Consider the following 63449-nt stretch of genomic DNA (forward strand, 5'->3'; position numbering starts at 1 on the left):
CTGTGCTGAATACACACAAGAAGACATATGCACACAGTGGAACACACAATTTCAGGCAGTTGAAACATGAGCTCACATCGATCAATGTTGCTGAAATGAGACGGTTCCACACTGATATGACAAACAATTAAGTCATGGTTTCTCAACATTGTTATTCAAGAGCTGCATTGGTACAGTCTGATATGTGTACTATCAGTGGGAGCTGGACTTTTCAAATATAAAATCTTATAACACCGAAGATAATAAACATGTAGTTGTTGCACTTCATTAGAACTATGTTAGCTTAAAATGTTATCATGTCTGGTTAACGACCTAACTTTCTACAATCATTTTGCTAATTCAGCATCATCGAACACTTAAGTTGGTGTTGTGCAATTGATACATTAAACGTGACACCATTAAATGTTGTTCCTTTTGGCATTCAATAAATTTGGTTATCAGAAAAAATATTGAATATTAATATTGAATAATAACTTTAATTGATTAAAGTTACCTCGGGGCACCAGCCTTCAAAGGAAGGGAAAAGATAGCCAATTTATTGATTAGGTCTCATGAAAGTACTAACTACAAATTTGGAACTCTGATTAACAATTAAATTAATAACTATAACCAAAATTACCGTATAGATAGTTAGCTAAGTTGAAGGATATAGAGTTCTTGACAGTGTAGAGGTTGGCAAAATTCACACTTATGCAACATTAATGAAAACAACATTTTTGAAAGAAAAACATTTATTATGAAGATAATAAAGTATAAAAACACAAATTACTGAAGATGTCCTTACTATATAAATATGTGTATGTGAGTATGCATGTGTGCGTCTGTGTGAGTGAGTGTGCTTTGAAAATGGCAGCTGATCACTCTCAGGATAACGGACCCCCCCTTTTGTCAGGGTTTAATATTTTCCAGTGCTTAGTTTCCACCATTTCCAAGGTGTTTTCAGTTATTTAGTATCTCCTCCTGTTTCATGTTTTCACACTCCGTGTTCTGTTTCGTGTTTTATTTTGTAGTCTCTGTTGCTTGTGTTTTCTTTCTTCACCTCCTGTCTGTGATTGTCTGCACCAGTCCTCATGTGTTACACCTGTGTCGAATTGCCCCTGCCTTCCCTGTGTGTCTGTATTTAAGCCTCGGTTCTTCCCTTTGTCCTTGTCGGATCGTCGTCGTATGTCTCTCGTCGTATGTGTTCTCGTGTATACCCGTCCTAATCTCCTGTCCTGTCCGGATCTCCTGCCCTGCTATCCCTGTACTTCTGTATCCCGTGTCTCCTGAGCCTCTGCACCCCCCCGTGTAAGCTTCCTGTATTTTCTCCCTTTGTGCTCCCAGTTTGGTTTGTTAAAGATTCGTTTTGATTAAAATTATACCTTTTTAAGTTTAAACTCTGCGTCTGGGTCCAACTGCCCCCCACACCGTGACACCTTTGGAATGTTTACGACATGTAGCGGGGGTCAGAAAGATATGCGTGTGTGTGTTGGTGCCAGGTTAGAGAAAGTAGCTAGTTGCATGCAAAGAAAGACTAGGAAGAGCATAACATAACTAACATTAACTTTCAAATAACCTATAACCAAAATATCACAGCAACACAAATCAAACTTATAAACATCACACGGAATCGAATAAACAGTCTTTGCTTAGCCTAGTATAATTATAAAGCCCAGTGGTGTTACCCGTCCATGAAAAGGGAAAAAAGGTTGATGTGCTGTTCGACGTCTAATGAAGTCGTCTTGCTGGTTTGTGGCTCCTGTTTTTGTGGTTCTGCTGTGCGATGCAGCTGTTTGCTGAAGTTCTTAGGCAGGCTCTCGCGTCGCTGCCTTTTGGAAGGTTTTAGCAGTCTGCTCCAGTCAGGCCTGCTTGAAGGTTGGTAGAGCTTGGATTGGGAGGAGGTTTCCCTGGTGAGGTGAGCTGCAGAGCTGCACCTCTCCTCCATGGAAGTTGAGCAGAAAGAGTCAAGTCGAAAGAGTGAGAAAGTGAGCTGGACATCCACACTTTTCCTCTCGGAGAGTTGAGTAAAAAGAGGAAGAAGGAAGGGAGAACTGGGCTTATATTGGCCTGGTGACCTCATGGGTCATGGGGCCCAGAGTGGTTGAAACTTGTTTCCCCAGTCAGTTTTCACACCTCTGTGTGACGTTGAAGCACCCTGGGAGACTGAGTTCTGGAGGCTCTGGTTTGTCTCCAGAACAAAGGACGTGTGGCCAGGTTTTGACTACACATGTAGGCCGAACTGTAGTTCACAAATACCAGGTCCCAACATTGGTTTAAAGATTACATTATAATTGTAAAGTAACTAGTAATGATAGCTGTTACTGCATATAGTTGGTTGATGGTAGAATAACTATCGCTCGAGTTAGGTACAGTATTTAAATCTGAGCAAATGTAAAAAACTTCCGAACAATATTTTGGACTCAAAGGTACAACTATCCAAAAATTAAGTCAAAGTATCCTGGATATGAATGCTGCCACCATGCACATATGTGGCCAGTCTACACAGGACAAGGGGATGGAGCTACAGTAGAGGTATGAGAACTACCTAATATGACAGAAACTATCTTTGAGAAAAAATAATTGACATGTACTTTTTTTTTTGGTTCATGTCTCATCCAGGAACATGAAGGAGGTGGAATTTATGTCCTGTGATGCAGCCAGACACCAGCTGGAGATTGAGATGCTTTGACTCCACTTTTGAGTCTATGGGTACAACAAAGATACAAAAACAATTAAGCTTGCATGAGCCACATTAACTTGATCAACTGAAGCACTTTGGGTTGTTTATTAGTGATACAGGTATACGTAACTAAATCAAGGATAACACATTTAGCTAATTTAGAGCTGCTAATATTTTACACTCCCAAAACATTGAACTAACACTTGTGGAAAAGGAAGAAATAAAACCAGACGGGCTATCAAGTCAGTGCTAAAAGTGGAACTGTGGCAGCTGAGTGTCCCTGCTCCCTTAGCTCTGAAGCTGAAGACTGAACCTCTGCTGACTTATCGATCATGTGGCAGTATCAGCACACGGTCAGTGGAGCTGCATCAGAAGTAGTCACTACAGGCCACAGGCACTGGGGCAGAGTGACATTTTCTTTTAACTCAATCAATCAAGTTTTATTTGTGTAGCCCATATTCAGAAATCACAATTTGTCAAATAGGGCTTAACAAGGTGCGACATCCTCTGCCCTTAACCCTCAACGAGAGTAATAATAATAATAATAGTAATTGCTTGCATCTATATAGCGCCTTTCACGGGACCCAAGGAATAAGGAAAAACTACCAAACCTTACCCACAGGAAAAAAAAAAAAAACTCAGAGAGCCACCTGTGAGGGATCCCTCTCGCAGGACGACACAGAAGTGCAATAGGTGCCATGTGAACATCAGCATAACAATATTTACAGCATTGATTAGAATAAACCGTTTGTAACATACTGTAAAGTAAATCAATTGAGGAGTTATCATCAGTAATGGTAAATTATCTGAGTAAGTAGGCATATTGTATATCAAGCAGTCTTGTTGAAAATAATAGTCCACGATCAGCTGCCACCACGATCAGGATCCACCATCACGATCTAATGCCAACATAATCCACAATCCATCGTCATGATCCACTGAAATTATCGGGATCCACCATCGTGATCCACCATCAGCTGCCCCCTCGATCATGGTCCACCACCACATTCCACGATCAGCTGCCAACATGATCCAAGATCCTCCAATACGATCACGATCAGCCAAAACAATCATGATCCGCCAATGATCCACGATGTGGTTGCAGCTGCGGTCCTGCATCTGCAAAGCACAAGGACTCTGGGGATGAAGTCAAGTCAGTGATATGTATTGATGAGATATGAATGTGATAATGAGGAAGAAGAGGAAAGAGAAGCTGCATGTGTCCCCCAACATTCTAGACCTATAGCAGCATAACCAACAGCAGGTCTAAGACAAACCTGAACCTGCTATAACTATAGGCCATATTGTAAATGAAGGTTTTAAGCCTACTCTTAAACACACAGAGGGTTTCAGCCTCCCGAACTGAAACCAGGAGATGATTCCACAGGAGAGGAGCTTGATAGCTAAAAGCTCTGGCTCCTACTCTACTTTTAGAGACTTAGGGACGACAAGTAAGCCTGAATTCTGGGAGCGCAGGGCTCTAGTGGGGTGATATGGTACTGTGAGCTCTGTAAGGTATGATGGTGCCATATTATTAAGGGCTTTGTAGGTGAGGAGAATTTTAAATTCTATTCTAGATTGAACAGGAAGTCAGTGTAGTGAAGCTAATAGAGGAGAAACGTGATCTCTTTTCCTGGTTCTTGTCAGGACACGTGCTGCAGCATTTTGGACAAGCTGCAGAGTCTTTAACGACTTACTGCTGGAGCCTGGTAATAAGGAATTACAATAATCAAGTCTGGATGTAACAAAGGCGTGGACTAATTATGGTCTGATAGAATCAGATTATGTGGAAGTACTATTAATTGTTTGATTTTGACACCATATGATAGTACAAGGTCAGGTGTGTGGTTACAGCAATGAGTGGGTTGGTGTACACACTGACTGAAACCAATTGAGTCTTATAATGAAGTGAATGCAACACTAAGGCTATCATTATTATTATCAACATGTATATTAAAGTCACCGACAATAATAACTTCATCAGTTTTTAGGACTAGGCTTGATAAAAACTCAGTTAAAAATTCAGAATAAGCCCCAGGAGAATGGTAAACTACAGCAAACAGGATTGGCTGTTGTGATTTTTTGGGAGTGTCTGGCAGACTAAGAACAAGACTTTCAAATGAGTTATAGTTTCATTTATGTTTAGGAGTAATTGATAAACTGGAGTTAAAAATGACAGTGAATCAATATTATGATCGGAGACTAATTCATTAACTAAAACAGCCTTTGATGACAATGATCTTACGTTTAAGAGTCAACATTTAATTGTCTTGCTTTGTTGTGTTGTGTTGTGACAGAGGTTGTGTTAATTTTTAATTAGGCTTTCGTGTGGAATTCTACGTCTGTTTGTTTAAATAATTTAATGGGACGGGGGCAGACACAGTCTCTAGGGGGTTGTGGTTGTGTGACTGATCTAAAAGCAGTGCAGAGAAGTGTGTAAGACTGCAGCTCTGCGTCCTGGTCCCAGCTCTGGGATGTCATTTTGGGTTATAGGAGTTATATTCCTAGATAAGAGAGCTGCTACATCCCATGATAGAAGCTGTCTCTCCTCAAAAGACCAGGTTTCCTCTAGAAAGTTTTCCAATTGTCTACAAAGCCCACACCGTTTGCAGGACACCACCTCGACAGCCAGCGGTTAAATGACAACATGCGGCGAAACATGTCATCACCGGTCGTATTATCTTTAGTATAATGTAAGATTTATGTTAAAAGAGGAATTAAATATGCAGCAGAGGAAGGCTTGGTAATGCTTCAGCTCTGTGATGTATTGTCCTGCTTGCCTTGAGCTTTTTTTTGTATAAACAGAGCGGACAAAGATTATGAGGATAGATGTGTTTATATGAGTGTTTGTTAGAGTGCTGCTCTGCCCAGACACGACCAGAGTCAGATGCAGTTCATGTAAACTGTGGCACAGAGTTTGCATTGCAAATAACTGTATATACTATTTCCAGTCCTGAGTCTGACCAGTGGCTGGTTTAAAGAGCTGCGAGCTTGGGTTGGTAGCAGGATTTGTCTGTGGTGAGTTTCATTCTCAATGCTGATTGGCTTCTGAAACGTCGCGTCACAAGAGTTTTCTTCTCACGTGTAAATATGTCAACTCAAGCAACTGAAGTGAATGACGCGGATTAAGCATCTATTGTGTTGCCTGGTGCAAGTGAAGCAAAATGTGAATTTATACGGGTCTTTGCATTGACTTTGTATATAATCTCATTGTGAATAAAATGTGCTTATGTCATGTCATCCATCTTTATTTGCGGTCTATGATGTTGCTCTAGCGCTCAGCTGTTACTGATGTTAGCATTGCCACAGCTTCCCTGCTACCCTGATTATGCATCTTGTAAATGATCGTTCACATGCAGCGTTTAATATAAGGTAATGGGTAAATTAAATAGTTAAACAGTGTCATCATTCTGTAGTTTGTCCACCAGAGAATAGAGACAGTCATGATAAACGACAGAAATAAAATGTTTATTATACTGTAACTCGTCTAAATAATCTTGCCCATCATATCATTATAGAACCTGTATTAGGCTTACGAGTAGAAGAAATTGTTTTGTAACTAAAAAAGGAGGTGTCCTTTAGAATCATGGGAGATAATGTCATCACTCTGATTTAACAAAAAAAAATCTTTCTCAATTAAATTTATGCCGCTCTAATGTGAGCTTTAAACGAGTAACAAGAAACTGCAGTGCAAAAATGCCAGACTAGGTTCAATTAAAAAACTGTGTCACCACTGCATATTTTAGTAAAATATTATTTAGATAATAAGTTCAAATATAGCATTTTTTAAGGCTATAGTGTCACATGTCTTGACTTATGGTGGCACATGAACTAAAGATATGATTTGGAGATTTTGTTTCTTTTTGCCATTCTCACGTCCTCAGTCTCTTCTTTGCCTGCTCCTCTGTGTGTCCTGGTGTGGAGATGTATCACTGTCTATCAGCCCTGTGCCCTCTCCTCACCCCAACACCCCCCTGTGTGCCCTGTGTGCTCTGAGCGTGTTTGATCAGCGTTACTCCCGCGCCGTCCGTCTCTGCCAGAAACACTGAAAAGTGATGTTCTGTGTGCTCACTTGTCTTTCATTTGATGCGTCTGTGTGTGTTTAAAAGGAGACAAACACGGCATCATAGAAAACCCCACTTGTCTTTGGCAAAATGCTGTAAACCCGCAGTGACATCTCGCCAGCCAAAGGCTACACACGCACACATGCACGTGCACACACACAAACACACAGCTGGCACAACACACATTTGGCTGACTCTCGTCTCTCATCTCGACGTCTGAGACTTCCACTGAGAGCGACTGTTTGTCTCTGCTGAGATTACTTGGATTGATCAGCGCTGCCACATCTAACACTCCAAGTCTCTCTGTGAATTTCCCTCTGACATGTTTTCCCTCTCTTTACTTCTTATTGGCTGACACGTCTCTACCTGCTGTTGCTTTCTGTTTGATTCTTCAGTGGGAGTTAGGAAAATATTAACCTACAAGCCTGGATGAGGAAAGTAAAGATACCGCTTCCAGAATGCAGGTGAGAGGTTTTAGGACAGGAATGGATTAAATGTGCATTTTAAGCTCATGTGAATCTCTGTGCAAATATGTGTTAAAATGATTCCGCAGGATGAGTTCTGTCTGCGGAGTAGAGATCTGGCTGAAGTCATTATAATTGAAACGGTACAGCATATAGATTAGTGGTGATAAATGACAATTCCACTCAAATTCTGAGAGTATGTACTATATACTGAAAATAAAGATGGACAACACATCTACACTTCTGCACCACTATCTAAAAATGAAGCCAAAGATGAACGCTGCTATCTAGTGCGTTTGGAGCCAGAATCTGCATGGTAGCGATCAGGGGATGCAGCCGCAGTACTGACGTCTCTCTAAAGCTGATCCTCCGTATTTTCCCCAGAGGAGGTGCATGTGTGAACGCAGATGTCTGAGTGAGGGGCTCAGCAGTTTCTGCTGACTCTCTCCCCCTGGCCTCCCTCTTCACTTTGAAGTGCGAGGGAGCGGCGACTGTGGAGTATGTGAACTTACTGAACGTGTTCACCCCCAGTCAAAGCTGTGTCACTCTTTCATATTGCAGGACAGATTCCATCAGGCATTGTAAACTGTACCATTACTCTACTTCTCCAGAGAGTGACGTCCTGTGTGTGGCTGGCTGGCTGACCCAAAGCTCAACTGAACTAATTAATGACTGGATAGTTTCAGCAAGTGACACATTTCTGTTCATTCACCTAAATGATTTGTTTTACTGAAAGAAACGTAGTTCATACTGAAACACCAAACTAAAAAGTGTCATTAGCCTGCAATCACACAAGCAATATTAAAGTGCATGTTGAGCTTCAGGGTCACTTCATCTAACAAGCTGTGGTCTGATACAGTGCAAAGCTTCTCCCTCTCATTTGATTAAGTTGTGTTAAGTAACTCTCTCCCTGTGCATCAGTCGTACCTGGTTTGTTCCCACTTTTCCTCTGTCTCCACACCCACCAGTAATAGTGAATCCATGGCTTCAGTCCTCTGCCAGCTGCTGTGTCATGCCATCCATGCTGTAATGATCCAGACTCTTCTCTTGTTATCCCGCCCTCCCTGTGTTGTGAACCTTGCATGACTTTTTGAACTGCTCCTCTTGGACTCGGCCATCTCAGACTTCCTGTCGCTCGCTGAACTTTGCTTTTACCTTAACGGCTCTGTCTGCAGGTCCCTGCTCACCGTGTTTCACAGAGTCATCACTGGTTTAATGATGTAAGTACAGGGTCAAAAGTGCACGCTGCCGGTGTATTTCAGGCGTCTCACAATTAATAATGGGTGTTATGGGTGTGTTACATGAAATAAACCAATTCGAGTGCCATCTCCCATTCCCTTCTCTGCAGAATAAATGGATCTGCTCATATATGTGTGTGTGTGTAACAAGTGTGTTGTTCTCTCACTTATGTTGCTCCATATTATTATCTTAATAATGCGTCATTGAAATAACACTGAACCTCCCTTTGACTTCTAACCAGGTTGTTGTTGGTCAATTGCCCACTCGCTATCTCCTGCCTCAGGATACCAATGTACTAACCACACCTCATTTTCAGACCGACCCGGACATGGGCACTCAGATGGGTACATTGTGATTTGTTTGTTAGCCTGTTCCGGACAATGGCCGGAGATCTAAGTGATGGGAGCGATATTAAAGCAGCTTACAGCAGCGTTTCATTGATGAACCCGATGATGAAGATAAGAATGAGGAACCTGTTGATGTTCCTGCTGACCAAGACTCATTTGGAAGAGACATGTTTGAGGAGGATGAGGGGGTTTCTGTTACAGAAACAACAATAATTTACAAAGAAAGCCAAATGTTTTTCATGTCATGTTTCTATCTGCTTTAAAGACGGAGAAATACAAGTTTTTGCAGACAGCAATTTGGTCAGATCTTAAGAAAACCCTCAGGTTTCAGGAGGAGGTTTTTTAACAATACTTGTTCTAATAGGTTTTAGAACATGGTTTTATTCGGCCTGTTAAGTCTTAATGGGAAAATCCAAATGTGGGCGCTGGATGCTGAACTGATTTATTCTCAAAATAGTCAAAACTGTTTATTCAAGAGTTTCAAGATTCAAGGGATCTTTATTGTCAGTGTACTGGTGCAAATACATTTTGTGTGGAGCGAGCCTGTAGATGCCCAATTGGTAACACACACAAATTAAGACTATAGCATAAGAAAAAAGTGAGTTATTAAGATGGCTACAATTAATGTCTTAGTCTCATCTCATTGATCACACTGTAAGACACAGGATTATCTGCTTGTTAAATGAGTTTTGTAGAGCAATGCAGACACCACAGTGCACAAACTCCCCTCATTATACTGCAACTATTTAATGTAGCTACACAAAAGGTTATTACTTTTTCTTTTAATACTTTCTCATTTTTGTAGCAGGTCATCCACTTTCATTTTCTTATTTCTATTCATGTCGACTAAATGAGAAGAGGTTGTGTCCATCAGAACAACAAGTGAAAAGACTCTTTGAAAAGGTAGCACTAATGCATGTTCTCCAAAATGAATGAATTAATATACCAGTAAACAACGAGACTGGACGTCTCTTTGTTCAGCCCCCTGACCCCAGGGCTGTTGCTGTCCCTGTCAAATTTAATTATAACTAATTTAACCTTACATCTGCATCAAGCCAGGTATCATTCATCAGTTGCAACATTTTGTCAAACACAGCAACAGAGACTGAAAATCTACAAAATCCTCATCAGAAAGCTGTTCAGAAAAGATATTCAGACTGCAGCTGTGGAAAAAAACTGCATATTGTGTGAGTTCGAGCCCAAATGAAGTTCACGCTTCACAGAAGCAGAATCTGTTTGCACCAGTCAGGTTAAAATATGTATATAATATACTCCTCATAGGCGCCCCAGACTCTAATAATCTAGTTTCTCAGTCAATGTTTAGTTACAACTCTCAGCTCATGCAGGGTGGAAATCAATGGATTGACATTGATTGTTGACTGAATATTGAATTTCAAATGACAGAAGGAGCAGAGTGCAGGGAGGACTGTAGAGGGAACACTGACATGTCAGGTGTGTGTGACAAAGGCAAATGGTTCACGTGGCTCAAAAGTGAAGTAGGACAGTCGCTCAGCACAATAAGGCCGGAGATATACTTGCTGTTAACTATGCGTACGTGTGCGCATGATGGCTGCCTCGCGTAACCTGCATCCATTTGGAGCGTTGGTTGTGCACGTCCTCAGAAATTAACGCTACGCGTACGCCAGATGCACTTGACCGAGAGGGGCAGTGTAGCGGTGCTATTAGGGAATGTGACAGGGTCAGGGGTCAATAGGCACAAAAGCAGCGACAACAATGGTGGAAAGTTTTGAAGACAAGCTTATTGAGCAAGTCCGCAATTACCTGCATCTGTACGATGTGTCATTGCCCACTGCACAGTGACAAATATGCTTTTCAAAATAGCTGGCGACAGACCAGTTCCATTTTAAAAGTCGACTTGGAAACCTGCAAAAATAAATGGAAAAAAGTCTGAGACCGGAACAGACTCGCCATTGTCACGCTGTGCTTGATTTAAGGGCCTTACTCTTTTTATGCAGTGATCTCAGAATGAACAAAATAGTAACCTCCTCGAGTGTCGCCATGTTTATTGTTTACATCATGCAAATCCGGAAGTTCTATACGGTCTGATTTCTCCGGTGTGCCTTCTAGTGGTATACTCCGGTAACACGCGTAGTACATCGTCAAGTATGTGAACAGCTACGTTCACGATGCAGCCGGTTGTCTACGCGAATGCGTGTTTAACCAGCAAGTATATCTCCGGCCTAAGGCTTCAGGCCCCAGGAGTTCAGGATGGGACAGTGCAATGAAGAATCTCCTGGTACTGGCTGATACCACAACCAGGTAACGTATATGAGATGTGGTGTGTTTTTAGTGCAGGATGTGTTTCAGACTCTACCCAATTGAAATCAAGCTGTTTCTTGTCTCCACTGTGCCTCCACCCCCATCCCCAATGCCTGCACCACAGCAGGAAGCAGGTGTACACCTACACTGAAAACAGAGGTACTGAAATGTCTGAACACAAAAGTCACAGAACTCAAATGACTTGGGCAGACTTTTGTTCTGAACTTTGAAAATTAAACTCCTCCAACAAACCAGAGAAATTATTTTCTGGAGCAGATTAGAAAACAATCACTGTTTTCTAATCTTTGGATTTATTATATTTAAAACACTGGCGTGTGGATACTAATAACTAGAATAATAATAATCTTACAGTTGCTGTCTAATTAGTAATGTATCATGCAGCCTTCTGCTGATTCCCTCCACTGGCCTGTCAGCTCTTCTGAAATCTGTCTATCCACAATCTCTTTTACATAGTGAATCTTTGTTATGTTCTCCAGGCTTCACATGTACAGGTTCTGCAATTTTTGAACACGGCTTCATTTCCAGTCTATTCATGTTTAATATTTTGTCTTGACTAATCTTTAGAGCATCCAGGAAGTCAATTACTGAGGCTGTGTACTAGCTGCTCTTGTTTACAGTAATTTGTAGTGATGACTGTCAGTGGGTTAGGGAGGAAAAGCAGAGATTAGCCTCATTTCCTTTCTCTGCTATATTTGGTCTCACTCTGTGGTTTGCAGATTAAGAGTAATTTGCTAATATTGTATTGTTTGCGTATGTAAGTCGATGAATTAAACCACAGAGGCCACCACAGGGTGTTTTTCCTGAATGAGGCTTACTAGCACATGCCAGAGCCACTTTTTCAACTTATTCTATAAATTGGACGGATATTAATAAACATGTGTGAACTGTGACTAAAGGAAATACATTTTAATATTTGGGTGATACATATGATGCACAAAGTTTAAACCTGCTACAAACAAATGAAGGAGAAGAGATGCTGTGTCCTTTCAGAGTAGAAATACTCACTGCTCTTTGCACTTGTATCTTATGTGCGACCATGGTTTTAAAAAAAAATTGAAGCTAAATAAACCAAATACATCTGATGATGGTATGGTGATCCCACCTTCTTAAAACCAGGGAAAAGATCACACATGTGTCATATAAAATGAACCCAAATGCTCTAATGTAAATGTGTGTCTTTTGAAGTTATTGAACGTTCAATTGAGGCCTTAGCGCTCTCCAAAGTTTCTGTATTGATTGGTTTAGAATCCACACCAAACACATCAGTCTTATTCCCTTTTGATAAGTTGTACAATATGCATTCAATTTAACTCCATAAGCAGCAGCACATGCAGAGTTAACAGACTCTGCACTCCAGGAGGAGAGGTAGTGACATTTTGATGATAAAAAGTATCATAACGAATGGATGATTTGATCACTTCAGTAATGAATGAAACCACAGAAGCTCCTGCAAATTTATGTCCGAACTCAACAGGATTTAATGGCTCATTCATTTCCTTCTGTTCCTGTGGTTTGTCTCATGTCACTGCTCCGTCATTTTTATATTTTCCACCCTCCCTCCTGTCTTCCTACCTTCCCCTCATTTACAAGGGCTCTCAGTTCTCCATCTTTTCTCTTTTTTTCATATCCCAGCGTTTTCGCTGTCGGAGACAGATGGTTGGTCCATCATGGCCGGACAACTAATTTCCTCTGATATTTACTAGTCTCTCTCTCTCTCTCTCTCTCTCTCTCTCTCTCTCTCTCTCTCTCTCTCTCTCTCTCTCTCTCTCTCTCTCTCTCTCTCTCTCTCAAACACTGACTCCTCTCTTCCTGCTCCCACCACTAACAGACACACTCACAGAAGGGTGACGCACTGTTTTCATCATTTTCTCTAACAGCAGCACCACACACTTTATGAGCTGTCGTGTCTCTGACATGACAGAAATGACTGATGGAAAACATATTGTGTATTTCAAAAAAAGTGTGAAGAATCCAACATTAATGCTGTATGTAGATTCCCCCTAAGGCAGCTATGAGAGCTTCACATTGACAACAAAATGTTATTGTCAAGATGAAGCGCTGTGAGCAAATACACTCATTGAGACCTGCTGTGTGTTTGTTAATGAGGCTTCATGCCACTGTGATGTGTGTCTACTATCAGCAGGTGTCTTTACAGCCTCTGAGTGTTGAGTCTCACAAAGCAGGAACAATAGTGCAGTCGGAGGAGGTGATGGAACATGTTCAAATCTCATAATCTCAATTTAACAATGAAGGAGATTTCTCCTGCAAAGAAAACACACTCATGTATTGAATCTGTTGCTGAATAAAAACAGACAGGCCTGACAAATATAGACACATTTCTATATACAGACAGCCACACCTACATGTACACACACTCACGTTAACAGTTACAGGCATTTTAGTAAACAATGCCTCTCATAATTCTTTCTGTCATATTCAGTCATATATGACAAAGAACAGCAGCAACTCTTTACATCACAGAACATGTGACTCTTTGGCAATGTTGCTTGAGAATGAATGAAACCTTTAAAGTGCTAATTCAGCACTAATTGTCTCACAAGTCCTTTAGAAGGCAGTGCTGGGAGGCGGAGCTGAAATGTATGAAATATACGACCTGGGGGCTGTCTCAGCTAACGGTTCTGACAGTTTGTGAGAGAGACAGCCGCGGGGCAGGAGAGGAGGGGGACGTCTCTGAATGGTAGACAACGTGGTGGTTTAGGGCTTCGGTTTCATCATGGATTTGATAATGACCGCATCTTTCCAGTTTCAAACTCACGAGTGGTCACTGGTGGTGGGAGGCAGCCCATTGATTAGAGAGTGTTGACTTTTTAAATATATATAAATGTCACGACATAGATTTTTTTCCAGTCAGTTGGCTCTATGTAAACATTGGCCCTGAAAGATGTAAGACTGTTTGAAACGCTGGGTGAGGAATGTTCAACCAATAAATGTAGATTTTGTAGAAATTGAGATGTGATTTTAAAAGCAGCTTTGAACAGTCATATAATTTAGTTTACAGCTCAAAGAACACGCTTAAGGTTGCAGTTTCTCTGAAATGGATTGAAGTAGTTGCTAAGCAATAAAAAAGTACCCTCTGTCCATGGACTTATGTCCATCATTCAGTCTGGGACAGATTAGTTGTATATATACAGTGCTGAATTAGACATGACTAATTCAGTGCTGAGATAACAGCAACAAAACAAATAAGGATGTTAATCATTCAATTCATTGGCTTTCTTTGACTACCTTGCAGCCAGAATTTGGCATGTGCCATTTGGGCTGCCAATCACAGTGAAAGCTGTCAGTCAATTTGCAGCTGACACATGTATGACAAGTGAAATCAGTGGTGTGGACAGGAGAAGGCTGAACCGGCTGAAGAAGGCATGTGAAGGCTGGATACAGCCTGGAGGAAGTCTGTCAGCACAGTCACTCTATCTTAGATCTAACGCAACTCTTTCTGCTAACTGTGTGTGTGTGTGTGTGTGTGTGTGTGTGTGTGTGTGTGTGTGTGTGTGAGAGAGACAAGAAATCTGATTGCAGAAACACAGTACGATAGTGTTCTTCACCTAAATGACAAATAGTTTACGGACACATTTAACACACACACACACACACAGTCAGGACGTTCTGAGATGATCTATAGGTACATTGTCTCTCTACTCCTGAAGGTACAGCCTCTAACAGCTCTGGTAACCAATCAGGATGTAGGAGAGAAACTCAACAGATTTGAAATCTGGTTTCAGCTGCCGTTAATCTCTGAGCCCTGACACTAACAATAACAGTCCCTACGGGATTCAGGTGTTGATCGTTGAATGTCTGCAAATACTCAATATCTTTAACTGTTTAACCGAAAGAAGAAACATTTGTAACAGTGTAAGCTGGTTAATACGGGGCGCTGGGGCCGCTCCGTCCAACATCCTGAGACAAAAAAGCCTACATAAAAATGTTTTACATAATTTAATTAGATAAAAATAGTTTCCTCATACAATGCTCCTGGTAGAGTTTAAGCACCTGTGAGCATTCAATATAAGATGTTTTAAAATTGTATTTGGTTAATTTCTGTCTAAATACATATACTTCCTGGTGCGGGGTGCCGGCCAAGTGGATATGAATGTGGATCCTGAAAGTTTTGTTAACCACTGGACCTGAGGCTGCTCGCAGCTCTCTGCGCCCTGGACACTGTTTTGGAACATTTCATTACTAAAAGCAATGCAGATCAGTTTTGGAACGTGGATCTGTAAAGGTGTCATAGACACACATCAAACACATCAAACTCTCAATAAACTGCAGTGCAAAACAACACCACCATTTACTGTGGTCTGAAAAAATACCATCACACTGAATCAACATCCATCTGATACACCATCAGCATAACAGCAGCATTACAAGCTGTTGTATTGGATTATGTTCTATTGCACAGGTCCTTAACAAAACAGATTTTCAGCGTAGAGTTTTTGCATGACATCTTTATTTTTCAATTTTTTCAGCAACAGATTAGTTCTCTGATAGCTTCCTGATAAAGATCATTTAAAGAAAAGACTCACTTTAAACTTATGTGCAGTTGGGAAAGATGATTATACAATTGCATCTTTATAATATACTTTATTTGTTCAGATTAAAGATTTGTTCATAGATATACTCAACACATTCTTATAAAAATAAAGATACATCAAATATGAATCAATTTGTTGTAGGCAAATGGAACATCACATCCGAGACCATACCAAGTCACTCAATGTACAGTATAGGGGCTTAAAGTTGGCTGGAATATCAAACCACACCAAACACGCAGCTGTATGCAGGATGCATAGCAATGAGGTAATGTATTGTAAATCTCATTCTGATCGCCCTTAGCCTGACTATTAGCCTAGCGTGTAGCTCGGCTCGCTTCCCCCGCTTCTGTTGCCTCTCCCTTCACCTAACCATAGGCTTTTCCAGCCTGACTGTCGTAAACAGTTGCTCTGACTTTGCAGATAATCATTCCCGGTGGCAGACATTGAGGATAGTTTATAGAAAAAGCCAATTTTCTCCCTGATTGCCATTTGCTGTTGTAGGTCATAAAGTGGCAGCAATATTGACATAAGACCTTTTCATAACCAGTTAAAAACTCCTTGTAGGGGCTTTAAGTTTGTGTGGCACCTACATGAGCTGGGCAGTTGGTGTATAGTGGGGTTACCAAACCTTTTTCACTGCATGCTGCGGTTGGATACTGCAATTAGTAAAGTCAAAACACTGGATTTGTTATTGAGTTAGAGTAGAGCTAAGAGGAAGAGCAGAGGTGGTGATAATTGTTGTGGTTTTGTCACCATTAAAGACGTTTTATTCATTACACAGTCATATGATTGAAGTTGAAGTTTGTCTGGGGAGGCTGTAAAGCAGGTCGCCCTCTAACCTGAAGGTCGTTGGTTCAATCCCAGTTTTTTCTTTGGCAAGGTTACCCCAGATTTAATTACCTCAAATAACATCTGTAAAATAAAAAGTGGTGCACATAGATGCACTGTGAATGAATGTGTGTGAATGGGTGAATGGCAAAAACAGTACTGTAAAGCGATTTGAGGACATCATCAATAGAAGAGCAGTATATAAATATAGATCATTTACCATTCATGTAAAATTATTAATTGCTTTAATCGTAGCGTTTCAAACATTATTTGTTTACAGAAAAACAAATCTTGCAAATAGTAGATGAATATTCTTGGCAAGATTTTGATTTCCTAACGGAAAGATTATCGAGAGCAGCATCTTTCCTTGACTATTAGCACCAGTTGTTAACACTTCAGATATAATAAACTAATCACTGATGCTCAACAACATCACGTGTGTTCAATCTACTCTCTCACTACATTACAAGAGCATTAACGCTTAATGTATTTGCTGAAAAGTTGACAGGCACAGTCCCAGAAGTTCTTCATCTTCAATAAGATACAAAATATTAGACATCCTGTCAACACATCACGTAACATCTCTTGTTTAATACATAAAAAAAGCCAAAGCCAGGTTATGGCTTTACAGGGGTTATATGTTATACTACTTTTGGTAAGGTCAACTTGTTGCCTGGCAACCTCACTGCAACAACTTGAGGAAGTCACACGAGAAAAGGGATTTTCTCGTGTGACTTCCTAATCAGGATATACATCTAATAATCTTGTTTTATGTGTGTTCTGCTCCAGATAGCTCAATCAGGGAGCTGTGAAATAATCATTTGTCACATTCCTTACGTTTATAGAACTTGAAACCTTGATCTCGGCAATAAAACATTAGTTATTAGCCAATAGACAGCTAATGAGGAAAATTGCACTATGAATATGGGGAATGGTGCTTTATTTATCTGAATAGGTAAACCTTTTGTGTGCACTGTTCTTACAATATTGTATCACGAAACATACCTAGTGAATGATTTTTTCTGTTTGGAAAATATTTAGATATGTAATGGTGAGATGTGAGGCAAGGTTTTGAAGATGTTCCACCTTGACAGAGGCTCTGTTGTATTCTAAAGAGTGTTTACATTTTCTCTGTATGCCAGTTGTACAAGAACGTGGAAGAAAAGCATATGAAGGCTTTTGTCAAGAGTGTACACACACACACACACACACACACACACACACACACACACACACACACACACACACACACACACACACACACACACACACACACACACACACACACACACACACACACACACACACACAGAGGCCATTGTGTCTTCAATGGACCATCAATCCACTCACAGCGGCGCTGAGCGGGAGATGGCGTGTGGGGATAGACGCAGCGGCGGCGAGACAAGCTGATTGACCAGATACCCGGATCCATCAGGTAGAAATCATCAGGAGCTCTGTTCTAAAGCATTTCTCATCCCTCTTTTTAACTCTTTTCTTTCATCTCATCCATTTTATCTCTAATCCTCCCTTGTGTCTTCGCCTGTCGCCACTTGTCTTTCTGCTCATTCCACCTTACACCTCACCTCTTTCTTTTCTCCTTTGACCCACCACTTTGGCATCTCACATCCTTTCTCCCGTCCTGTTTTATGCTCCACTGTTCCTGCACCTCTATTTCTCTTTCCATTCCTCTCCTCTCCTTCTGTTATTGTCTTTCAGCAAAGTATCTCTGTCGGCCGTGGAGCATGGTTCACTGTTCTCATCTGTCACTTCTTTTTTTTTCCTTGTCATTTTCTCGTATGTCTTTTTCTTCCTTGTTTCTACCGTTCTCTTCTTCTCTATTTATTACTCTTTGGTCGTCTCTTCCACTTTTCAACCCTTCCATCCCTACACATCCCTTTTTATCATTCATGCTGACTCGTACATTCACTCTCAAATTCACTTTGCCAGGCTTCTCTTCCATTGTCTGCTTTTGTTGTGACTTCCTTCAAGTCCTATTTATGTTCATCTTTTTTTGTATTTATCTCTTTGCCATAAAAAATATGACCAAAGTTTTACTTTGAACATAATAGGAAACTTATCACAGAAGTGTCAGTCTTTCCTCCTTTCTGTATTGTCAGCACTTTCAGCAGGATAAAGCAAAAATGACTTTAAGATCATATAGACAACACTGAGGATACATTTATACATAACAAATGAAATGTATGAATAATGCTGTTCCATTTGGGAAACCTATTACAAACAAACACCTGGAGCACAGATAGTTCACCTAACAAACACACCTTAAATACTGGTTCATGAAGTATACATACATTTAAATGATGTAGGTTTGTGCCGACATACCGACACACAAACTCAGACACAAACAGGCTGGGTTAAAACAAGATAATTAGATATTCACAAACACAAATGCGTTATGTGAATATTTGCACATAGAGCAGGTAAGTGACGTCCAGGCACAGGAGACACATTCAGGACGGGAATCCCGAGGAGGTGGAGTTTGTTTCTACTTAAACAAACTGTGGTGCAATTACATAAGAGAGACGATATGCACTCCTGATGAATAATTTTCAGTTTCCGTGCACCTTTTTTAGCTCCCATGGGAATTCCCTCCGATTTGTTTTATATATTCATCCTAAAGCCAACAGTGAGAATTTTCGCTCACATGATCAACATATCAATCAGGTTGCCTGTAAGATCATTGGTGTAAGTTAACTGACCTGTCTCTCACCTTTGGTAAGAGAGCTACAGCTCAGGCTGAAGACATCTTACAATGTCCTCGACAACCTCTGGTGGAGGATATAGATGACCAAAGTCTAAGTCCAACAGGTTGAACAATTCTTTCATATCTCAGGCCATCAAACTATTGTAATGATGACCTATTTAATAAAGACATTTCCAGTTCACTCCTGATGACTGATGAGGGTCTTATTTTTGGTTTTATTGATGGTTTTACAAGCTCTCAGTTCTGTTATTTGATGTATTAATGTATTGATGTATTCAAATCTTTTTCTTTCTTTCCCGAGTCTGTGTGCCTATGTTTCCTGTGAGTTTTTGTTTTGCAAAACAAATTTCCCCTCAGGGACAATAAATCTTAAGTTGAAGGACACAATTTAATGTAAGGTGTGAACAGAGGAACTTAACGCTGTCCTTTTGTTATCGGATCTCTGAGGACAGATGTTAATTGCAGGTCCAAACATGGCTGTAAACACAGGTAGTTGTAAGTATTTCAACAAATGCTTTTCCTCTATCCTGCAGATGTGTTTACAGTCATATTTAACCGTGATTTTTTTAACTGTATTGAATCATTCGTAACGTGCAGCTGAGATAAAGTCACTTTGTGTGAACCTCCTAACTTGTCTGAGTACCACCACCTTGCAGATGTTCCGCTGTGTTTATTTCAAGCACCACTTCACAAAATGTCTATCCAGTTGACATGAAAATTTATCTCACCAGCCAGAGCAACGCTTGATATTATTGCTCCCGTCACAACACCCTGAGGAGAAAGGTATGTGCTTCTGCCTTCCACCTCTGTAGTTGGGTAATTCCTAATAGTGTAAAAAATACCTTGAAAACAGGTTGCAGTGTGAGGGGCCGCTTCAACCCTCGGGCACTTTGCATCTAAAAATAGGACAATTTAACATTTTCGAGTTCATCTCTCCTGACCTCTAGTGCTGACGTCTGCTCTATCATGTTTAATTCATGAGGCACTATTGGAAATATCAGTGTGCCTGCTAGTGTTTCAATTATTAACAGTCGACGATGTCAGTGTGTGGCTCCCTCCATTTAGATTGAGATTCTTGACACCATTTTTCTTTTTGTGGCACTTCACCATCCATAATGCCTTTCACCAGGTTATAATAAAGGTAGTGTAACTGAACACCATCAAAGTAAAGCACACAACGGAGGCCTCTCAAACAACACAACTACTCCAGGATCTGGCTGAAGTGGAATGAAAGAATATCAAGGGGACTATGGTTGGCTACCATTCACATTCTAATCAATTTGGTACCAGTTCCGATTCCTGGAGTTCGGTAACAGTGACCAACGGTACTTTTTTCCACTGCTTTGATCTCTTTGGAATACCAGAAAATGCAATCTCACCTCTCGGAGTAAAATGTATATTGAAGTATCTGCCACTAAACTGAAAGAAGAAAATGCTAACCAAAGTACAAGCAAAACAACAATGAACAAGAACGTGTTTTCAACCATAACTTATCCAACTGGCTGCTTATTTTAGCTGCAGCTGCTGCGGGGGACTTAGCTTTCAGGCTATCAAATACTATTCAATGTTCAGCTTTTAGGTATAACTTGTGTTTGATCATCAGGTTACTTTGCATGACAAACACTGCAGACAGCATTGTCTCACATGAGACAGCTTTTGCCTTGCCATTGCCTCTAATATCTGACAGGTAACCCTATGCACACCTTCCCTGAGATGCTGCCTTGCTTGCTAAGTAGATACACCAGTATAAATGTACAGGCCACAGTTTCAGAGATTGCTCTCCTACTGATTAATTTAATGTGAATCAGTTCTCATTCATTCTATAATTAATTATTAAATATTCTTAGTATTATGAATATGGGCCAAAAAAATGATATATATACCAAAATGTATTTATTTATATGTATATTTTAATTATTATTTCAAATTATTTACATTACATATCATTGAGCTGACGCTTTTATCCAAAGCCACTTTCAACCATGCAGGTACAAACCCAGAACAGCAAGAATCATGTATGTACATTAACTTCAAAAAAGCCAAACCACAAGTGCCACATGTAAGTGCCATATATAAGGGCATAACTAAACTTGTTTATTTTTTTTAATATAAACAGAGAGTTGACGATGGTTATTAGACATCATCTTCTTAACCAAGGTGTAGTAGGAGGAGATGTGTCTTTAGCCTGGGGCGGAAGATGTGTAGACTTTCTGCTGTCCTGATACCATTGGGGAACTCGTTCCACCATTTGGGAGCCAGGACAGCAAACAGGCGTGATTTTGTTGAGTGGCTGGTTTGCAGTGAGGGAGCAGCAAGCCGATTGGCTGATGCAGAGCGGAGTGGTCGGGCTGGGGTGTAAAGTTTAACAATGTCCAGGATGTAGACTGAACCCGATCCAGTCGCAGCACAAAATCTGATTTATTTTAGAACACACACACACACACACACACACACACACACACACACACACACACACACACACACACACACACACACACACACACACACACACACACACACACACACACACACACACACACACACACACACACACACACACACACACACACACACACACACACACACACACGATGAAAATCAAACATCTTTCTGACCTAGGGGGAAGCAGGGAAGTAGATCTGAACAAAAGCAGTGAGGTGGACACACATTCTGATACCAGTTGTGAACAGACATACTTAGAGCTGTCCACTTTATGATGAGATCACATGAAACAGAGGTAATGCCAGGTATGAACAGGGTGTAAATGTTGGCCCTAAGACTGACAGGCGACCTGCCCTGGGCGTACCCTGCCTTTCACCAGATGTCAGGCAAGCTTGTCTCCAACACTCAAAGGATAAGTGATATAGATAATGATTGAATGGATGGATAGTAAATATTTGTGCTCGATACCCAGCAGCACAACACAAACAAACAAAATTAAATCCCATATTTCCTATAAGAATTACTGATTAAGTCTGAGTGCCCTGACATTTGATACAAGGCCTCTTGAGCTGTGTGTTTTCTGTGAAAAAATTAGGTATAGCTCGAGATTAATTATCTGTGAACATTTCATAAGCCATAAACACATGCATGTCAATGCATGTGTAATGTACACACACTCACATACACACACAGGCTTTTCACAGCCTTGAATCAGAGCTATTAAGATAGAAACCAGATCAATGTGCAGTAAACACACAGTCAAATGATTAAAGGCTTAGTAACAACACAGACTGGCCTGAGGGCTGAGTGGGCTAAAGAAACAACATGTTTAATAAAATGTTACAACTTGTAATGGTTATCAGATATCTTCACTGGTGCTTTCTCCAAACCACATCTTACAAGTCAGTAGTTGTTTTTAAAAAAAGCTGCCAAATTAGAAATATACCTTCATTCCTCCATTTTAGAAGCACATACTTATAAGGAAAATACATCAGAAGGATGACGTACACCCTGCGTGTACTGGATACCCCTATTAGGCAATGCTAACCATATCATATTATAACGATGCCATTTAGTAGTGATGTAATAATGACGTCAGACACAAGCCATCTTTAAACAATTAGTCACGGTTTGGCTCCTATGATATTTAGCTATTAAGAAAGAAGAAGAAGTATTGCACTTACTACACCTGATGATCAGAAATATGGAGCTGAACAGGCCCGCAGTACCAAGCTAGGTTTCGTGACCATTATTGGACAACAGCAGTAAGAGGGAGGGACCTCCACAAAGGCCAATTATTGGACAGAATCTCTGACAGCTGGAGTCGTAGATGTAAAAATGACATCAGATGCTGTTCCAGTAATCAGTCACCCTAGAACTGCATCTCCGTCTCCAGCCTGTCTCTCTTCATCTCAGATCCCCTCCCCCACATCCCTCCTCCAGCCAGAGAGCTATCCATCATTTTCCATCATTGTCGCCTCACTCCATAATGCGGGTTTGTTAAAAAGTACCAGACACAGTCACTCCATCAATGTCCGTCACCTTATCCGTAGTATACTGTAGTTTTTGGCAGCACAATCAAGTTGAAACTTGTGCGTCTGTGTCTCAGCAGCAGATATTTTCTTTGAGAGAAACAGGAGAGGTTTCTGTGTGAGCGTGAACCCAGGACTTCAGGTTCACAGTAAAACATGGACATAGTTTGTCCAACAATGCAATGACTCCTAATCCATCCCTCTCTCTTTGCCATAGCTCCAGTGAGGGCCACAAGACAGGTTTGTTGTTAATTCATAGGCCCAATGGAGAGATCAGCCCTCTGGCTACGATCGAAATATCTAACCACATCTAACAGTTGTGTGTGCATCCAGTATTATAACATTTTATATTAAAATTATTGAACACTGTATATTCAGCACACAGTATTATTTTGTTTTTTTCATTTTACTTTATGTAGTTAGTGTGTTTTGGAAGAATGGTGGAACTATTTTCTTGCTTCTCATGTTCCACACTGTGTGCGGGTACTTTTTATTAACTGAAGGTTTCTTCATTATTCAGCCTTCAAGAGGCCATTTGGTCCTGAAAGACCAAGCAGTGCAAACATACAAATTAAAAAAATAATTGTAACTATTGATAACACACTATTAGTCATACAGTTAACATAAAATGACACTTGTTATCCATGACATAACTTAATATAAAGCTGTCACAGTTCAAAATAGGAACAAAATAACCCAAATTCACAACTCTGGAGGCAGGTGAAAGTTCGAAAGTCTTTACTAAAAAAATGTTCAAGCAAACAACAATCCAGGCAGGCAAACTTTTACAAAAAGGGCTACACTGAGGCAGAATCCAAGTTAAACAAGCTGGGTCAAACGACAGGATCATTTTAACTAGATTTATGCAAGAACAATGCTGGAAAGACACATGGCGCTGAGACAATCTGGCAGAGAACAAAAGGAAGTGGAGCAGTATATATAGAGTGGAGCTTATGGGGACACGGAGAACAGGTGTGTGGGGAGGTAGATAGAGCAAGGGAGGTGATTCAATTAGCGGGTGGCTGGGTCTGAACTGATGACAAACCAGACTGGATGAATGAATGAAATAAACTAAGACACTCAAAACATTAATAAAGAACAATCGTCCTTTGTATGAGCCTTCTGACAACTGAGGAATTCATTTATTTTACACTGTGGGTAAACACTGTCTACACTGCAGCTTGATATCTAGGTGCATTTAGGTGTAAACATGTTGCAGCACTGTGAGAGCTTCAGCTACTAGACGTGACTGAGAGAAGAGACAAGATGTTCACTTGGTGTTCCTTGGTGAGTTTTAAATAAATAGATAAAAACTCAGACACTGAATCTTTTTCATTACATTCAGTTTTTTCTTCATCGTCGTCTTCATCACCTTTTGTAGTGTATTGCTGTTTCTAGGCACATTGTCACCAACTTTCTACAAACCCTCAACGTGAATATCTATCACGTCAACACATGCTTTTTGTCAGGGAGCGGTGAGGCAGATGGACCCAGGGTGCAGAGTTTAACAAAGAAGTGTATTTTTAATGGAAAAAGTCTTTAACAGAAAAAACAACTAAAGGCACACAGGAGACGAGGCAAAACAAAAAGCACAGGAGACAAAGCACAGGCGATCACGACATTTAGACAATGAACCGACAAGGACAAGGGGAAGCACAGAGGCTTATATACACACACAGGGAAGGCAGGGGCAATTGAACACAGGTGGAACACATGAGGACTGGTGCAGACAATCACAGACAGGAAGTGAAGAAAGAAAACACACTGGGAGCAGGGCCTACAAAATAAAACAGGAAACAGAAAACATGCCACACCGAAACAACTCAGACAAACAAACACAAGGAAGTACAAGAAACACGAGGTAATAATTAAACAGAAAACACTCTTTAATAAAGAGGCGGAAAAACACTGAGACAAAACGCTCAAAAATACAAAACCATGACACTTTTTGGCACAAAGTGCTACTAACCTCTGTATCTAAGCAGTCTTATTAAAAGGCTTAAAGGGTCCATGAAAGTAAATTAAGTAGTAAACTAAGAAATAGATGTTCGCTTTAAAGAGTAAATTAACACACACTACAATCTAGTTCTCATATTGCTGCAGTGACCTACGAGTGTAGTCCAGTACCCTGTGACATCACGTTTGGGTGTGAAACAAATTTCAAACTTAACCAGACACAGAAGAATCATTGCTTCTCAGCCTTTTACCTTACCCTTCTTAAACTGTATGGTTGGTGTAGGCTGCTGCAATGTAACAAACAGTGAATGGATGTGCAAGCAATGTCTTTTTAATTGGACAAAAGAAACATATGTAATTTGTTACCCCATCAATCCGTTGAATAGAGCTCGGGCCGATATGTTTCTCATTTTCATGTGACGATAAAATAATCACTTTATTTTCCGTCTCAGTCTTCATCATTTATTCCCACAGACACGACGGTATCCATTTCACCCCGGCCTCGTTTGGTTGAGAGCTGGCGTTAAATCTCTCTGCACACAAATGAATGTATCACTTGGTGAGGATTAGTGTTAAATGGTTCTTTTCTGTTCTCTCTGTAGACCTAATAGAAAAAGAGAATTAAACGCCAACAACAATCTACACAATACTTAACCAGAATGGATGACACCATGTCTTGTTTTGTATGTGCAGCCATCTGTTTGAGTTTGAATAGAGTGCTTTGCCCGTGTGCATCTCTGTATTCTCCTGTGTGTAAGCAGACAAGGTTCTTCAATGGATTTTTGCTTGCCAATCAGATGAATGAGTTCACAGCAGTTGTAAGTTCTTCAGCAGAGTGATACCAGCTAACTGTGAAGGATGAACATTATAATGTGTAAATAATGATATGACATCAATCCAAAGTGAGCCGAGCGCAGGGTTGTGATGTGCTTGAATCAGAGGTAAGAATCACAATGAAAGAAAGTGTCATGTTTGTGAAATTACTGCAATATTGAAACATGTATCTGCACCTTCTGCCACAGTCATTTGGCATGCAGGGCTGGAATTAAAGCCTTGGGCGCCAGTCAATTACTATTAACATTTAAAGTATATAGTTAGTTTTTTTTTTTTTTTTTTTTCAAGAATAAACATTGGGTCTCTCAGGATGAGATGCTTCATTGCTTTATACCTGGCTGCTGTTGATGGGGGACCAAAGGAAATAACCTTCAATAAACAACATGGCTAAACCTCTATATTTGTGAAGAAGATTTTGTCATTGCAATGTCTAATTTCCAAGGCAAATTAAAGATGAAGGAAAAACGCACTTCTAGCGAGTTTAATAGGTCGGCTCACTTACAATGGATCACAATTATTCTTTGCTGTTTGCTGTGTAACGTGAATAAATATATATAATAATATATAATACATCACCTCATCCACGAACGACAGGTAGATTTTCATCAGGAATGATGGTGTGGACAAGAACTCTCCATGATCAGTGCATCTTGACTTCTTGGCAAAGTAAGCCAGTAATGTTACATTGTTTCGCTATGAAAATAGAGGAAGCAAGCAAGCAAAGCCGTCCTCAACAGAGAAACTTGCGTGGAAGTACTTTGGGTTTTATGTAGCAGACGTCTTTGTACCATTAAACTGTCTTACTTTCACGACTTTGGTTGGGGTTTAACCATTGCTAATTCTTTCAATGTAAATAATTTAAACTCTCAGGTGCTAACGTTAAATGACAATAACAGTAATACTGCTACCTTCCCCAGCATCGAAATAGCTGCTCTCTCATTGCAGATTTTGCAATCTTAAGGATTGTATAAAATATGACATATATAAACATGAATTATTCTTCATTTTCCTTTAAAGTGCTCCCACCGTGCAGCTGTTTCACTTCCATAAAGCAGCCCAGCAGCTAAAGCACTACCAGCTGCTCCTGCTGGAAATGGTGACTGTCGGGTGTATTTCACTGCCAGCCTGAACGTGCTTGATATGATACTTTTAGTTTAGTGTGGATTACACTTAGATGGATCAATCAAGCATGAGTGGTTAACTTCTGCCTTTCCATCCAGAATATTCTCCCTCCTTCCCTCATATCAATCTCTCTGTGTCATTGAGTATATGGCACGCAGTCATCCATCTGTCCTTCCAAGGGGAGTGAGTGAAGGCTGCAGCTGACACTCATCCCATCACAGTCACACTGTAAAACCATGTGGAAAGCAGGCCACAGAAGGTCTAGTGAGGAAAGAGACATGAGCAATAGACAGTTATCGATCTACCTGCTTGTCTGTCATCCCTCCCTCTTCAAGTTCTTGATTAGTATTCCATGATAATTAGAGTCTCAGATCAATTTGACCTCAAAGCTTGTGAGAAAATATCAAATAATATCAATAAAAATATCAAGCAAATGGCAGAGAAATCTAGATATTCATGGTGCCAAGAGGATACACCCCTGAATTTGGTTGGTTGATGGATTGCAAAGAGATGCTGATTAAACATTATCATTAATGATTCCAAGATTGGTGATCACCTTTTCTTTCCTCTAGCACCACAGTGAGGTTCATATTTGTTGTTTTAACTACCATGTCTCTTTTAAATTGATTTCCATAAAATTGGCTCACACATTCATGTTCCCCACAGGATGAATTTTTTTCACTTTGGTGATCATTTGATTTTGTATCTAGCACCTCAGCAGTACTTTGGCTTATGACTTAACACCTGTTAACTTAATAACATTCAGTTTTTTAAGAATTAAAAAATTCCATGTAAAAGCGACCTCAATATCATCCAGTACAACATCAACAAGTATGTGTAAAATGTGGATATTTCCTATATGTGTTAGTAATTATTGAATCTGCTCCTCTTGCCGTAACACTTCTCCTTGTCTGCATTCTGTCTGCTGTCACGCATCTGTCCTCCCCTCTTCCCGACCTCGTGCCTTTTATTCTTGGCGTCTCCATCGTTTCTGTCCCTCACCATTGAGATCTAATACGGTGCTGTCCTTGTGACGGCTGCACTCCCTCTATCATGATCCTACACCGAGTCATCCGCTGGCACTTCCTCCTCTTCACCTCTCAAGCCCTCATGTGCACCATCGACAATCAGCTCCCTCGTGAGTTTACATAACACAAGAAGAAAGCAGCAGAACTTTACACGTATGGAGACTCATATGGAGTTCATATTCTAAAAGCACATGCTACAACAGTAACAACCCATTTCTGTATATGGTTGCAAGCAGGAGACTATGTTTATTTGTTGCATGTCCCGATCAGCCAAAGGCAGTGGAGTACTACAGCAGTACCGGCTGATTTGTATACAACCCATATGGACAGTAAGCTGTGCATGAATCATTCATGTGCTGCTGCAGATGGTGCCGGTATTGTCTTAGATCTCACAGCTTTCTGGTTCAAGTGAGAATTGAGGGGATTTAAGTTGCTCAATGAAACATCACTTTACATGGAAAATGTCAGGTCAAGGCCAACACGAGCCTCCTCCGTTAGTTCAAACGCAGTAACTACGACATTATATTTCTATTTATTCCAAAAGAGCTGTATATGTAAAACACTTTATTTGCACTTTATCAGTAAATGGAACTAACTTATAGGCATTAACTCGAAAAGAGCTTTCTGTGAAAACCATAGAGGTTTTTTATAACCAATGCATTCATCATAATCTGATGGTGAATAGTCAAATTGTTATTTTAGAGAGATCATTTCGTGTTTATTTACCCTCTCCCACAGTCCCTTTTTCATCTGTTACCTTGAATTTATTCTCGTTATGCTGTTGCCCTTTGTTTTTTCTACCCTCACTTTTTACACTTTGCTTTTGTTTTCTTTCTCCCTTCTTTATTAACTTGTGATAAAGAACGAGTAGCATTCATATTGTCTTGACAACCTCGGAGGAACTCTGGAGAGCTTTCCCTTCACACCTGAACAACGCCGGGGGAGGTGGTAGGCTGCAGCACATCCACACCGGTGTCTGCCTTTATCACCAAAAGCCTTATTGACCTCTTTGTCTGTGTCTTCTATGTGTGTGACACCGCTTTTTCAACCCGGGGATATTTGTGTCCGTTTTTTCAGTTTTTACATCTGTTGCGTGTTCAAATTATCATTAACCCCCCCACCTGCTCGCGGTGAATCTTATTGAGGACCTCCTGCATGAGATCCATGATGGGGGGGGGGCAGGTGGAGAAAGTCAGCAGAAACTCGTACATTTGCGTTCACACATACAGCCCATACACTGAACTCCGGAGGATCTCTCTCCGGAGGATCTCGGGAGTTCAGTGCATGTCTGAAAACAGCTTTAGATGTACAAACTCTTGGGATAGGAATCACTGACCCTCAGATCATTGGACGACCCTCTCAACCACAGCCCCTGTTTGATGAGGAAATGAGACAAAACACAGTAAAGTATCATCAGCTGTATGCACTGAAGTTTATACACTGTATCACTCTACTGCAGTGATGTAGACCTGTCCTCTAGGGTGTCAGAACACTGTGACATCACTGTTGGGCGTGACACGGCTCTCAGGGTGACGATGTGGTACCCATCAGACTCCAGTGTACTTTCTGTTTAGTGCTAATCAGAAGATCGAGAGGCAACATGAAACATAGTTCACAGAAAGATACTAATTTGCCAGGAATGATAATACAAAGATATTCTGCATTTGCTGAAAACTTTACAACTTGAATTGTTAAATTGACTTCACGAACGTGCGGGTATAGAGAGAATAGTTAGTGACTGGATAGAGAGAAGTCAAAGAACTGATGTTTATGGTGACAGACGCAGGCGCAATTCCATAAAGGCTTGGTCAGTTTGTCTGTTGCTAGCTAGCTTGTAGCATACTGTACATAACATCAGTGCAGCTGCTACATTGGCTGTTTGGGGTGAAGAATAAGTAATTGAAATCTAATAGGAAACTAAGGTAAACCTACAAGTCTGCGCGTGAGAAAGAGAAGAGAGTTTTTCTAGAGAAAAGCCAACATATCCACCTCAGCAAAGTTACACACAAGTAAAAGAGGAAAGAAAGACAACGATTTCATCCTGCCTGTCAGTTAACTCTGTTAACTCTCTCTAAATGAAGCAGAGGATTTTCAGAGAATACTGTACATGACCTCAGTTTCTGCTCATCCAAGACAAATCCTTTCACATGACGTCACACTACACTCACAGAATTGTTTTGCCTAATATGATAACTTTAGGTTTTTAAATTACCTATACAATTTTAATACCTTAATACATAAATTCAATTTAAAGGGTCAGATTTAACGAGTAAACAGTTTTCTATCATATTGAGTTGATGTAAATAAATAATAAATACATTTTACATACATTTTAAATATATCAAATAATTATACATCAAATAGCATTTTAGGGAAAAAATAATCAATCAAATTTAATTTGTATAGCCCATATTCACAAATCACATGTGAGGGATCCCTCTCCCAGGACGTACAGAAGTGCAATAAATGTCACGTGTAAAATTATAATTTTACAACATTCATGAGAAAAGAGAGTGTCTAACATAAATGAAGAGGGGTATCAATGTTTAAAGGGATACTTTACCCAAAAAGGAAAATTAACTCATTATCTAACTACAATGCCGATGGAGGGGTGGGTGAAGCCCCGACATTCAAATTCGACACGAAACGATATCATTTACACCAGGTTTTTAGTCTAATCATCCACTGTTAGCCTCCTCCTAGTTACTACTGCAGCAACTGCAGTTCTCACGAGAACTAATGAGTATTACGAGAACTCGTCTTTGCCCCCGAGTGTTATTTGGACTCAAACGCTTCACCAACCCCTCCATCGGCATTGTGGAGAGTAGATAATGAGTGAATTTTCATTTTTGGGTGAACTATCCCTTTAAAGTATTTATACAAAAAGCAAATGTCCGACAGAGATGAAGGGAGCAGTAATGACAATTATAAGGATAGAGGTATTGCCAATTATGGCAGTTTGTTTGAGTAGACATATTGTATAGCTAAGCGATCTAGTTCTAATCAAAATCCAGGATCATGATCCATGAAGTGGCTGCAGCTGTGATCCTGGATCTGCAAACGATAAAGCACAAGGACTCTGACAATCTCGACCTATAGCAGTATAGCTAAGAGCTGGTCCAAGACCGACTTGAATGAGCTCTGACTCTAAACTTGTTCAATCTTTTGCTGTGTTTTATTTCTTTCACCATAAGTACTTTTAACGTAATGTTTTAAGGCAATGTCGGATGAGTGTGACAGGTTTGGAGATTGAATGAAAAGCATTTGAGCTTAAATACAGACGTTGAGCTGAATGAAAGTCAAAGTACACGGCCTTGTTTTGGCATCGTGTCGCTGCCTCGATCGGAGCGTGCTGCCTATAGATGTTCGAGCTCTGCTGCTGCTGTCAAATATTTTCAGGCTTCACAGATTCATAATGTCAAGCTAATCACTGTGAAACAGGAGAGATTTGCGCCATAGTGTTCAAGCGTAATGAATGTGAGATATTCGTCTTCTGGAGAAGAAAAGAGACGCAATGAAATGAGTGAATGACGTCAGCTGAGTGAGAGGCCCTTTGAGGAAAGCTATAACAGCTTGTTGTGTGTGTGTGTGCCAAGCGGAGAGTGGCTCCTGTATTATTGATTGGCTATCGTTAGAGAATGAGATTGAGAATGACAGGTACAATTTAGAGTCTGACGACAGACACGCACAGGTTTCACAATATGAATATGCACAGTTATTAATTATTGGTGCATGTGTGTGTCTGTGTGTACATTGTAATGTCGTGTTTTTATGTTGAATGAATGTAACGTGTGTACAGCATGTCTGATTTTTTGTGTGTGTATTAATACTGCTCCAGATTGATGTGCACCGTTTGCATGCCACTTACAAATCAATGTAAATATTATATGTCCTGCACACAGTACATGTATGTAACTTGTGAAGTCACGTAGAAGTAGAATGTAGACAGTGGAGTGCGTCAGAGTTGCGAGTGGGGGAGACGTATGCGTGCTGTGTCAACATGCAACTGCTAATGGCCTTTAAATGCATAATGAGATGGGAACATTTCAGTCAACTGGGATTTAAATCTGCAGAAGAGGAGTTGGTGTTGAGAGAGAAGTTTGGATTGGAAACAGCAAGGAAAGAGAAAATGGTAAATGATTGCTTAAAATAAAAACAGGGGTCCCTTAAATACAATCCTTTAAAAAACTGAATGTTTTTTAATCCAGCTGTGAACCTCACCGCGTCTTGCAATGTTCTCCAAAGCAATTTTCAGACATGAACTCTGGAAAATGTGCGTGTAATGGGGTTTCCCTTCAGCATATGAAGAACCCAGCAAGAGATTCTCCAGTTCAGATGGGTTCACAAGAACTGAGAAATCTCCGGAGTGTTCAGGTGAGGGGTGACGCAGCATGCAGCATGCAGGAGGCAGGAGGCAGGAGGCAGGAGGCAGGATGCAGGATGAATTCCACTACAGAGATCAACTGTTGTTTACAGCACATCAACACGAGCGTTGGCCTCTTCTATGTGTATGGCCCCTCTCATCCTGAGATATTTGGATTCTCTTTGTTAGTTTTTTTCAGTTTTACTTTTAAAATATTCACAATTTGGTCTATGTACTTACATTCACAAATTCAACAAAGGGCCAGTGTCCTGATGACACTGATGAGAACTCTTTTGATCAAACACTTATCCAGAACAAGCGGATCATTCAATTTATACCACTGTGTTACAAATGGTCATTATTTGACCAACCGTACTGTGTACTCCAGTTGAGTCCAAAGAACCGGACCAATATTGAGGAATCATACACTGTATAGGAACTGTGAAGCTGGTTTCTAATACAAATTTACTCATATTACACACTGATCTGACTTATTGTTCATGTGAAAATCAAAATACAGTGGTGGGATAGAGTGATGGTTTCAGTTGTTGAAAAATCTAAAAGCTGAAGTGACTAGAACAGCCCTCAGAAGAGATTAAGGACCCAACAGTCCCCTTGAAGCACAACATTTCACACATTCATAGGTATCAGTTCCTTATGCCTGTTTTTTTTTCCATCAAGATCCATGAATTATTCCCTGGGAAAGTGGTGTAAATGTCTGAAAATGTCCTTGCCCCAGGTTTCATGGTAATCTGAAACAAACCTCACTATCACGGCTGCATACCCCGATCGCTACTGCGCAGGCTCCAAATGACATCATCAGTGCAAGATGGCAGGATTTCTGTCAGAGATATTTTGACCTCATTTCTGGATAGTGGGAGGACGTGGAGACGTGTCGTCCACCTTAATGTACTGTTTATGTTCATTACCAATATATTGTGCACTGTTGTAATTGCACTGGTATGTCTCTACATAAGTGTCCTTGTTAGGGGGCCCTCTCATTGTGTTCTGCTCTTCTGAATATACTGGCTTTAAATGAATTGTCTCACTAAGTTATTTCATCGTCGTGGAAAGTTTTTGCAAACTTTGACAAAGTGCACCGTGAATCGTTAGTGACTCTCACAGGATCCTCTCTGGAAATATTCTGCGCTGCTTGAGACGGATACAGGCAGTTATTTCTGTCACATTGGGAGCCAATTAAATCCAACTGTAAGTGTTTAACATTTTGCTGGAGCATATTCCCTTCTCGCCTCAAACAAGCGCACAAAATAACCAGCTCGGAAACACGAGGTGTCACAATACCAAATATATAAAAGAAGTAAACTTTTCCATGCTGTTCACATTACTCTGATTTGACCCATAAATGAACCAGCACAGACAAGCCTTGATGTATCTCACTGTACTGGGACCTCGCACTGACTCAACATGTTAGATTAACGCAGCGAAGCTCAAAAAGACTTTCAAGAAGTTTTGCAGCAGTTTTCTGCAGCAGGTCTGTTTTTCTCGGATTTTCTAATTCTTAAAAGTCTGGGTATAGAATAAATCAAACTTCATTGTCTCTTTCTAATAATACATATGCATACACAAACACAGTTTTACCTTTTCTGCTTAGAGTGTTGGGTCGGGTACTTCCATTCAGCATTTCGAAGCTGCATGTAGTTTTACCGCTCATGAGAATGAGGTAAACAAGCAACTGACAATGATGATTTTGCAATTCAACATCCTGTGCTATAACTGCACGGCAACATTGTGGATGGATTATCCTTTTTTCACTTATGTTGCCAGAATGGGAATTAAAAGAGGCTTTATGAGCTATAAACTGATATTTGCCAACATTTAAATTAAATCCCTTTCTTTGTTCCTTACTCTCTCAACACCTATCCTGCTCCACTTGAAAATGAATTAATAAATCATTGTCTCATTAACTTTCAGACATCGGTATATTACTAGTTTAACAGGAATACTATCATTCTCTGCTGTCTCGTTATATTGTGTTTTACATGATCTGTCACTGAGTCCTAACCAGTTGGGCTAAATGCTGGAAAACAGTGCAGAACAAAAAACACAGCTAAAGTTTTGCGAGTATCTCTTTGCAATTGGTGGCAATGATGTAAGACCTTTGGAAGAATTACAAATAGTAATCCTGTGAAAAGAGACAGAAAGGGAGGTGCCAGGAGGTGGCGTTCAGAGACTCGTGGGAGGAGGATATCTGTTCATTGGGGGCTCAGGAGGTAGAGCAGGTCGTTAACTAACCAGAGTGTCAGCGGAAGTGTCCTTAGGCAAGATACTGACACCCCAGTAGTGCCTTGACAGCTGTGCCAGCACTGTAAGAGTGATGTGGAAGAAATGGCAGCACATAGATGCACTGTATGAATGTGTGTGAATGGCAGAACTGTACTGTATAGAGCTTTGAGTGGTAATCAAGGCTAAAAAAGCCCTTGAATACAGATCATTTACCATTAACTATGAACTTATTAAAGTTACTGATTTGGTACAAATATTTAAAGAAAAAAACATGGCACTAGTTAAACAACAGTAAAGATTTGGGGCAGTCACAACCAACTAAGCATCTGGATGAATAAATAATCTTTCCACTGCACAATAGAAAATATTTTTTGACTTTTGACTGAAGGTAAATATGGTAGAATAATGAACAGTTCCTATTGACTGTTGTGTCGCCGACCAGGGCTATTACTCCTATGAACCAGTGGGGGAAGGCTAATAAAGAGTGAGGAGAATGAGTGGATGGATGAATTCACCAATGAGACACTAGACCAGTGGTCGCCAACCTGTCGATCGCTATCTACCGGTTGATTTTTACAGTCTTCACCGTTGATCCCCGTCAATCTCTGGACTCACTGGCTGCCGTTGCACCGCAGATCGGCTGTGTGTCGGTTGTCTGTTGTTCACACGCGCTGTGTGTCCGCTACTGGCGGCGGAGCTGCTGGTTTATCTACTGCATTTCCTTCAATACAAGTCGGATTATGTACTAAACTAAATGTCAGGACTCTACGGTATGAAGATGTGCATCTTCCAGTCTGTCGATAACAATCAAAGCCCCGTAGAACAAATGAATGGATTCAGAAGGTGAAACGCTGGAGTGCTTTTACTTTGAAACGGGTTCAGGAAGTGTTGAAAATATGTTTGTGACATAAACAGATAAACATTGTGTTTCACAGAAGAATAAACATAGAAAATTATCTTTTACTGGAGTTTTAATGTTTATCTGATGAATTTATGGCACAAACATAAATGGTTGCAACACTTTCTGTATGCGTTTCAAAATAAAAGGATTCCAGTGTTTCATTTGACCAAATCCATTCTTTTTTTGTGAAATATTTGAAGGAGCAGAAGATTTTATAGTACTGGTATTTATTTGAGGACACAGGAAAGGAAATAGTCACATTTATGGCCATATTCAAGTCAAAGCCTATATGTAAAAACATTGTGCTGCAGTAGCAGAACTCTGCAGAACATATTGTTGAACTGAAGCTTAAGTATATATATTAATGTGAATATTGTGCATTGAATGGATAAAGTTGCACAACTGCCTCTCTTTGTGTATATTAATGCTCGTACGTTCAGCCTTTAACAGAAATTGCAAAAAATTATAAATATGACCCTCCTAAGTGGGTTTTTTCGGGGTGGTAGATCTTGGCTTACGTTTGGAATCGAAAAGTGATCCTGGGCTCGAAAAGTTTGGTGACCACTGCACTAGACTATGTATGCACCTCTTATCTGTCAATGTACATGTTCAGTCTGTAATGACAGTATGTGTACACATGTGTGTATGTGTGTCGCTGCAAGTCGACTTCTGTGCTTGTGCGTTTAGCTACAGTGTGTGTGTGTGTGTGTGTGTGTAAATCGTGTGGGTATGTGACTGTATAGCTATTAGTATGACAGATTGACACGGGCTGGAATTGGATTATTTAGCAGCAGGACTGATTAATTACTCGCCTCAATTAGCATGGCCCCTCATTAGTGTGTGGGTTAGCTTTGTGACTTCCTGTGTCTGGAGTAGACAATGTCTCCACATCTCACACGTCCCTCCCTGTCTCCGTCTGTCTCTCCTGATTTGTTCAGCTCTCCGTCTCCTCTAACACAGTGTTTTTGACTCGTCCTTTCCTCCAGTGTGACTCCAACCAACATCTGTTAATCAACTTTGTATGTGTAAGTGATGTCTATTTATCCATGTGTAAGGCCACCACTGTGTGTGTTAACTTGTTTGTGTCCCTATTCTCCTTTCTAATTAAGGTGATGGTGTGTGAAATCCCTAATTGCTGCCTCTTTGACCCAGCTAAGGCTTTAAGGGGATGTTTTTGTCTGTGTGTGTGTGTGTGTGTGTGTGTGTGTGTGTGTGCATGGGCAAGCATATGTGCATGAGTCAGACTTGGAAAGAATAAGTTCAATTAAATGTAGCTTTTGAGCAACTCCTGCCAACCTTGTATCTACAGTGTCAGCTTGCCTGTGAGAAGCTTCATTCATTCCAATAAGGATGAAAACAAAGGAATGCATTTGACGACGTCCTCATTCACTTGTTTAAGCTGGCGTCATGGAAAGAGTGGATTCTATCACATGGCCTCCTTTCTTACTATTTACTCTTGATTAGAACTGATTAGTGCAAAGCCATTTTCAAATTCGGAATGTTTGCAGCATGAGTAGTGTATTAGCATGACCAGTTGATCCATCACAATATATTACTAAAATATATGAAGGAATATAAATATATTCTAATGCTCGGTGTCAGATCCAGGAAAAAACACGAGAAGTAAGAAGCCTTGTTCAACAGTACAGATAAATGCATCGCACTGATTCGAGCTGTGTTGGGGAAGCTCCTTCAAACTGCTATTTTTAAATGGAGGTGGTAGAATAGCTTGCTCCTGGAAACATTCATGATTATGAAACTTGGCTACTCAAAAGCTACTAATGTAGTCAAAGGAATCCCACTCAGGTGAATTTGAGTGTTCCAGCTGATAGGACTGTCACTCTCTGTAAAAATCCAGTTTGACATGACATCCAGTTTGTTTAGATGACTTTGACGAGGTTGAAGAATTTTGCTCCGCTCGTCTCCTCCTCCCCTTCCTCAGTTGGGTGGAAAGCTAATAGGTGAGCCTGCGTATTTGCAGCGTTGCCACACAGGTAGAAGACACCAACAAAGACGTCAAGAGAGTTTGTGTGAAAAAGAGCCAATGCCGGTGATGATGTGAAGTAAAAACATGACCACTGCAGCAGAATTTCTACATTATGTCCGTACCCAATTCTGCAGGTCATGTCCGAAAACATCTCACGTAAATATAATTGCTCCACCCAACCTCAATCTCAGCATAGCTCTTATCAGCCACAAGTGAAAACATCTACAGTATGTGGGTGTGCAGGACTTTGAAACTACTGGTGTCGCTACATGTACCATCCCTACTTCCCAGCACTATTCATGTATTCATGTACAAAGCAATCAAGAGTTTGAAATTCATCATATCCTAAGATTTAAAATAACTTGCACTCCTGCCTCTGTAACTCTGAGTTTACCAGGATCCATCCTCACTTGTGACTGGAAGCCCCCGTTATCAGCTCAGCTGCTACAGCCTGTTTCAAAGCCCTGTGGTTGAAGATAGCAAAAGCCACAGAGGCAATCATGATGTGATGATTCTGTTGCACAGAGGTGGCTGCAGAGAACAGTGTAGACAGAGCCTATCGGCCTAGTGCTGTACTGACCTGAAAGAAACACATCCAACAAGCAACTTACACCTTCACAAACAGCAACCTTACAGTGTAATGAATCACGGTCCAACAGAACAAACTAGATCATCAGCACTAGAGTACATTTGTACGTGTACAACTTTACTGTAGCTTGGAAAGTGGTACCAGTAATGACAGTATGACTTCAAAGCTGCACGTGTCACTACTCTGGCATAAACAATGGAAAAAGTTGCATTTTGTGGTTCTTTCAGCTCATTGTTTTGGTTTTACAATCTGCAAACTGGTCCCATTTACCCTCGTGTGGAGCCTCAGCAGGAAGCTCTCTTCCGCCAGTAAACTCCAATAGATCCTTTTCAGGTTACCTTCCCAGCTTGAAGGCATACACACTGTTATAAATTATAAATATCTGTTGCACAAAATGAAGCATTTAGCAGCTGGAGAGATCTCTCCAAGAGGTCTCTCTCGCTCCGTTGTGGTGAAGGCCCCACAAGGTCATCAGGGGAAAATAAACGTTTCTGTATATTCACTTCATGCTTCTTCCGTTTCTACTTCTCATAGCGCCAGTGAGATGAGAACAATCAAACTTGCTTTGTAAATACCTGTGTTTTTGCACAAACTGTAGTGTGACCATGTCAGGAAAGGAAAAGTCATCACATCATCTTTGGAGATAAATAGTGAGAATTTTTTTTCTTTTTTAATAATCAGCCCATTAGAAATACAAAATAAGGCACACATGAAATAACATTACAGAAACAAACAGAAACCAACAGTTATGAACTACTTATGAAGTGCTTATATATTAAGTGATTATATATTCACACAATCATATACGTGTATATAATAACATATTATATATATATTTTTAATTACGAGGTAAAAGGTTGATATTATTCCTGTATTGGACATTTTGCAGGTACAAAAAGAGGGTTCAGTTTTAACACCTTACATTTATGGATAAACAGATCTGAATTCTTAGAACTGAAACATAACACACGTCATGCGCGTCAGTGAAGCCTTCAGCCAATCAGAGCAGAGTTGTGATGTCACAGAGGTGCTGCAGCTGGAGGAGAGCAACTGCATGGTCTGACTGCAGCCGGCTCACTTATGCAATGTTTTAAGGTCACCTGACCTGGTGACGTTTTGCAGCGCTGGATGAAGCCGGAAAAAAATTCTAGCCAGCATGCATCAAGTCAAATGCACCTATAGACACTCCCAACTGCTTGCTGATTGGGCCTTTCGGTCACCACGTAAGCTTCCCTGATTCGTCAAGCTCCTATTACATTAGCCCCATCTGGATGAAAACAACCAGCATTATCCTTGGCTACCAATGTAGAACACAACAGGGATAATCAATTACAGGCAATGCTGACGCAGTTGTCTTTGCCTAACAGCTGTTGTTCAGTTAAATTCTGTATTTTACAATTATAAAACTGTTTATATGGGTAGGAGAAGAACTACTATTCAAGCAATCCATGTTCACCGGCACACACATGCCCACAGTGCAAGTGAGTGGTCACATGATGTGTGTTAATGGACAGTGATTAAAACTGATCGGAGTCAAAACACCCATGTGAACAGGTCGTTTTAGTTTGAAAATGCTGTTTTCAATGAAAACCTAATAGTATGGATGTAGCCTAATACTTTAAAGATCTTAACTGTAGCGGATTCTACCCCATCAAGACCAGGGAGCTAGGAATTACACTTATATTATCATATTACATATCATATTACATGAAAATAACAGTATGTTACCAGGCTGTTGATTACTTTATATTGCTTCTTGACTTGCCTTCATTTACTGCAGATTTATCGGCATGATTATGTAATTTGGTTTTCATTGTGAGTAATCCCTGCAAAGTGTGCCAAATATTTGGAGGGGAGGATGCAAACAGTTTATTTGTACATCTAATACAATTCACTGAGACTGAAAGTCTTTGTGGGGAATTTAACTGCATGTGTAATATCTGGTGAGGGAGAGGTATTAATCAAAGCAGGTCTTAATCAGACATCTGTTCAGAGACTGCAGATCTGACAGCTAGAGGGAGAAGTCGGGCAAAGCAAACTCAGAGCATTCCCAGAGAATGGTGAAAAGGTTTTTTTTTAAATATTGAACCTGTGAATAATGTGAACACAGCAGCTCAACAGAAAAACAACATTTTAGATCTTTGGAGAAGCTGTGACTCACAGCCAGTCAACCCTATGGATGTATACTGAATAGAACCCCCACCCCCTGCATGGCCAGGACCAGGGTTCAACCTATTTTCTGCTTCTACCACAGCACACATCTATAGTCCTAAGTGCACTGTATGTAGATTTGAGCTGAATGCTAAACTTTCTGTTGAGCCGCACAGAGGCTCAACTCCACAACAAAGGCAGAAGGACAAATTCTGTGTAGTAGGAGATAACATTTCCTATCTGTCTCTAAATATTTACTGTAGCATCCCAGGTTGGTTATTACTGCATCTCTTATGCAGTTTCCTTAGAATATTGCAGCTCATAAATCTCTGTAAGACACACACACACACACACACACTTAAAGGCAAACAATGGCACTGTGAATACTTTAACATTAAAGCACACATACTTATGTCAATAATAGATACAGCAAAGCAGCCTATCAATCAAAGCAATAGATAAATGCAAAAAAGACATGCACTAACACACACAGACACACACTCGTTGGAAAAAAACACATACACACTCCAAGTGGTGACAGCCTTACAAAGTGGGTTATTCTGGCAGATCGTCGCTTGTTCATTGTGGCTGAATTAATTCATGTATGGATGAACAGATGGATATATGTATGGATAAAAAGATGGATATTTGTATGGATGAATGGATGATAGCTTAATGTGTTGAACATAGAAAGAGGGAAGTATGAACACAGAGCGAGAAAGAGAAGTCATTTGACAAAATAGCTAATGAACTGCATTAACTGTGGATCATCCAGAGCGAGGGCCAGACAAACACAGAGAGCGAGGGGCAGAGAGTGGGAGTGTGACAGGATGCAAAAGAGAGAAGGCAAAGCGAGATGGTGAGAGACAGACGAGGAGATGAAAAGAGCGGGGGAGAGGTTGGAGATGTGGATAAAGATCAGACATGAACCGTGTTTTTTTTTTCTTCTAACCTTGTGTCCGTGTTTCCTGGATCCGTCTGCCTCTGAGCTACTTGTTGCCTGGGACTAACTACACTCTCTGTGTGCCTTTGAATCAAAGCTGCTGGATCTTCACACTTATCTCTGTAGCTTTAACCACTTTGCTATGAAACACAATTATCCATTAAGTTTAGCTGTTTTAGTCGAATTATTTTTGTGTCACATGCAGTGCTTTAAAGATGAGCAAGCCACAGAAGACTAAGGCATCAAATATAATGGCTGACATCTTATTCTGTATTTGCTCAGTTTTGCTCGTTAGTGTTACTGTGATCTTCACAGTAAGGAAAAGTTCCTTGGTTATAGGGGCAAGCTGATAGTGACATTTTATTGCACCCTCTGCTGGATCACAGGGCAAACTAGACTGTCAGACTTTTGTACTTGTTGAAAGTGAATATCAAACAGATCAGATCAAATATTGACATTTCTTCCCATGTTTGTGTGAATGTTTCGAGTTTCAAATTAAAAAGTTAAAGCCCTCCCTGACACACATGGCTTTGTCCACCACAGCAGATCCGGGGCCAGTTCGGAGACCAGACAAATCCATTGCTGGTCTAGAAGGTGTGAGGGTGTGATTATCGTGACCCCTTGTGATCGGAACACACTTTACCGCTCTGTGTGCAAAAGACAATATGTGTGATGGGGTATCTGATGACACTGTGTGTGTGTGAGTGCGTGTGTCGGTGTGTGTGTGTGTGTGTCATGTGAGCGCGAATGAGAGTTAGAAACTCAGCGGGCAGATCATTATGTGTTAATCAGTGTTGATAATTTGGAGGTGGCTACAAACAAACCAACATGGGCCAAGCAGAGAAGAAGAAGAAGAATGCAACTTAAGGCGATAATGCACCTTGACATTGGTTGCCACCGCCTAATAAACCAAACAAAGAAGAAGAAGAAGTTTAAATTGTAGAGGGTCAGCGAAATCAGCTGAGTCTGTGTCGGTGTGCCTGCATGACAGCCTCATTAGGACCAGGCTATTGTCCCTATGAGGTCTACTGGTCCTGACAGGGTCAGTGTTTATACTGGAAAAGGTCCTTAAGAGGGGAAAAAAACAAGTGCACACACACACACACATTCCATATGTCCAAAATTCACTTTCACACACTTCACGCTTGAAATTACAGTAAGAAGACTCACCTTTGAATAACTGGAACGTGTCAGTCAGTCATGAAAGGAAGCATGGGTCTGTCCATTCATTCTCTCAACAATGGAGTAACCTGCTTAGCAATGCTTCCAGATACTGCAGCCCGGACAGGGAAAAGTGGATTAGATGCGCTTTTCTTCACTTCTTGATATGATTTGCATTTAGGCTCTGGTAAATCTCCTCAAGGAACATATGTCTGCACACGTGGCCACATGTGGTCCGTGGCAGATTGGATCCAACGATGCTGACAAAATTTCAACATCAAGGTTTCACAGCATTTGGTGTTATCCCCTCTACAGGCAGCACTTTCTCTGAAAAGCCAGTAAAAGCGACACACTGTGTGGTCATTCTCCCAGTAGCTTGCTTTGTAACAACCCCAGAAAAGAAGATATAAATACATTATAACCTCCTCACACATCATGACAACACATTTATGCTCCTTTCGTCTCTATCGGACATTTTCTTTTGTAGAAAATACACTGATACACCTCTCCACAGAGGGATCCCTCAGACACTCTCTGAGGTTTCATAATTTTTTCCCGTTAATAGGATTTTTTTAGGTAGTTTTTCATTACTGTTGTAGAGGGTTAAGGACAGAGGATGTCACACCTTGTTCAGTCCTATCAGACAAATTGTGATTTGTGAATATGGGCTAATATTGAGCAGAGGTTTTTTCAGAAAGAACTTCTGTTCATTGTCCTTTGAATTTCACTCCCACCAAGAAGTGAAGTCATGTTGACAAAGACATCTCATCCTGTGGCAGGACCGGAAACACTCATGTAAGCATCTCTCCACTTGTCTTATCATGATGGATATGCTTCAGTCCCTCTGTATGACTTGTTAGGGCTGCCTCCACCATATTGTTTATTGGTTTTGCAACAAACCTTACATGTATCACATCCAGCATCCATTTTTCTCCTCTAACCAAAGTTAATATCAATCTTTAGAGAGTCGTGAAATGTTGCCGGACATGACAAACTGGATAGGTATCAATTTTAGCGAGGTAGCATGGAGGGAGAGATGGTTTGCAGGAGGTAACAACTGTACAGTGTGAAAGTGAAGGAGCATAACCTAATCATGCACATGTCGACTACAGAAATTCTGATGACTGTAATATAGCCTCATTCATTTAATTACAGACAAAATAAATCTGTCTATAACCTAATTTCACGATTTTATCCAGGCTTCAAAATCCTGTGATTTCAGGTTTTTCACAACACTAATATGCAGAATCTAGACTGTGGTTGCACATCAGCCCTACAATGATGTTTTTTCATAGTATGGAGGTTTTTTCTTTATTCAACATTGTGCTTTGGAGAGCAGAACCTGAGCTTTCATCAATTGTTGTAATTGCATTTAAAAAATTGAATTAGCACTTGCCTCTGTTTTCTTCTGTCTAGCTCGTACCTTTTGCTGTTTGTACTGTTTCCGTTTATAGTTGCTAGCAAGCTCATGGAGAAAGATGGGGAAAAAACATATATGAAGTAATTGTGCCTTATTTTATAAACAAGAAATGACTTTTGCTTGAGCTTCAGAGGCGTTGGTTTATTGACTTAGGTTGACTTAGGTTACCTGGTAGTTTATCCAGTAAAAGATGGGTTCATCCCTCACTGAGCTGTGTAGCGTATATACACATGAGATCAATCTCATCTTCTAAATCTTGGCAAGAAAGTGTTTCTCCTGTAATGTTGAGCTATTCCTTTAACTTTGTGAGTCATCAGCATAAAGCAGTTGAACTGATGCACAAACTTGGGCATAACTAAAACTTTCCTTCTAATTTCTTTAAAGGTTCAGTGTGTAGAATTTAGTTCAGTTCTTCAGTTTTAGTTTGTCCAGTTGGGACTACTGTCAAAAACATAGAGAGGACCCACTCCCGATGTAAATATACCATATTCAATTATAAAGGGCCCATTCTAGGGTAAATAAAACAACAATTTGTACAATACTGAAAACATCACTGGGATTATTTTATATAAAATTTCTGCCAATAGATCCCTTTCACCTAAATCTTACATCCTGGACCTTTTGAAGTACAATCACCAAAACCTTAAGCTCAGCACTGTCTCTCTTGTTTAAAGAGCAATCTCCAGTCAGCAGGATTCCCACTGTATTTAAACCGTGTTGGCCAGTAGAGGCTGACAGTTCCCGTGTTAACAAGCAGCGGTTTCTGATGACTTACCGTGGCGCTGTAATGGTTTAATGTTACAGTGAAATTATACAAGCAGTCCCTCTGAAATTGTGAAATTGTTCATTCAGCTTTTTTTTGGCAAAAGGAAACTCTACACATTCAGTGCTTTTGAATGAGCAGAGAACACATTTATGCTGTGCCTGCATTCCTCTGTCTCGACCACACAAACCATTCAGTCTACCTTCCTCCTCTCCCTGATATCAGCCGCTTCCTTTCTCTTTTCTCTGATGTTTTTCCTCAGCTCCTCTCCTCTTTCACCTCTTCACCCGCCCTTCTCTTCCCCTCTTTGTCTTGTCTGTTTCTCCTCCCTCCCTCGTTTTCCGTCGCACTCCTATCCCCTCTTCTCCTCCTCTGGCTGCTTTTTCTCTCCCTGCTCACTTGTTCGCCGGCTCCCTCCCTTCCCCGCTCCCTCCCCTCATCTCTCTCTGCATTGCAGTATCTGTGTCAGCCATCGGCAGAATGGGCTGTCTATGGTGTGTGAGAGTGTGTGTGGACATGCACGTATTTGAGCGTTCGTCCAAGCGTTTGTGTGTGTGTGTGTGTGTGCGTTAGATACTGCAGTCCCTCCTAAGCAGCTGGACAGAAACTGAGATGGATAGCCTTTGTTCACCCCACTCTTCTTCTCTCCTCACTCTTTTTCCCCTCTCTTCTATCCTCATTTTTATCACCTTTAATTTCACCCTTTGTTTCATTTGTTTCTCACCTCCTTTCTATTACATACTTTTATATTCTCTCATACCACATTTTACCATCAGTTTGCTTTTTCTTCTCTTAAATTCTTCAATTTCTTTTCTCATTACACCCACTGATCCATTTTCCCTGCTCCTTTTCCCCTGAAATGCTCTGGCAAACATCCTTGTTTTCTGGTTTGACACCTGGCTAACATATGCTCTAGAGACGTACATGACAGCTGATAACTATTTCCCGAAAACGCCCTCTCTCATGACACCCTCACATATCCAGCACTCAGTACGAGACCACCCACAGTGCTCACCAAGTGCGGATAGGCATTGTTTCCCTAAATAGGCACAAACTGCTCTGGCCTCCTGCTGAGAGAGGACTTCAGGACATCAAGTGACCGACTGGCCAGGTTCAGCCTCTTTTGATCAACTGTTCCCCTGCAGTGGAGAACAAGCCACCAGAAACATCTGAGCTCTTCCGCCTCACTGGATCTCGTGCCTCCAGGCAGTCCAGCCTGTTTTTCTCCAGGCATACCCCCCAGATGTGCATACCTCTCCTTTCCATCTGCTACAACACCACTAACGGATAAAGAGAACTGTAGTTACTGTCACTGCTCGGGATTTCTTTCGTCTAACCAGACACAGCAATAACATACAAGTTATAGCTTTAAATAACTACATTTTCCTCCGTCAAATTGTCTACCAATAATGAGCAGCTGTTTCTGACAGGTGCCAGCTCGCAGCCAAACCCATCAGAAACTCAAAAATATATATACTCTCAGGTGCACCTTTCAATGGCAGGTTTCAGACATGAACTCTGCAGTGTGTCCGCACAATTGGGTCCGGACTTGAGGAACGTAGCAGGATATTCTCTGGTCAGACACATTCACAACACAGAAAACGTTCAGGTGAGGTTGATGTAGCAGGCAGAGGCAGGACATGGACGTATACATTCCGCTACGGAGGTCTTACAGCAGAATGACAGCCTGTATCACCAAAAACTCTTATATCGTTGTCTTCCTAAGTTGAGATCTTACAAATGTCATCCATGGGTTCACTCGCTCATGTTAAATCACCCAGAGAATCTCCTAATGTGTTCTCACATGAGCTCGTTCGGACTTTATCCTGAGTCATCACTAGGGGATGGCAGGAAAGCCTCCAGAGCCCCTCTGGAGAATGGCAGTTCAGTGCAGGTCTGAAAGCAGCTAAATACTTGTTCCCAAAACAGCCTGAATTCTTCCTGGCAAGGATTTAACCAACATTCCTCTTAGATCCTGCTGCATGTTGACATGATTGCATCACACGTTTGCTGCAGATTTGTCGGCTTCACATTCATGCTTCAAATCTTCCATTCCACTACATCCTGAAGGTGTTTGACTGGAATGAGAGCAGGTGACTGGGGAGACCACTGTGATACACTGAACTGACTTTTTATGTTGATGGAATGTAATTTGTGACATGGAGCATTATCATGTTGGTAGTAGCCAGTAGAGACTGTTAACTGTGTCGTGAAGTGACGAACATGGTCAACAACAATACACAGATCGGACTTAAACTCCCAGGGGCAGTTGTTCCATTTCCTGCTGCCCAGTGTTGCTAAGGCTTTACCCATTGTTGGAACAAGGCGTTCCTGCCCACAGAATGTTCGACTCACTGGATATTTTTTTGTTTTTCACACCATTCTCAGTAGAAACTCCAGAAACCCTTGGGTGTAAAACTCCCAGGAGATCGGCAGTTTCAGAAACACTCAAACCAGCCAAAATCACTGAGATCACATTTGTTTCATTCTGATGTTTGGAACAACAACCCCTTTACTGTGTCTTGATGATGATATGGTGATTAGATGCATTATAGCAAGGAGGTGTACACTAGTTCATAATAAAGGGGCCACTGAGGGTACATTTGCTCACTTTCCTTTTGTTCTCTAAGAGTATTAAATAGGCCAAACCCCAACTGAAACATAAATAACAATTTACCAGTGTATGTGATACACAGCCTGTGAGGAAGGGTGCACAGATGGACAGGGGTACTATAGAGTCAGTGATGTCACAGTGATGCCATCATGATTATCATGGTTTGGCCTTGGAGGCAATATTTTTTTACAGAATACCTACAAACCAGGAACATGGAGAAAATGTAGGCAGACACAATTATAATGGTAGTTGCAGCATGGGAAATATAGGATATTTCCAAATATCTCTTGTTTTGATTGACATTTCTATTCTCAGAGTTTGGTTTCCATCCAAATGTAGAGTAAAGTTAATGTAAAGTTAAGTAAAATGTAAGTTTTTAATGTATGCACTACTGTGGACTTAGACAAATCCAGATTAATAGTTGATGGTGTATGTCTCCACTCACTGGTTGTTCTATCATCTAGTAATCATCAGTGATAGAATGTGGGGTCATCCAGTCAACAGTTCCCAGTCTGAGTCCTAAAGACCACAGCTTGTCCTTCCTGATCTTAAGGCTTTCACTACTGTCTCTAAAGCTCTGCTGATGGCTTTTCTTTTTCCTGCCCAGGAGGCTGTAGGTTTTTTACAGACATTTGTGCTGCAAATCCCTGCCCCCCACTTCTTTGAGCCCATACAATGCATGTCACACTAGAGATGCACAGATCGGCACTCTGAATCCATACGTATGCTTGACTCATCTGCCCAGCACCCACCCGAAGGAATTGTTTTCTCCAATTTAGAGACCTGCACCTGCATGAACATTCTACTTTGCTGGTGAGGATATGGTAACATGTTACCATTACGAAGGCTGGTTTCAATTAAATTGACAATTATTTTAACAATTATTTTGGGCATGACTTATTAAGTCCACATTGTTGTGGAGGCATTTGCAATTACAATAGTAATAGTAGTTATAGTCAATAAAAACATTGTGCGCCATGAGGCACGGAACGTGAGTGTGTGCATTTGGCAAAATGGTGACAGGATGCGCGTGGTGCATCTAGAAAGAGGGAGAGATTGAAAGATTGAGATGTACGGAGTGTGTTAGCAGCAAGGATTGACTTAACCAACCAGATATTCTTTTCAACTTCCCTTTTCCTTCCCTTTAAGGAGATTGCGCACCGCACAACAGTGTATTGTCACTTTGGGCAGGGCTGACTGCGTGAGGAGAGAGGGGGGCTGTCACAAGTTAAATCTGTAAACTGTCTCCAGTTGTAATTTTTTTTTTTACAATGTCTGGTTATCCCGCCACTAACACACCCAGTAGATCTTGATATCTCCCCATTTTCAGATGCGCATCCGGTCACGTTGAGATGCACTTTGCACGGTGTGCCCTTGGCTAAAAATAGGACCCTGTGTTTTCATTGACGAGCAAACTGCACAAAAAGTTAGACTCCATCTGGCCTCAGTGATAAGCCCGGCTGCGCTGAATGAGCGCTCGCTTGCAGCCCTCGCTGCGGGATGCACAAGATTGTCTTTCTTTATCGTTCACATTTTAGAGAATGTAATTAATGTTTTACACATTAATGATGTATGATTCCACTCACCCAAACCCATCCACACTTAATCAGAAATGTTATTTTCTGCAACCCTACCGACCCAACCTGCGAATCAACTGCGTGGTCTACGGGTATAACTGCAATCCGTGCATCACTATGCCACACCCTTGTACAGCACTCCGACACCATTATGCATATTTATGCTTTTTGTTTCCCTGGCCTCCTATATCCTGTCCTCCCAGAGGACTGTGAGCTCCGGCATGACCAACTGCTTGGATGTTCCTGAGGCCAGCATGACGTCTGGTCTAAAGGTGGTTCCGAAATGTCTTCAGGGAATCTGAGTTCCCAGGTCCACTGTCATCTGCCAGTCATAAGATGTTCTAAGAAAGCATGTTTGATCTTAGATTTTCTCCCGGTCTCACAAATGTGATGCCACAAATTGTTGGTCTGGGAAGATTCATTGTATCAATGGTGCTGCAGATGGACTTAGCTGTTACCTTCAGCACTTGGTTGTGGTGCAAGCAGTAGCGACTCCCCTGCTGCCTCAGTACAGCTGCTAAGAACGGGCCTCAGAGTTCCTCTTCCTTGGGACACAAGGGTCATGTTGGTGCCTCAAATCTGCCTTGACAAGGTTGAATGAGCATTAAAGCATCACAGAAACACAAGGCGTAAGAAGATGATGTGATTAAAAAAGCAGCAGTCAGACCTCAAACAGAGAAACAATGAAGGAAATGTCATGACATTTATGTTTGTTTCATCTACTCATTTGAAGAAGGTTACAGTCTGCTTATCGCTTCACACAGATCTGATTTCATTTGTCATCTCTTTGGTGGAGCCGAAGCTTCAGTGAACCAGTCACATGCTTCAGGTCTGCCATGATTTATTCTGTTACCATTGAACTTTGTCACATTTAACGTTTATCAACACATCAACATCTCTACCTCGACAGAGACTGAACCCCAAACCTTTTACCTGAGATTTCATCCAGGGAGAATTATGCTAAAATTTTGAATACACAATTATTTTTTTGTCCAACACTTTGGACATTCCATCTGAGGGATCTTTCCTCCCAGACAAAACATTGATATTGGATGATTCATAATTGTAAATGTATCTGGTGGCATCTTGTGATATCTGTGCTGTAATTTCTATGAAAGTGCAGGACCATGAATATCTTTGCGATTTCCTTTAATTCCAATGAAGGAAAATGAAGAAAAATTCCAAAAAAATCACCAAAATGTCAAATACAGTACCTCTCCTATGCAGTACAACAATAGGAAGGGGAAAGGTGAGGCGAGAGATGCATCCTTATTTGGAGGGTTCCCCCAAAAGTTGACGTAAGGGTACAGGACTTTCACCAAATGACAATGCAGGCTTCTATATGTAAGGTAATACATTTGTGCAACAATTGTGTGTAGCTAAAACAATAAAATATAGAAAATTTGGCAAATAAAATATTTTGGGAAAGGGCAAGGAAAAGATTGTGAATGCAAAATGCAGCAAAATAACCATCCACCATGTCAAGCTTTCAAAACAGGTACTATAGTATTAACAACCTGCATTTTATCAAGTCCAGAGAAAGTCTTTAGACATTCAGGAAATAAGTAAGTCATCTGTTTTCCTGCAGCTCTCCAACAGTGAAGTTAATTTCATGTCCCATTATTTTACAACTCCTTCTGATTTGGCTCACTGGCTGATACATGCACATGTGGACCTGCTCTAAACATTGCTAATGATTGAGGTAGCACTGTTGTTATAGTCCAGTCAATCTCTCTCTCTCTTCATTACCACACACACACACACACACACACACACACACATCAGGGTCGTTCCTATGTAATGATCATTTACGTCTCATTGGGTGTCAGGGTGTGTTGCCATTAACAGCCACAATGTTTGGCTTTGCTATATAACTGATCATTAAACAGCAGCAGTGTGTGTGTATGTGTGTGTGTGTGAGTGTGTGGAGGGGTGGGGTCAGGTACAGGACACAGTGAGGTAAACAGGTTTTGCCTCTCATTTTAAAAATAGAAACTGCTCTGCCTCTAATACCAGAGCATGGCGAGGCAGACTGTGTCCATAAAATATAAGGACCTACCACCTGCTCACATTTTTGAAATGACGGGGACGGTAAGAAGCCTGGCCTCGGTGGAGCAGAGTGTAAAGTTGAAGTAAATTGGTTGGGTATTAGAGTGCAAGTCAATGTAATGACTCTGTGCGGATTTTAAGATACAGTGTGCTGTAAAGCTTCGAGGCTGCTGGTGGAGTGATGCTCCCTCATCCTCCTGCTGGATTCAGCGATGATTCCTGCAGCAGCGCTCTGGACACTTCTGCAGATTCCTGTGCCCGTGTTAAGACTGAATAATGAAAGTGGTCTTTGGTCTGGATCCTTTTCATTTTTTTAAAGGTGGTACACTATTTTCACTTGCACCATCATCAGACAGGTGCAAATTCTTTTAATTCGTAATAATTTTTGGTTTTAAAGTTAGAAAAAAAGGTGTCGACCAATGAGGAGTGCATTGAACCATACAGTCACTGTGCACATGCTCCTCAGAAGGTCCCATTTTCCAGAGTTGTGAAGTCATTGTTTCGAACTCGGTGTGTTCATGTGCTTTGAAGTTGGAATGTGGAAGAAACATGTCGAGAAAATGTAAAGATTCATGTGTTCAACACTTTGACACCTCTTTCCAATATTTGCATGATAATGAAGAGCACAGACAAAGGATCAGTTGTGACAGGGATATAAATAATTTAAAACACGTTACACACACTAATCATAAAACTGTGTGTATTAGCAATAAGTATGGTTTTAAGTGCTTTTGAGTGATGGACATACATTAACCAAAGTGTTACACATTTGACAAGATCACATTAGAAGCTACTATTTACAGCTGATCAGAAAATAAAGTTAATTGCTTTTTGAGTGATGACGTCAGCGACCTGACAACTCGTGTTTGACAAATGTCCCAGACTTACTGTTACTGTTCCACCTTGAGATGGTGTTCACGAGCAATTTCCTGCTGGGGTCATTTTTCTCATTATTTTCTGACATCACATTAACTCCCAGTTACTGTGACTTGAAGTAGCTGAGGACTCAAGCAGGATTTCATGCTGAATTCACATGAGTTGGGAATTCCCACTGCCACCACTTGATTGCTTCTAGAAGTAACTAGCAGCTGTCCAGTCGTCTTCCCTTTTAGAGAATATTTTCATCCATTCATGAAACGTTTCCAGAGGCTGTCTGGAGGTTGTCATTATTAATTGCCGAAGGACGGCCGTGATACAACAGAGTCGCCAAGTTCAGATAAAAAACTCAACATAGATCAATATTTATTGAATTATTAATAAAGTGAAGTTACAAGGACAAATGCCTGTCTGGGTATTCAGCTTGAGCCTGCCTGATATTTCTACTTTTTTAAGTCTCCCGATTTCTATCTTGTCCAAACTTACCTGAAAGCTGCACTGGATGAAATATCACTCTCCTCACAAGCAAGACAAACACAATATTTCATATTTACCTGATATTGTGGTGGAATTCTTGTGAGGAATTCAATGTCTGCAGACACACAAAGTCTGAAGCAATAGCATTTATTTGTATCTTGCATCGTTAACATAGTATTAATTGTTCACCTTAAATCTGAACTGTCCTTGAAAAAAGTCTATACATGTATACAGTATATATATATGGAGAGAGAGACAGAGAGAGAGACTTTCTTTTACTGAATACTGAAAGAATAATTATGCCTAAAACTTCCTAATACTAATGTACTAATACTAAAATACTAATGTATTTCAATATACGATTAAATAGTGCATTTAGATATTTACGTCTAAGTTTAGACTTTATTTAATCAAATCATTCATTTATTTACACTAACTGAACATGATAGAGACCACTTTATTAAATGTGACCCTTTACATTGAACTTATGTAACAAAGCAACATGGAGATTAAATGTGTCATTGAAAAACATAAAGTCACAGTTTGAGGCATTATTATTTTTCGAGTGAAGAAAGGGGGGCAGTTAACTCTTTCTCTCTGAAGATTTTTTTCTGCACCTTCCTCCAGTTGTTATCTCTGCTGCGTCCTGGCTCAGCCTTGGTCTCTATGGTTACTGCTGATTATAAAAAAGAAGCCCCATAAAGTAGATAAGTAGCGGAGACTTTCTGACCATTCCCTGTGTGATGTGTATTACTGTAAGAGAGAAGTAGTGAATAATAGAATATAAAAGTAGAAGAGGATACATTTAAATCAAATACATTTCTACAATATGATTTGATTATCATTCTTTAGTTGTAGTTGCTTCTAATACTGGCAAAGGAGGAGTGACAGTAAAGGTTTATATTTGCAGTAGTATATAATAATCGAGATCTAGTTGCCTGAAAGATTCAGTTTTATTAAGTTGTACAAAACAACAATATATGTAAAGTTTCAACAGTAAATGTACAACCAGTAAAGTTTGAATCTCCCAGAGTCCTTAGGGGTCCTGTCTGACATAGCTGTTTACTTTACAGCGTGACAGTGACGCCACATCAGAGCCCAGATTCATGCCAGTCAGTCGCTCCATCAGTCAAATGCTGCTTTCTCACCTCCTGTTGACTCGCTGCTGTTCTCTGCACGTCAGCGCTGAACATTTAGCAGGAAGTTTCACAAAGGGACAGAGCTAAAGACTAACAGCGTAGCATCTCTCAAGATAGAAACTTTGTTTGACACAAACAGAGCTTCACTGGGAGGAAATAGACTTTATACATAATTATTTATTAATTTATTTTCAACTAGTGGTGAGCAAATGACAAACTGAACCAAGCGCTGACAAGTGACGGTAACAGAGCACACCATCTCATTTTTAACTCAAGTGTGAAAGTGTGTTCTGGTGCAAATCTCAGAACAACACCAGTCCATGTATATCCTATATCTGGTTGGCAGGACCTAAATAAATAAAAAAAACACAGTGTTATGAGGGAGAAGTTACAGGCAATTGGATTTAAACAATCATTAATGGAGCGACGCCTGCGAGCTAGTTCAGGCAGCCAACTGGAGCTGCGCTGCTCCAATCATGTGACATACCTCACTCTCCACAATCATCTATATTACACTGCTACCCTATTAGGCGGTCTAATTAAGCAGAGAAAATCACCCATCACTCCCTTTGCTTGCCCTGCTGCTGCGTCAGTTGCTTCAGCCCCTCCACCACCCTAGAATCCACCTGTAGGCTCCAACGGGGGTGTAACAAGTATTACCATAACTATTTTGGCTAACTTTATAGGCGCTGCCAGGGCTGCAGATAAGCATATAGCCTTAAGTATAAATCTACATCTACGTATGTAAGAACGCAAATGCCTCTGGCCAGAGTAAAAAGTCTTGAAAATATCCAAGTGCACTCATGTGAGAAAATAGCAGGAGGCTATTATGCAGAGGATATACTGCAAGTGAGTGTGTATGTTGATGACACAAACACGTGATTGCGGCAGCGGAATTGATATGTTATCATGGCTCCTGAATGCTGCACCATCCCTCACCGGAACGCCTCGGAGATCTCTGTGTTGTTGTAAATGTGTCTGCCTTTAACATATGAGATTCTTCAGTCAAACTCTGGACTAAGTCAGACATTCTCCAGACCATCCAGCTGATCCATTGTTTTAATAGCAATTGCACTTCTGGGTGCACATGGGCGTGTTTAGTCTTAAATTGTGGAGTAGTCAGACACACTGGTGGAGCATTGCTGTATTCAGGCAGTGGAAAGGTACCAAAGAAAACCTGCTTTGACGACAGTTCATGGGTATTTTATGGGAACATTATCATGATGGTAATATGCATGTACAAAGACACGACCAGAGACTGCATAGACAACGCATCTTCACTTCCTTTGCAGTAGCAAGGTTCTGCCAATACAGGTTCTTGACCAATTGTGATTCACTCTAATGTGAATCATTACGTTCCATCCTGTTTTAGGATCAACAAATAAGTCATTCGAATTTACTAGAAAAATGAACACTTACATCAGTGTAATAAGAACAAACTAAAATCACAGAAACTATCTTTGAGAGAATTTCAATCAATGGGCACAAGTTTTTGTCAAATGAAGGAGGCGAGGTTTATGATCTATAATGCAGCCAGCCATCAGGGAGCATTGTCTTCACGCATTGTCTTCACGCTTTGTCTTCACACTTTGTCTTTAGCTGTTGTGTCGTCCATCTCTAGTCTAAGTGTCAACACCTGTGCACTCTGCTTGTTACACAGAGAGTTTTCTCTACCTTGATAATCTGGCCTTAAAATAGCTATCTGACAAGATGCATGCGGACCTGGCTTTTAAAAGGGTTGTGTTATGAAAGTTAACACTGATTAGTAGCGTCGGGTTGCGGCTGGTGAGATGACACATCGCTAATGTAGAAATGATTAATTACATTCTCTAAAATGTGAACAGAACAGAGGTGTGATCCTCTGATGCTCCACAGCTGACTGCTTTATTTTTATCAGACGGATGACTCACAACTGAGCAAGCAAACAATGGGGAATACAGAGAAATACAGACAAGAACATGTTTAATCAGGAGCCGAGATGGGACAGTAGCATATATATATATATATATATATATAAATATCTAATGTTAACAAACAATGAGAGAGAGAGAGAGAGAGAGAGAGAGAGAGAGAGAGAGACCTCTAAACTTCTGTCTCTTTTGCTATTGGACATTTTGGGAAAGTGAGGACATTTTGACTAAACCTCACAAGTTCAAAAGGCCCTTAACAGTTTCAAGAGCCATGTTTTAATGGAGCTAAATAAATATAATTATTTATTTCATTGGTCTGTTTTTCGGGTTGATTGTAGGACTACAACGTTTTGTTATGAGAGCAATTGCAACATGGTGTCAAATTAAACAGAAGACGATCTGGTATATTATTAGTTATTCGGCTGTACATGAGGGAACCTTCAGGAGAAGCTGTGTTATGTTGTCACAGACAGAGCAGATGGATGATCGACACAGACAAGTGAACAGTTCATTTTAGTGGAGATGTGATGGAGAAGGAGACGGAGCTGTGGCTATCAGAAACCTTCATGACCATTTGTTCTCATCTTAACAGAACTCTGCTCAGAGGCCCAAACCATCGATCACCTCCATCAATTCGGCCCTCTGTTTTAAAATCATCCCATCAGCCTGGAGACCCGTCTGTATTGGCCCTATCCATCAGTCGCTGCAGCCTTCCCTCAGTCTGCTCCCATCCAAGCTGATCCACTGTAGCTTCTCTGCCTCGTGTCAATCAAGGCCTATCGGATGGCCAGACAGACAGCTATACAGCTCAATATATCTCTCATTCAATCGCTACCAACCCACTTGTCTCTGCCACAGAAAAGAGTCTTTAACGAACAACCAGCCAAGGTGTCCAAAAAGCCTGAAATCACAGTCATGTCACTCAGTGCTTCATGGAGTGGCTCATCCCACTGGACGTCAGGGTGTCACTTCCTGGTGGACAGGACGGTGGGGAAGAAGGACTTGGACTTAAGGATCCTCTCACTGGAATCTGACTGACTGTTCTTTCTTTCTGTCTTTCTTGTTCATCCCCTTTGTCCTAAATGTGCACAGCATGCATTAGAAGCTGAAATAATATTGTGTGGGAGGGAGGAAAAGAGAGACAGAGGGAGTCTGTGGAAAGAGGAATATTAAGATAGTTTGACAGTTGTCATGCTGCTCTGTGCCTAAACAAGACTCTGATTCTGTGAGTCACTTTCTCATTGTTGTCCCCAAAGTCGTCTTCTGCAAACACAGACAGTCGGGAAATGTGACAAAACATTGCGAGTCAGAATCACAACCTCAGACAGACTCTGAACTATCATAGAAAGTCATAAGCCTCCGATCCTTTTGTTTGTTATTAAAGTGAAGTTATTCAAAAAAATGAATAGAACCCTCTTTTCCAGAGTAGACTACACAATGTCAGTGTCAGGAGACGTGCTGCTGTAAGCAGTCACAATCAATTTCAGTTAAAGCGGGTGAATTGATGAATTTTGTCTGGCCCAGTGGGACAAATAGGAGCTCAGTGGCAAAGGCTTGTGTTTCTGAAGTTAGACCAAAGCAGACTCAGACACTAATTGGTTCTACTGTAGTGTGTGTGTGTGTGTGTGTGTGTGTGTGTGGTTGATTTGTGTTTGTGGGAGAGTGAAGAAACAGCGATGCAAAGGCGGGAGTGACACATTTAGAAAACATGGACCACTTCACATTGCTTCTCATTTGTAATTCTACCACAAACTGTGTTGCACTCATGCACTGAAATAATCGTTCCCCTTCTGTGTGAATGTTTGGGCAAACTGAACCGAGTCAATGCTTTACATTTGAGATATTGATGGATACAATCTATGTCATGAACAAAGGTGGAAAGAAACTAAGCAGTTACTTCAATAACTACATGCTTAGAGGAGACCATCATTGTTCCTGTTCCGAAGAAACCCCAAACTCTGCCTGAACGACAACCACCCAGTAGCACTCACCTCCACCATCATGAAGTGCTTTGAGCGGTTATTCAAATCTTTCATCACCTCCTCCCTCCCAGACTCACTGGACTCACTGCTGTTTGCCTACAGGCCAAATAGGTCGACTTAAGAAGCCATGTCCCTCACCCTACCCACCTGGACCAGAGGGACACGTATGTGAGAATGCTGTTCACTGACTACAGTTCAGTAACATCGTGCTCTTAAAGCTTGTCACCAAGCATAGAGACCTTGGGCTCAACATCACCCTCTGAAATTGGATCCTGAACTTCCTGACAGGCAGACCCCAGGCTGTGCAGATAGGCAGCCCCACATCCTCCACCCTGACTCTCATCACCGGTGCCCCCCAGGGCTGCGTGCTCAGTCCTCTCCTGTACTCCCTGTTCACGCATGACTGCGTGGCCACCCACAGCTCCAACACCATCATCAAATTTGCTGATGACACGGCCTGATCACCGGCAACTCTGAGATGGCCTAAAGAGAGGAGGTCAGAGCCCTGACATCTTGGTGCCAGGACAACAACCTCCATCTCAACGTCGGCAAAACAAAGGAGCTGATCGTGGACTACAAAAAGAGACAGGGAGAAGAACACGCCCCCCCTCTCCATCAACAGGATTATTAAAGACCCCTGTCACCCCAGCCACAAACTGCTCTGCCTCCTGCCATCTGGCCGACGGCAGTGCAGCATCCGGGCCAGCACCACCAGGCTCAGAGACAGTTTCATCCCCCAGGCCATAAGACTGTTAAACTCCTCCAATCTGCCATAAGACTGTCATTCCTCTAAACTTTGCACCTTGCAATATTTGCACTACCTATCAGTATTACTTACATTCATTAATTCAGTCTACTCAGTACTAATGTACTTTATCTTAGTTTATAATTAATATTTTAGGTGTATATCTTATTTTGATACTTCCATTCCATACTTCCATTCTATATATTATATTTTAGTTTTATATTATTTTTTTTAATTCATTTTTTTAGCTTGTGTGGCTTTTCCAATATTTAAAAAAATGGCTAGAAGGGAGCCTGTGACCCAAGCATTTTATTGCCAGCAACTGCTGTTTTTAATTGTTGTGCATATGATAAATAAAGTCTTGAATCTTGAATACTTTACTTAAGTACATTGCACTTTGCTTGAATTTCTATTTAATGTTATTTCATTATTTGACTTCTATCTTTATTTGAAAGCCATATGTACAAATTTTGGTACAAAAGTGGTTCCCAACCTTGTCCAATTACAAGTTCAATAATTTAGCACATGGGACCTCTTCTCGTGTGAAAGAAAGTGGTCAAAATGTCAATAATTCTACAAAAAAATCAAAGATTAGAACACTTGTCAATTGTATTAGTTGTTTCTTCTTTGACCTTGGCTGATTTAACCCTATGGTAGTTTCATCAAATAACCAACCAATATTCTTACACTTCTATCTGTCCCCAGTACCTTAGTGGTAACTTCATGAAAGAGAACACGCTTAAGGTACTTGCACCATGTCAGAACAAAATAAATAAATAAAAGTAGATTTTCACACCTGTTCCCCAAGTATATATAATAATGAAGGACCCTACTGCTACACCATTAACCTTATATTTGCAGTTGTCTAGTGGTGTCCTGTGTTGGGAACCACAAAACCACTTTTGTTAATTGTGTATAAAGTAGCAGTATAAAATATGAAGTGCTACTTACACACTGGAGCATCAATAACAATCTTTTCATGCAATTCATAAAAAATATATCAGTGGGGCCACTCGAGTGGCTGAGTGTAAAATGTTCTTACTGGATATTGTACTTTCAAAGTTGATTGGCGTGCCGTGAAGCGTCTATAATGTCAGCAGCCAATTTAGTGCCTTTTTTCAACAAAGCACAAAGCTACATTTTTGACATGAACTAGACAGGATGCATATACAACTCAATGACATCATGAATACAGAATAACATATCACACCATCTACATACATTAGTTGTTGTTTACAGTGGTTCCACAGCACGTTATGCACTACTACATCCTCTATGTTGCACACTGACTATACATGATCCAGCTACATACCGTACTAGGTTTAGACTTAGTCTTGTTACCTTTTTACTTGTCTGAATACCTCTTGCACCACCAAATAAATACAAAAAATAGCTCTTGCATAGTCAGTGTCATGGAGAGTTTCTTTGCTAAATCATGTTTATACTGATTCCAAAGAGTGCAGTTGGTGTCTGGCCAATCAAAAGGTACAATAGAGAAAGGGCGAGGGGTCAATAGATGATGGAGAGGACTTAAGTCCAGACAATCCAGTCCAGTCAGTGTCTGTCAGTGGCCTTCTGTCTGTTGGTGATTCACCGGTCCACATCGGTGATAGCTTTCTAGATGATCATTCCCACAGCATTTTCCTCCCTCAAATCGGCTTCACAAAAACCCTGGCGACAAGACAAACACACCCAAGCAAAGAGCATGGGGGGAGGGAGAGCGGCACAGGGGCCTTATTAGCAGAGAGAATGGCTTATTCATATAGTATGCTAATCACATATGACCAGCCTGTCATCAGTTAAAGTTCAAAGCTGTTAATCATCTCACTCTCCTGCTCCTCTTTTTTCCTCCCTACTTTTGCTTTTTCTCTCTTTGCGTTTCTGAAGGTTATTAAGAGCAGGCCACAGAGGAGGCACAATCTGTAGAACCAATTTTAATGTAATACTGTAGATAAATATGAATCTGATGGGTAATTATCTGTTTCACCTTCATTTGATTATAAAACCCTGAGGCACACATTAATCGTCTCCCAAAGCAAGTTTAATTCAACTATTTTGTTAAATATAAATAATCTTTTATGTAATATTGTGGTTTTAATCATTTTCTGGATATAATATAGATTACAGTTTGCTGCACACTTTTCAACCTACACCAAGATAATGGTGTCCATGTGAATATTCTGCAGCAGGAAGGTGGGGACTCGATTCAGAGAAACACAAAATGTCAGTACTGTTTAGTACAACTTGTTTTTTAATTTATTGTTTTGTAACATATATACAGTAACATCATATATTTCTTATTACTACAGAATAAACACTACATTCTCCGTCTCTCTCTGCTCCGCATTCCTCACTTCAGACCACAGCTTGTCCAAGCCAATTAAACATGGACATGTACTATGGATGCATGCAGACATCCCTCTCATGCACACACACACACACACACACACTATTTCATCTCTACTCCAGAAACCCTTATTTAATCACTCAATTATCATACACATCACTTGACCTGCTTTATCTTATGTCTGTATGTCTTTTCATTATGTACATATATCTGTGTATCTCATCAAACTTGTATGTCACTTTCTGTTGTCACCATTTCACGAATAAAAAATTTAAAAGGTGAAATGGTCACAGCCTCTGAAGAAAATCTCCAACTTTCAACTTGATCAGCCAGTCATTGTCCCATCAGGATGCTCTGAGGTGAATCTAAGATCTAAACTCATCAGTTTCATATTTATAATCCTCGCCCTGATGTATATGTATGGTCATCATGTTTTGGTCCGACAGTTGAATTGACCGAGCGTAGCACACGATCACCTTCGGCCTTTCCCAGTGGTCATTAATATTTAGAGAAAGAGTCCACCAGGGAGACAGGATAGGCTGCATACAGGGTCATACACAGATGAGAGCGAGATCCACAACACTGGAGCTGTTTATTCAGAGGTGGCCTATTTACTGCACGCAGGCAAATTCAACAGATTCAAATTCAAGATGAAGAAGAAAGGGAACGTGTTCATTTCTGAGAATCAATATGGACGTCTAGAATGAATCAGGACACCCTGACATGCGAGAAGCCAAGAGGAATAATGTATGACTTGGCGGAGCGGAATATCCCCCAAGTATTACTCTGTATGGCTCTCACCTTCCCTCTCTGTCTGATGTTTATTTAAACATGGTCCTCGGGCATACCGAGTCATACAGCATCTTAAGGTCCGTCTCAGTCACTCTCTCTCCCCCTCACTTTGTCTCCCTCTGTCACTTTTCTCTACATAATTCAGAACACTTGGCGAGTTGAGCCAGAATGAGTGTGTGATTGAAAGGGTGCCCTGCACAAATCCGCGGCCCCCAAAAGGAAATCTGTTTCCCATGTGATGGGTGTCAGAGGTTAACAGTTATTGGCAAGAGCTGCGTGCCACCTGGGATGCTACTGACGATGACCCAGGAATATCAATGTGGACTTATGTTGTCCCAATTGAAAATAAAATTGGCAGATGGGGACATATTCACTCTCAACGTCCTACTAGTGGACAGTGTTTTCTATCCACTCCCCATTGCTCTTTCCTTAAGAACTGGATATTTTACTAGAAGACTGAAACTAAAACAACAGAAGGTTATGTTTAGATTCTACAAGTTAAAGGAATGGTTGGTAAGTTGTTTCTGAAACACTTTTTTATCTTATTCGTTGAAAATCCTCTTCATGTCCTTAAAACCTTTAATAAAGTATTGTGGCAAAAGGCTGTTGTCTGTGGTCCTCACAGAAATGTAATAAACATTACCAATCATTTAATTCCGCCTGAATAAAGTGATTGGCTGCTCTTTCTAGCTTTTCCAGGCTTAGCAAACATAGATTTGTTGCAAATCTCCTTAAATCTTTCGCAAAAATATCTTGAATTTAATATGGTATTTGATTTCTTTCTGTCATTTGGATGAGAAGATCATTACCACTGACATATGTGTATCAAGTACAGAGGTAGAGTTGGGAGGAGATCCAAACTTAGTGAAGGTTTAGTGTCCAATAAGGAGATCCAAGTTAGCGAATTGTTTCTTTCTGAACTGCAAAATTGCTGGGTTTTATTCACTCTCATGGTTTGGCCACAACAGCTGCCTGTTGTGGCCAAACCATGAGAGCCATGAGAGTCTCTTTGTGCTGATTCTTTGTGTCTCTTTGTGTGGATTTAGTTTTTTGGTTAATCAAAAGATAAACCAGTAATTCAGCTCAGCTGTCAAAGAAAAGTGATAGGCATGAGCAGACTCATGCCTATCACTTGTCTTTGCGCTTAGTATATTGTAAGCCAGGAGTAGGGAACCTCAAGCCTCCAGGCTGTATATGTCCTGAATCACAGTCTGATGCAGCCTACCGGACAATTCATGAGTACAAATAAGCAACTAAATAATAAAAACATTCTCATGAGAGCAATTCATTGTTCTGTGATAAAAGAAAACATAAAATAGAAGACTCACATGTTCTTCAGAGAGATCCCCTCTGGCTGGATGTCTATCAGGTCAGTCAAGGTAAACTAAACACATCACTACTGGACAAAAAAGCCAGTGTGCCTTGTTGGCGGGGACACAGTCCCCGTTATGAAAAAGGCCAATCTTGTGGGTTTTTACCATTGGAAACATGCAACTAATCTAAATGAGTTGCAAGGACAAATGCTCTTTGATAAGGTTAACACTCTTTAGCAGAGTTTAGTGTCCAATAAGCAGCTCTCTTAAGAACAAATTCTGAAAGAGACAATGTTATGTTATGTTAGCTGCTACCTCACTTCACGGGACACCTAGCCAGTCAACAAAAGCAGGACTGTTTGCTGTCCTTTTTAATGAATGGTGGAACAATCTCCCCATTGACATCGGGACAGCAGGACGTCTACACATCTTCCACCACAGGCTAAAGACACATCTCAACCAACTACACTTTGGTTAAGAAGATGATGTTTAATAACCATTTTTTTTCAGTTTGGCTTTTTTGAAGAATAATTGTACTTACTTGATTCTTGCTGTTCTGGGTTTGGTACCCTCATGGTTAAATGCACTTATTGTAAGTCACTTCGGATAAATGAAATGTAATGTAATGTTATACTGGTAAGTTTTCTGGTGAGTGAGCTAAAGGCAAAGTCACTGAAACCTCAGTCGCGGTTTGTGCATTTGTGTGCAAACACTGTATTTTCCCATTCTGCAAAAACAAAATCCTGATACGACTGGATATGCGTTTGAGTTTGCGGAACTCCTTCAGGCATTTGGCAAGAGGTCTCAGGAAATGAAAAGTAAACAATAGGAACTGCATTTATTTATTAAGCTGTTTAACCATAGAACCAGCTCATGTGGCTGACAACTCACAACATGAAATCATTGAGCTGCACAACAAGCTCAGAGCTCAGTTCAACAGCCTCCCTCTGTTTGAGTTCTATTAACTGTTTGTAAATCCTGAGGATTTTCACTGTCTGAGGAGACATGTACTGAA

General features: G+C 40.7%; 1 long non-coding RNA gene across 1 annotated transcript; it reads right to left on the reverse strand.

The window, feature by feature from the left end:
* Positions 1 to 29230: 29230 nt before the first annotated feature.
* On the reverse strand, positions 29231 to 58007 carry LOC117756001. Its single transcript, XR_004612709.1, has 6 exons — positions 57858 to 58007; positions 48070 to 48074; positions 42425 to 42434; positions 34749 to 34759; positions 30251 to 30254; positions 29231 to 29242 (listed from the first exon to the last, which is right to left on the reverse strand). It is a non-coding gene; the product is annotated as an uncharacterized LOC117756001 (long non-coding RNA).
* Positions 58008 to 63449: the final 5442 nt, after the last annotated feature.

The sequence above is a fragment of the Hippoglossus hippoglossus genome, chromosome 22 (assembly GCF_009819705.1).
Source record: "Hippoglossus hippoglossus isolate fHipHip1 chromosome 22, fHipHip1.pri, whole genome shotgun sequence".
Classification (NCBI taxonomy): domain Eukaryota; kingdom Metazoa; phylum Chordata; class Actinopteri; order Pleuronectiformes; family Pleuronectidae; genus Hippoglossus; species Hippoglossus hippoglossus.